This window comes from Giraffa tippelskirchi, chromosome X, assembly GCF_054371585.1.
Source record: "Giraffa tippelskirchi isolate mGirTip1 chromosome X, T2T-mGirTip1v1.2.pri, whole genome shotgun sequence".
In the NCBI taxonomy this organism is placed as follows: Eukaryota; Metazoa; Chordata; class Mammalia; order Artiodactyla; family Giraffidae; genus Giraffa; species Giraffa tippelskirchi.
Window position 1 is genome coordinate 18,145,987 of NC_137289.1, and position 71,492 is coordinate 18,217,478.

Consider the following 71,492-nt stretch of genomic DNA (forward strand, 5'->3'; position numbering starts at 1 on the left):
GCGTACGCATGTCGGGGGAGAGCCCAGAAAGCTGAATTTTTAACAGGTCCTAAAGAAATTCTTCCTAAAAAGAGGTTTGAGAAGCATTGATCCAGTCATAACAGATTTCAGGAAGTCCCCAGCCGCTCCAGTTACTCTAGGGCTGATGGGAGAGAAGACATCGCTAGGATCTAGAAAAGCGGCATGCCCCACCCAACCCCCGGGAATTTACAGGCGTTTAAGACCGGAAGTGGGATCGCTTCCAAAGCGGCCTCAGGACCGAGGGAGGCCAAGGAAAATCCCAGCCTCTCCCGCGTCAGCATCCTTAGGGACAGATCGCTGGGCGAGTGGCGTGGAGCCTGCCGGGAGTTGTAGTCCGCGGCGCGGCCGCGCGCCTGCGCCATGGGCAGCTGCACCGGATGAGCCTGGGAGAGCCGCGGGCGCTGAGGCGGTGAGTCCCGGAGCGGCCAGAGGGCGTGGCCGTCCCTGGGGCGCGGGCGTGGGGAGCCGGGCTCCCATCTAGCTCAGGCTGAGTTAACCCGCCGCCTCCAGTCCCGATCCGGCGGCAGGCGCGGGAAGGAGAGACAGGCGGAGGGCCCATGTCCGGCCCGGGTCCCCGCTGCCGTCCCCTGCGACCCGCCGGGCCTTCCCGGGCTTCTCCTGGGCGGGGAGCGCGCTGGGGCCGCGCCGCACCGCACCGCGGGTACCCGATTTTCAACCCGCTTTTTGGCTTGTCCCCCGATCCTTTTCCCGAGTGCCCTCTCTTTACACCCTTCTTCATCCACGGGCCCTGTGGGCCCGGGTTCACTCAGGAGGGTTTGGGGAGGAGCCATCCGCCCCGGGATGGAGTGAAGTTTTTCTCCGGAGGGGCCCACGCGGGGGAAACCCGGAGGGTCAGTTCCCTGGTCGACGTGGTGTAAGGTTTGGGACCGTCGGGGGAGGGCTGCCCAGCTGCGAGGCTGGGGCACGTTCAAGGCACGTCCCTGGATGCCCCCCAGAGACATTTAGGTGCCTTGGCAGGGTGGAAGTTAAATAGAAGCTTCCTAGGAAATGACCTTTCCTGAGCGCTTCCTCTGTTCCAAGCATGCTGCTGTTCCCTGCAGTGGGCTCTGCCGAGGAAACTTCTAGGAAAGGGATGCTGTGATTATCTCATGTTGACGACAGAAGCCCTGGGTGTCAGCATCACACGACTAGCAGGTTATCACTAGATGAGTCTGATGCCAAAACCCAGACTACCATCAAGATAAAGGTGAGATGGAGGACTGTGTCCGTTTGGGATGATTGGCTGGAATCATGAGTATTTTTTCCTTGTCCCACTCCAAGAAGGAGGACAGGTACATGAGGTGTCCCCGAAAATACGGGCAGAGAAGAGCCACAGTGCCCGGGTGGGTACTAAGGTTGACATCTGTGGAGACATGTATGTGAGGGCCACTGTGACCTCAGAGATCGCACTGAGAATATTTGGATGTTTTTAGACTTTAGCACTGCAGTAGTAGGTCGATTCCAAACTCCTCTCCACTCCCCTCTGGCATTTACCTTGTGACTTGGAACAAGTTATTCCGTCCTCCTCATCCTTACCTCAGTCTCTCACCTGTGTTCAGGACACAGTACTAGAGCCCACTTCCTGATGTTGGGTAAGGGCTAAATGAACCAATATATGTGGGAGGCGTAGAACAGTACCTGGCACAAGGCGTGACAAATGTGAGAAATGTCCTTGGTTATTAACGCAGACCTGATTCCTGCTGGCCTGCCCTGTTGCCATGTATTTTTCTCATGAGAAAGTCACTTAGAATGCTGTTTCAGGATGAGGGTCATGGTGATGTTGGCTGAGCTACAGGTGACCCCTAGCGGGGAGGAATAAGGGATTGGTGGTTTACTGTCTTTGCAAGCATGACTCTAGCTAAGATCCCCATGGTTGAAGATGACTAAGGGCTCCTCAAAGGTAGATGGACTTTTAGGGTTCTTCACCATTGTAAACATTGCTTGCCATTTCTTCTGTGGCCTAGCTGTATTCAAAACCACAAGACAGTGGGAATTAGGTTGGAAGTGGGTTCAGAAGCCACTAAAACTGTAGGGGTTCGTTTAAGGGAAGGGTTTCTTTGCTTTAGGTCCATGGAATTCTAGAGCAGAGCTGTCCAATAGAACTTTCTGAAGAGATGTCTCTCCTTTTTTAAAAAAAATTTATTGGGGTATAGTTGATTTTCAGTGTTGTGTTAGTTTCAGGTGTACAGCAAAATGAATCAGTTATACATATATTCACTTCTTCTTAAGATTCTTTCCCCATATAGGCCATTACAGAGTATTGGGTAGAGTTCCCTGTACAGTAGGTCCTTATCTGTTCTGTATATAGTAGTGTGTATGTGTCAATCCCAATCTTCCAATTTATCCCTCTCCCCTCTTACCCCCACTCCAGTACTCTTGCCTGGAAAATCCCATGGATGGAGGAGCCTGGTAGGCTACAGTCCATGGGGTCGCTAAGAGTCGGACACGACTGAGCGACTTCACTTTCACTTTTCCCTTTCATGCACTGGAGAAGGAAATGGCAACCCACTCCAGTATTCTTGCCTGGAGAATCCCAGGGACGGTGGAGCCTGGTGGGCTGCCGTCTATGGGGTCGCACAGAGTCGGACACGACTGAAGCGATTTAGCAGCAGTAGCAGCCTCTTACCCCCTCGTAACCATAAGTTTACTTTCTACATCTGTAACTTTTTGTTTTGTTGATAAGTCATTTGTATCATTTTTTAAGATTCCGCACATTTGATATCATATATTTGTCTTTCTGTGTCTGACTTACTTCACTCAGTATGACAATCTGCAGATCCATCCATATTGCTGCAAATGGCATTATTTTGTCCTTTTTATGGCTAAGTAATATTCCATTGTATATATGTACCACACAGAGATGTCACTTGAGCACTTGAAATGTGGCTAGTATGAATGAGAAATTGAATTTTTAGTTTAATTAATTTAAACATCCATGTAGGCCTGCCTTTTTCTATTGAAAGTGAAAGTGTGAAAGTCACTCAGTTGTTTCTGTTTGCAACCCCATGGATTATACAGTCCATGGAATTCTCCAGGCAAGAATACTGGAGTGGGTAACCTTTCCCTTTTCCAGGGGATCTTCCCAACCCAGGGATTGAACCCAGGTCTCCCACATTGCAGGCAGATTCTTTATCAGCTGAGCCACAAGGGAAGCCCAAGAATACTGGAGTGGGTAGCCTGTCCCTTCTCCATTGGATCTTCCTGACACAGGAATTGAACCAGGGTCTCCTGCATTGCAGGCGGATTCTTTACCAACTGAGCTATCAGGGAAGCCCACTTTTTCTGTTGAGGTCTGGTTAATTTACAATGTTGTGTTATAGGATATTACAAGATATTGAGTATAATCCCCTGTGCTATACAGTAAGTCCTTGTTGTTTACCTATTTTATATATAGTAATGTGTATATGTTAATCCCAAACTCCTAATTTATCTCTCCCCCCAACTCACATGGGGCTATTGAATACCAGATTGGAGAGTACATTTCTAGAGAATCCATAGATGATCTTGAAGATTTTGTAGCCTTATTGAAATTAAATGCAGAATTTCATGTGATGTGTATTTTTCTAGAAGAGAGTTCATGGTGCCCGAAAAGATTGATTTGCTTCCTTAGGGCTTTGGAGAAAAGTAAGCAAGTTAAGGGAGGTAAATCTGCCCTCTGGTAACCACTACTGTTTCTCTTTTCTCATTTTGTCCTGACCTCAGCGTATACATAGGTGGCTCCACCCGGAGGATAACAGAAGTAAAGAAATTTGAATCTGCCACTTCAAGTTCCATATAAATTGCACATTGCTGGAAGAGGGCGATGGCTGTGGCCCTGGGTTGTGCAATCCAGGCCTCCTTGAATCAGGGCTCGGTGTTTCAAGAGTATGATACTGACTGTGAGGTCTTCCGCCAGCGCTTCCGGCAGTTCCAGTACAAAGAAGCAGCTGGGCCTCATGAAGCTTTCAACAAACTCTGGGAGCTCTGCTGTCAATGGCTGAAGCCAAAGATGCGTTCTAAGGAGCAAATCTTGGAGCTGCTGGTGTTGGAGCAATTCCTAACGATTCTCCCCACAGAGATAGAGACTTGGGTGAGGGAACATTGCCCAGAGAACAGAGAAAGAGTTGTGTCACTGATAGAAGACTTACAGAGAGAACTTGAGATACCAGAGCAGCAGGTGAGAAAAGAGGTTGGGATCTTGGTAATTAGACCCAAAGAAGTAGCAAGGCTGCTGGGACTGGATCAGACCTTCTGACTGGTACCACAGGATTTCCCTGCTGGAGCTTTCCAATTTTTCCTTCTGCTGGAATCAGCATAGGTTCCAGACAGTCTCAACTATTAAACCCAATTCCACTTCTATAACAAATATTTGGTAATGTCCCCTTTACTATCCTAAAATGAAATTTATGAATAATATAAATTACATATACAAAATTAGGAAAAAAAATCAATATAATAAGTGCCCTGTGAGCCAAATATTACACAAAGCCTATTTTTATACAACCCACAAAATAGTCATGGTTATTACCTTTTTGAAGGATGGTTAAAAAAAGAAGAGACAACAGACCAGTACTCCAGTACTACACACAAAGCCTAAAATATTTACTGTCTGTCTCTTTTCCAAGAAAATATTGCCAACCCTGAGTTGAGTAGAGTCTAGGAGTATAAAAGAAAAGGAATGTGATTTCTTATGAACTAATAAGCATTTCATTGTGCATGTATTTGGGCTTGACTGCACCAAAACTTTAAGTGCTATAACATACACAGCACATTCTGAAAACTTAATATGAAACAAGAGTAGGTGTAATATCTCACTAACAATTTTTTATATTGATTACATTCTGAAATTATGATATTTTAGATATATTGGGTTACATACTGTATGTTGTTAAGATTAACTTTATTTCCTTTTTTGTTTCATGTGGCCTCTGGTAAATTTAAAAGGACATGGGTAGCTTGCATTATATTGCTACTGGGCAGGGCTGGTCTGGACTTTTAGTGATGGTTCTGGCATTTCCTCCAGCTCGATAGGCAGGAAATGCTCTTGGAAGAACTGGCGCCAGTGGGAATGGCACACATACCACCAAACATCCACCTGGAGTCACCCCCACTCCAAGTAATGGGACCTGCCCCAGAAGTCCCAGTGGCGGAGGCATGGATCCCACAAGCCGGGCCACAGGAGCTGAGCTTCAGTGCTGCTGGGGAAGGCCAGCCCTTTCTTGACCCTGGTAAGGCAAGGGTTTGATTTCCTTTCTTTGGTTTCTGTTTTGAGAGCTCAAGAGCTCTCTAGGGTTGGGGAATGCCTGATGGAAATGGGCCACTCTGATCAAGAGTAGAAGGAGGAAATATCTCTCTGGGAATAGCTGGTCACAAAGCACCTTAGATCGAGTGGGATTGAAAATCCCTTAAGCTAATGACCCTGCTCAGGAAGCCTATTTTTCTCTTTTCAATTTTTTTTATCATGATAAAATACCCACAACCTAAGATTTGCAACCTCAGCCATTTTTATGTGTACAGGTCAGAGGTATTAAATACATTTGTAATTTCGTGGAGCCATTCCCAACATCCATCTCCATAACTGTTTTCATCTTGTAAAACTGAAACTCTATACCCATTTACACAACTTCTCATTTCTACATTCCACACCCTGCCCCCCACCCCATCACCAGCTCCTGGGTACCACCATTCAACTTTCTGTTTTAATGAATTTGACTACTCTGTATACCTCATGTAAAATAATGCAGTGTTTGTCTTTTTGTGACTGGCTTATTTCACTTAGCACAATGTCCTCAGGGTTCATTCATGCTGTAGCATATGTCAGAATTTCCATCCCTTTAAAGGCTGAATAATAATCCTTTGTATGTATATATCACATTTAGCTTATCCATTTTCCATAAATGTATAGTTGGGTTGCTTCTATATCTTCAGTTCAGTTGAGTTGCTCAGTTGTGTCCGACTCTTCACGACCTCATGGACTGCAGCACACCAGGCTTCCTGTCCTTCACCATCTTTCGGAACTTGCTCAAACTCATGTCCATTGAGTCAGTGATGCCATCCAACCATCTCATTCTCTGTTGCTCCCTTCTCCTCCTGCCTTCAGTCTTTTCTGGTATCAGGGTTTTTCTAATGAGTCGGCTCTTCGCATCAGGTGGCCAAAATATTGGAGCTTCAGCTTCAGCATCAGTCCTTCCAATGAATATTCAGGACTGATTTCCTTTAGGATTGACTGGTTTGATCTCTTTGCAGTCCAAGGGACTCTCAAGAGTCTTCTCCAACACCACAGTTCAAAAGCATCAGTTCTTTGGTGCTCAGCTTTCTTTATGGTCCAGCTCTCACATCCATACATGACCCCTGAAAAAACCATAGCTCTGACTATCTGGGCCTTTGTTAGAAAAGTAATGTCTGCTTTTTAAGATGCTGTCTAGGTTTGTCATAGCTTTTCTTCCAAGGAGCACGTGTCTTTTAATTTTATGGCTGCAGTCACTAGAGGATGGGAACTCAGGTCAGAAGGGTGGGAGACGGATCAAGGGGAATGGTTACTGGCCTCCACTGACAAGGGCTTTGAGCATAGGTTGGAGAATACAAACTGGTGATAGTGTCAGAAGCAGGGCTCTGAGAGTCCAGGAAGTGGAGACTGAGTGCACCAGAGGCATAAGGATCTGCATGTTATGCAGGATAATGGAGGTGGGTAGGGGTGGAGTTCGTGTATAATTAAAAATTGCATGAAGCTAACATTCAGGAAAATGCTCAAGTTTGAGCACACATTTCCTGTCTGCATCCAGGGTATGGTGTAAGGTGTAAAGTTAGGTTATTGAGATTTTTCTTCCTTTTTAATATAGGCATTCATAGCTATAAATTTCCCTCTAACTAAGCACTGGTTTTACCTCCCAAAGTTTTCATTTCATTTTCATTTACCCCAGAATATTTCTAGTTTCCCTTTTGATTTCTTCTTTGACTGATGGGTTACTTAGGAATGTGTTGTTCAATTTCTTTATATTTGTGATGTTCCCAATTTTCTCTCTGTTACTTATTTATAATGTCATTTTTGTGGGGGAATGTACTTTGTAATTGTGATCCTTTAACATTTTTGAACATTTGTTTTATGGTATAGCATCTCGACTGTCCTGTAGAATTTTCTCTGCACCTAAGAAGCATGTACATTCTGCTGTTGTTCACTGTGGCGTGTTGTCTGTAAATGTCTGTGATGTTTAGTTGGTTTATGGTATTTTTAAGTCTTCTATTGTTGATATTCTGCCTAAGTTTTCTATCTAGTAGTGCAAAGAGGTATTGAAGTCTATACAACTATTGTTATCAATTGTCTATTTCTTTTTACATTTTTTCCTTCATATATTTTGTTACTGTGTTATTAAGTGCACATATGGTTATGATTGTTACATCTTCCTGGTGGATTGATCTTTTTATCATTATGAAGTGATTCTCTTGTTCTACTATCTATTTTGTCTGATATTAATATAGTCATTCTGGCTGTCTTATGGTTGTTTGCTGCTTGCATGACATATCTTCTTCTGTTCCTTTACATTCAATCTGTTTGTATCTTTGAATCTGAAGTGTGTTTCCTTGGACAGCATATAGTTGGATTTTTAAAAATCCAGTCTGACGATCTCTGCCTTTTGATTGAGTTGCTTAATTCATACCATTTAGTCTTATCTTTGATATGGTTAGATTTGTATCTGCTATTTTAGTTTTCACTTTTGGATATGTGTCATATCTTTTTTGTCCCTCTATCTGTCATTTACTGCTTTCTTTGACAGCAAGTAAATATTTTAAATGTAACATTTTACTGACTTTAATGAATTTTTACAATTTTTAAAGTTATTTCCTTAGTGATTACTCTAGAGTTAACATGTACATCTTGACTTATAATAGCTTCAGATTTATACTGACTTAATGTCAGTGAGATGTAGAAATATTTCTCATATGTAACTCTATTCCATTTTCCCCCTTTTGGGGGTATTAAAAATAGATGTTTCTTAATTTTCTAGACTTTAAATGTTTCTTGTATTATTTTTAATAATTTTCACCAGTTAAACTGGGAAATAGGTCTATAGAGCTCCTCATGGTATCATACTAGAAGTCTGTCTCCCTTCCTGCATTTAGGTTATACATCAGTATTTCACACGTAGGCCTTTGCTACTCTCTCTGCTTATTTAACGGAGAAGGCAATGGCAACCCCCTCCAGTACTCTTGCCTGGAAAATCCCATGGACAGAGGTGCCTGGTAGGCTGTAGTCCATGGGGTCGCTAAGAGTCGGACATGACCGAGGGGCTTCACATTCACTTTTCACTTTCATGCATTGGAGAAGGAAATGGCAACCCACTCCAGTGTTCTTGTCTGGAGAATCCCAGGGACGGAACAGCCTGGTGGGCTGCCACCTCTGGGGTCGCACAGAGTTGGACACGACTGAAGCGACTTAGCAGCAGCAGCAGCAGCTGCTTATTTCAAGTTTCAGTTTGCTTCCATTTTTAATACATAATAGCAGCTTTTCTTTGACCTGTGACCTCCAGTTTATTTGACTTTGGTCTCATTGCCCTCTCATCCTATTCTTAGCTTTGAAACCCATACAGAAACAATATAGTGAATTTAAACAGAATTTTATATGAAGCACATTTTTGTTTCTTAATCTTAAAAGATCTTTTTTTCCATGAAAATATAAAATATTTTAGTCCACTTCATATGTTTTGATATAATGGTTAAAATTAATCAAATTAACCTGCTAATACTATTTTAATGGTGCTAATATTTAAACATCATGCTGCATTTCTATCTCAAATGAGCTACTTCCAACCCACACTTGATGATGGACCAGTTAACTTGGGCAGAGCAGAGAAAGCAACGAAGGGGTGTGGAGAGAGGCTGTGAGCCAGAGAGGCTCTCAATAAGGAGAGGGTAATAGGACACAGCGGGGGTGGGGGGGCACTGAATGGAGAAATTTCTTTGGTTGCCCTTAGCCGAACAGTGAGAAACACTCTTTAATGGTTACTTGGGATAATTTCAGGAGAATCAGTCCACTTCCAGATTTCAGCTGAAGCAAACATAAACTGCTTTTCTGGTTGTCAGCCCAGTCAGTTTCCATTATAACTTGGAAATCTCAATTGAAATTATTCTAATAAGCAGTTGCATAACTTCTGGCTTTACCTCTCTCTTCACGTAGTACTCAATATCAGCATTTCTCAGTTTTAATGCCAACTTTATGAAGATTTATTTCATATTTTGGCTCTAACCTAGGGTCTTCTCTGGTGGCTCAGTTGGTAAAGAGTCTGCCCTCAGTGCAGGAGACCTAGGTTCAATCCCTGGGTGGGGAAGATCCCCTGGAGAAGGAAATGGCAACCCACTCAAGTATTCTTGCCTAGAGAAGTCCATGGACAGAAGAGCCTGGTGGGCTACAGTCCATGGAGTCACAAAGAGTCAGACATGACTGAGTGACTAACACTTTCACTTCACTTTCTTGGCTCTAACCTAAATAAATCTATTATCAAAATAGATAAAGTAGCAATTTAGTGTATTGATGTCAGCACAGAATTGATTCACTCCCCTTCCATAGGTTAGAGGAAGATTGCCTTAAGTTGAACACAAAAGGTTGTTCTCTCATTTTTTGTTTTTATCTTTTAAAAAAAAGACCCTTGCAAGAGATTCCAGGTGATATAATAGTAATTGAGGAGGAAGTGAATATTGAGCAGCCACATGTCCAAGGTATCAGGCTGAACTCTGTAAAAACCTTTGATGACCCAAACTATTATGCTTCTCATCTTTCTTCTGGCAAGGATACCCAATACCAAAACTTGACGTGAGCTTTCCATTGGAGCATAGAGAAGAGGCATGGGTGAAGGAACTGCAAGATTCCAAAGAAATTAAGCAATTACTCGATTCTAAGTTAGGTAAGTAATTGTTCATTGATACGACACAAGAAAGAAAAAATCAACCTTGATCAGGGTAAAGAGTTTTGGATTCTACTAAGGAACGTCTCTATTTCTATGAATGGTTTAATATAAACTCTTCATTTTCCCTCATGTTCATTTCCATGTGGGACATGGTGAGATCTGTATTCTGTTTCTTCTCTCAGGTTTTGAGATTGGAATAGAAAATGAAGAAGATACTTCAGAAAAACAGAAAAAACTGGAGAATATGTATCCATTTATTGTTACTTTAGAGGGGAATGCTCTTCATGGCCCCATTTTGCAAAAAGACTATGTACAGCTAGAAAATCAATGGGAAACCCCTCCAGAGGATTTACAGAGAGATTTAACAAAACTTGTAGAGCATCAGAACCCCTCAGCAAGAGAGAAACCTGAGAGCTCCAACTTGGAAGAACCTCTCAACCCAAGACCCCATAAGAAGAAGAGTCCGGGAGACAAACCTCACCGATGTTCTCAGTGTGGGAAATGTTTTGCTCGAAAGTCACAACTTACAGGGCACCAGAGAATTCATTCAGGAGAGGAACCTCATAAGTGCCCTGAATGTGGAAAGAGATTCCTCCGTAGTTCAGACCTTTACAGACACCAACGACTTCACACAGGGGAGAGACCCTATGAATGCACTGTGTGTAAAAAGCGATTCACTCGGCGGTCACACCTTATAGGGCACCAGAGAACCCATTCTGAAGAAGAAACATATAAATGTCTTGAGTGTGGAAAAAGCTTTTGTCATGGATCAAGTCTTAAAAGACATCTGAAAACTCATTCGGGTGAGAAACCTCATAGATGTCATAATTGTGGGAAGAGTTTTAGTAGGCTGACAGCTCTTACTTTGCACCAGAGAACACACACTGAAGAGAGACCTTTTAAATGTAATTATTGTGGGAAAAGCTTTAGACAGAGACCAAGCCTTGTTATTCATTTAAGAATTCATACAGGGGAGAAGCCATACAAGTGTAGTCATTGTTCTAAAAGCTTCAGACAGAGAGCAGGCCTTATTATGCACCAAGTCACTCACTTTAGAGGACTTCTTTAAGGATTGTTAAAGGAAACAAATCCTACAGAGATTGATAACTAACCCCAAAACAAAATCTTAAACATGCAGCAGCCTGTTTGTCTTGGAAGAATTCTTTTGTTTGAGCTTGTAAGAAAAGAAAAGCTTTTTTTTTCTACTTTAAAAACCTATCTTCCAAGTTATATGAATTCTAGAGTATCTACCTACTCTTGCAGTTTTCATAGATTTGATTTATTCTGTCTCTGCAATTCATTTTTTATTACATTGACAATTTTTGTGAACCAAGCTAACCATATCGTAAATGTCAGCATAAAAATAACGGCAATCCTTTTCAGGGTAGGGTCAACATAATGGATAATCATACTTATCTGGCATATCTATTACAGTATTACCATAATTATTCTGCTGTCATTATTAAAGGTGATTATATTAGTTTAAAACTTTATATGTGTCCCAAGTGGCAACAAAGGAGACAGTGTATTTTATGAAATAATAAAAATGTGTTAGGAACACATGGATGAAGAGGATTTCGTTTGCCTGCTATGAACTGGGTTCTTTCCGTTGAAAATTTTGTTTTTGAAGAAATTATCATATTAATCTCTACTTTTGAATTTTGCAAAGTTGACTAATCTGCTTAGTTGGCAGTCTGGGGTGATGCTGCTCAGAGCTGAGTATTGGTTTGATGATTTATTTTGTTCCCAGGATAAGTCAACTCTTTGTGGAAGAACCCATTTGCCAGTTGAAGTCATACAAGTAGACTCTAATTTAATTTACACTGACTGAGGAACCAGTATCCATTGCTTTTCACTCTCCTTTGCTATTCAACTGTGTGTCTCTCAGTGCTTTAAAATTTTACCCATTCTTTAATTCAGTGTCTCCCTAAGTGTGTGTCATAGAACACCTATTCCTATAAGATAGTTTGCAAATAAGTTTGGGAATCCCTTCCTGCTGTTTCTGCTTTGTAGATTCACAGTGCACATCAGCCTATGAGGATTCTGAGAGGTCCTCTCATGAAGGTGGAAAATGTACCTCTTTTGGCTCAGTATTTTGCAATCCTGTTTGACCCCAGAACCCGTTTTCATGTATACCCAGTAATAACCCACAGAGCTTGTATTCTGCAAATATTCTTGGAACACACTGCCTTTAACACATATTTCTATAGCTATCTATATAGCCTGATTGTTCCCAAGCCTAGCTATTTCCAGTTGCTTCAAGGGTGTTCTGAAAAAGTCTTTACACTTATTTTTTTTATGTAACATACACACATCATTTAAGGAGGTGAGGATCAGTAATTCAGATATTTATGTGTTGCTCAGTGATTTGTAACCTCTTTGAATTTTACTTATAATCTCACACACACATTGCTACTTATATAAATGCTCTCATATACTAGTGGTAATGACTCAAGTTCCTATAGCAAAGGAAGAACTCTCTTTGTCAGTTAAAGCTGTTAATACATGAAAATATTCATTCAGCCTAGTTCCTTGTTAAAAAATGCAAGCAATAGGACATTCAAGCATTTTCCTTTGTGAAGATACCAGTCATCCTTTCCTTAAACTAGAATTAGGGAAAGTATATTTTTTTCTATTCCATTAAAGTTCTTGCAACTTATATTTAATATAAGCATTGTGGGGGTATGTACTATGTGCCTAACTAGTCCTGTTCTAGGCTTAATGGAAACTATTAAAAATTAATTCATAAAGAGTTTATAATATCTTTAGTTAAACAAGAGTTGGGAAACAAATGGAGAGCAGTGCAAGAGAGTTTGTAGTTATCAATTCTTACCAAGTACTAGAGCCAGGATGTGTCCTTCATTTTTGTCATCCAGGTCCCAGTATGATGCTGCTATAAGTTTGGGGATAAAATTGAGATCCCAGTAGCAATAAACATGGAACAGGGGAGGAGTCTGAATGTAGAGGTAAATAATACTGAATGTAATGGCTTCTCTTTTCTCTCTTGTGGAATTGCATTCAAACCAGGACAGTGCCTTAGAATGGATGTGCCCAACTGCTCTGTATCTATGCAATATTTTAATAAAGTGAAAACGTATGTGCTCTTCCTGCTTTGATCACATTAACTAATTGTTTGAACTTAGAGATGCTTCCCTGAGCAGTGGCAACAAGCACCACAATGGACTCCTGCCCCGACTTCAGTTGGAATCTTTACTCTCTGCAACCATGGGTTTATGTATGTATCAGTTTTAGCATTTAGTGCAATTAGAGAGTTAGCTAGTAGAGTTAGTTGCAGTCAGAAAAGGAGCTGTATCATTTACATCATAAACACACATGACTGGATTTTATAGGGTAGAGAACATCTATTCTTCATCTCTTTGTCATAGTATCCTGTGTATAATAAGCACTAATAAATATTTGTGGCATTGGATCAAGGATTATGTGAAATAGTTCTTAGAAACATGTCATAGTTAGAACATGGTATGGATGTGCCTAATTATACTTCTGAGCATTTCAAATAGGGCAAAATATAGTACCTGCCTCCTAAGTATTATGAAGGGCAAAACATAGTACCCACCTACTAAGTACTATGAAGATGAAATGAAATATATATTTTGTTCAGGCCCTGCACAGTGTACACTTGCAATAAATATCCAGCATATTGTATCTTAAGTATTTGTTGTTTAATGATAAAAGCATTTTAAGGCTATGAATTTTCCTCTAAATATGGCTTTAGTCACATTCCATACATTTTATATATAATGCTTGTATTAGCCAGGATTCTCCAGAGAAATAGGGAGGATGGATAGATGGAAATGTATACATAAAATTTGTATATACATAATATACATTTTATATATAATTAGATTTATTATAGAAATTCACCCATATAGTTATGAAGATTATGTCCCATAATCTGCTGTCTGCAAGCAGATGAAAAAGGAAAGCTGGTAGTGTAATTCAGTCCAGGTATGAAGATGTAAGAACCGGGGGAGCCAGTGGTTTAACTCTCAGTCCAAAGCCAAAAGCCTGAGAATGGAGATGCAGAGGAGGCGAGGCAAGGGGAGCTGCAGGTGTAGGTCCCTGAGTCTGAAAGCCAGAGAAGCAAGAGCTCCAATGTTCAAGGGCAGGAAAAGATGGACATTCCAGCTGAAGAGGGAATTTGCCCTTCCTCTGCCTTTTTGTTCTATTCAGGCCCTCAACAGATTGGATGATGCCTACACATATCAGTGAAGGTGGAACTCTACTCAGTTCACTGAATGAGTGCAAATCTTTTCTGAAAATACTCACAGACATGCCCAGGAATCATGTTGTACCAGCAATCTGGGCATCCTTTAGCCCAGTCAAATTGCACATAAAATTAACCATCACCATGTTATTATTGATGATTTCAAAGTTATTATCACAGTTTTCATTATAATTTCTCTTCGACCCAAGAAATGTACAACAGTGCCATTTTCCTCTTAATTTTTGGTTTTCCTGCACTGTTATTAGAAAATGAGGTTCACTTTATTTCTACTTTTAAAGTTCATTTAGGTTTTTTTAAAGACACATATTCGATAAAATTTGCAAAGTGTCCTAAGACCCTAGAGAATCCGGATTCTCCTGGTTCTTTTCTAGTCCTCTGTAACAGATATGGAACAGATGAGAAGACAACTCATCTCCTAGTCTTTCCCCAGGATTAATAATCAGTTTACTCAATCCCCTAATTCTGGAATTTTAACTACTGGTATTGAGGTGGGGGTGGTAGATTCTTTTCTTACCAGAGTGATGTGTAAGTTAATCTCTATCTAGCCCTTTCCAGGTTGCATTGTCAGACAGGAATTCTCAGAGGTCTAGCATGGCCTAAGTTCACATTTTTTAAGGATTCACAGGTATTAAAATATTACATATCTTTCCTCTGAGTGAGTGAAATCCATTACAATCCCCAACATGATACAAAAACAATATTTTATCTCCAAGGAGTACCTGGAAACCTGATTCATATATTAGAGAACCACTTTACATTCAAAAGATATATGACTCCTGAGTCACTGAAGAATTCCCCTAGACGTTTATTACAAATAAACAATGTTAATAGTCTGCATGGATTGTATGCAACAATTTACTGCTGCACTGAGAGTTTTCCTTCAACATGATGAGGATGAGTCTGTCCATGGTCTTCTCTCTCTTGCATACTCCTACTGCTATCTTCACCTTTCCATGTGGCCTTCATTTTGAAGTGCTTAGTACTGAAGGGAATGTTAGCAAACTCAGGTTTGGCTGCTCACCACTCAAAAAGTCAATATTCAAGAGACAAGTGTTGGTTGGAAAGGAAAAGTTGCTTTCATCAGGAAACCAGATACCCAGAGCGAGGGTGGATTCATATTCCAAAATCAACTCCAGATTCAGCTTGGACATGAAAATTTTTAAAGGGATAAAGGGGAAACAATCTCGGTTAATCATTAGGGTAGGGGGATCGGATTCTGTCATTTTTCTGTTGTGTGCAGATCTGCTGATTCATGCTCTTCCTTTGAATGCTATCTTGCCCACATCGTCCGCCTGCAAATTTGCGAAGGGGGATACTAGGGGTAGAAAGTCAGTCATTCCTCAACTATTTAATTCTCCATTCTTACTCCTTATAATCTGGGAAAGGACTCACCAAGTTAGGGAAGGCATTGTGTACATTCAGTAGAGCATAAACCAGGAGTTAGGTTAAATGTTACCCAGTAATCTCATTTTTCTAATCAAGTTCTGAGGGGAGACAGAAAAGGAGCAAAAGAGCTGCTTACAAGAAGACTGTGCAGGATGGATAATATTCTGTACTTCATACCACACTTTATAGCCCTTAAACTTCTTGCTTCTTCATACTCCCTTTGAAAATAACATTGTAAATTATCTATGCTTCAACTAAAAAAAAAAAAAAAAGAAGCATGAGGATGACCACTAGAGTAAGCTTACATTTTAGCATATATATGGCCACAAGATGATGATGAATGCTGATAGAAGGCAATTATTCACTTCTCTGACTCCTACATAAAGTGACCCAGAATGGATGCTTCTAGAGAATTCAAAAGCATGAAATAGAGAAACTACACCACCCTTCTTCATGCAACTTCAAGTTTACCCGTCAATTCCAGCTGCATAATAACTATAGAAATTAGACTCTTTGTGTCATGTCTGCAGCATGAGTATGACAACTTCAAGGGAGTGTACTGCAGTGTGAGACGGGATTCCCACTGCAATAAGGTCAAGTTTCAGTGTAAGACAACCAGCATGATGATGCCAGCTGGAAAATGTGTAGGTTCAGTGACCTAAACAACAAGCTAACAAGAAGAGTGATGGCTCCTGGAATACAGTCACTGGTCAATGTAGACAGTAAACATGATGTTGACCACTTGAGTAAGGATAATGTTCAGTGTGAGACAAAAAGCATGCTGATGCCTACTGAAATAAGGTTAAGATTCAATGTGAAATAACCAACATGACAATGAAGACTAGGATAAGGTGAAGGTTTAGTGTAATGTAATAAGCATGAAGATGGCTACTGGAATGATTTCTAGGTTCAGTGTGGGACTATGAACAAGAAGGTGACTGCTGGAGAAGGGTAAGGTTCAGTGTGTGACAAGCAGGAAAATGTCAGCAATAAGCTGTGACTTCAAATATGATCATGAATGCTGGAATAATCAATCCATCTGTAGAGATAGAGACAGAAGTATTAATAGTACTTATAGGATGTTTGAGAAGATTAAGTGAGATAGAAGAAAAAAGCTGAGCACAGATCTTGGTCCTAGTAAGCTTTAAGTCATCATTTTCTTAGGATTATCACCTCCACCCCCACCAATAGCACCATCACAGTGGTTAGTGCCAGCAAACTGGTGCCTCTTTCAAAATGACTGTTGCCGCCTGCATTCCTCTATTGGCTGGGTTTAACAAGAACCCTTCTTTTAGAAAAGTAGACACACAGTTACATTGTTTTCAGTGGCTAATGACTCCCATCTGTGGTCAGAACTTAGGCTCCAGAGAAACAACACAGTCCCTGGGAGGACTGAAGATGGCGTTCAAGTTGGGAAGAAGAGGCATGAAGTTTCCAACAGGGGGTGAGGGTAAGGTAGGGTACATTTTCCCTATCTATAATTGTTTTTTCCAATTAAGGCTTCTCCCTCCACCTGCAATGCAGGAGACCCCAGTTCGATTCCTGGGTTTGGAAGCTCCCCTGGAGAAGGGAAAGGCTACCCACTCCAGTATTCTTGGGCTTCCCTGGTGACTCAGGTGGTAAAGAATCTACTTGTAATGTGGGAGACCTGGGTTCGATCCCTGGGTAGGGAAGATCCCTGGAGATGGGAACAGTATTCTGGCCTGGAGAATTCCATGGACTATTCCGTGGGGTCGCAAAGAGTTGGATATGACTCAGCGACTTTCACTTTCACTTTATGTCGCTCACACATACACAAATCCTCACTTTACAAGGATCCCGAGAGAGGCAGACACTGAACAGTTAACACCAAACAGCCAAAGAGGCAGACACTGAACAGTTAACACCAAACAGCCAACAGTTAAAACAATCAGTTGGGTCTGTTGTGTACACAGTACATTTAGACAAGGAACAAAGCTACTCTCTGAGTGGGAGGCTGCACAGAGTCCTTTGTGCAATATGAATAGTCCTGCTTCTCTCACTACTCCTTTCCCACCGTGCTTCCAGCTGACATGTCTTACCTGTCTCCTTTAGTGAAGCTGTTGCCCAGACGTCAATCACTATTATCAGACGGAGAAGAATACAAGCCAAGTTGGGCTGGAAGGAGACCTCTAGCAGGAGCTCACAGCTCTGCTCTTTGGGAATCTAGCGGTTCCTAGGCTAGTCTGTGCCACTTTATATAACAGTACAGCAGAGACAACTAGATCTTCTTCTTTGTCTAGTCAGGGAGTTAGGAAAACCTAACAAGAAATACACTAAAATGCTAACAGTGGGTGTAATTCTAGGTGGATGGATTTTTTTGGTGATTTGAAATGTCATTATACACTTCCAAAATCTCTAGACCTTTCACATAAGCACATATTTCATCTACAGTTAGACAAGTGGTTTCAAAAAGAATAAAAATTGAACACATCCAGCCTTTTTTGTATGTTCTGCTTTTTCATAGAGTTGAAGTCAATGGCTTTGTGCCAAATTGGCAAAAATCTTCACCCGATCTTCAGCTAATTAATCACTGCCTGGAAAAGAAGTAACTTTATATAGAAAGAGAAAGAGTAGAGACCTTTCTGGCACTGCCAGGTAACATGCACCCTCTGGCTTGCACAGAGTTCACACCCTGGAAAGTCCTCACAAGTGCGGAAGCGAAGCCATGTCAGCCTCTACATGAGGTGTCTGAGTTGACCAGAGCAGAATGTCGCTCCCAGCAAGGAAAAGCCTGGAGTCCTGGGCTGCCTCTTGCTTCACAACAGGACTAAAGACATGTGATTTCCAAAGAGAAGCCTATGTCATCTCTGAGGAAATTTGCTGCTCTGGGAAAGAAAACAAACAATGAAAGGAAATGACGAAAAAGTCTAGAAATCTTGGAAGGAAGTGGGGAGAGGGATGAGGGATGGGAAGACAATCAGGTGGGAAGAAATGCTAAAACAAGCCCCATAATGTTCTACTCCAAAATAAGGATATGGTGTACTAATCCCTTGAGCATCTTCTGTGTGCTGAGCACTTTACAAAGATAATCACACTTGATCCTCAGGACATCACTGATGGAAAACTATGTTTCCCATCTTGTGGCTGAGGAAACTCAGGCTTGAAGATGAGATTTAGTGAGAGTGAGCCAAAGGTCCTTCTATTACCAAAACTAGGGGTCTGGCTGCTTGCTGCTCAAAAACCAATAAAGAGGACAGGTGGGTGGAAAGGGAAGTTTGCTTTATTTTGGATGCTGTCAGTGGGAGGTGGGAGATGGGGAGATAGGCAAGTGGGGGAGGTGGGAGTGGGGGAAGGGTGGATGTCTGTCTGTCCAAAGGCTGACTTCCCCCCACTGACAACCACTGGGCAAGAGCTTTTATAGATGGAGGGAGGAAGCCACATGCAGAAACAGCACAGTCAGCTCTGATGGTCATCTTGAAACTGACCGTGCAGTGATCTGACCAGCATCATCTTGATTGTTTAAAGTATAGTTAATCTTTAGTTCCAGGCTTCCTAGGTGACTCTAGTTAGGTAAAGAACCCACCTGACAATGCAGGAGCCATAAAAGACGCTGGTTCGATCCCTGGGTGGGGAAGATCCCCTGGAGAAGGGAATGGGTACTCACTCCAGTATTCTTGACTGGAGAATCCCCATGGAAAGAGGAGCCTGGCGGGCTACAGTCCATAGTGTCACAAAGAGTCGGACATGACTGAAGGGACTTAGCACGCACATGCTATGGCTACAGTATGGTCATCATGTAGTTAACTTCTCCCACCTCCTGGGGGTTTCAGTAGCTACAAGACAGTTCACAGGATATGGCTCAGAATATTATCTATAGCCCTTGAGAAGGAACTAAAGGTCCTTGACTTTGCTTACTGACAAACTGCCATTGTTTTGTCCTGTTTGACTGTTTTTCTTTGCTTCTGTATTCTCTCACCTCTCTGATTAAACTTATTCTTTGGCTAAAGTTGTTCCACAGACAAAAGGCAGGTGGAGTACATGGGGAGAAGGACCATAGGGTACTGCTCTGTTTCATTTCCGACTCAGATAATGGAGACTCATGGATGGACATGGTTTGCGATCTCAGCAATGTCTGCAAAGCCAGAATGGACAACAGTGTATCAAAGGTAAAGATGTGGGGTAATACTGATGTATATATTACTTTGATTGTTGGTCTGTGCCTTCAGGTCTCCATCTACATGCCTACCACACCACTGCAGGGGGCGACCTGCAGAGCACAGTCCCCACTCCCCACTAGGTGCATGGGTCCCATCTTTCCCCTTTTCCATGGATAGCACTAGTTTTAAATAACATTTAGGGAGGTCTCTGATGGTCTGGTGGTTAAGACTTTGCCTTCCAATGCAGGATATGTGGATTCGATCCCCAGTCAGGGAGCTAAGACGTCACATGCCTTGCAGCCAAAAAACCAAATCATAGGACAGAAGCAATATCGTAACAAATTTAAAAAAGACTTTAAAAATGAAAAAAGGCTAAATATGGTCCACATCAAAAAATTCTTTTGTGTTAATTGATTAATTTAAATTGGATTTTAATTTAATTAATTTTAATTTTAATTAAGTAAATTTAATTAATTAATTTTAATTGCTTTACAATATTGTGGTGGTTTTTGCATACATCGACATGAATCAGTCACATGTGCAGATGTGTCCACCCATCCTGAACCCTCTTCCCTCCTCCCTTCCCACCCCATCCCTCCAGGTTGTCCCACAGCACTGGCTTGGAGTGCCCTGCTTCATGCATTGAACTTGCACTTCTCATCTCTTTTACATATGGTAATATACATGTTTCAATGCTATGCTCTCAAATCATCCCACCCTTGCCTTCTCCCATAGTCCAAAAGTCTGTTCTTTACATCTGTGTCCCTCTTACTGCCCTGCATATGGGATCATCGTTACCGTCTTTCTAAATTCCAATTATGCGTCAATATACTGTATTGGTGTTTCTCTTTCTGACTTACTTCACTCTTTATAATAGGCTCCAGTTTCATCCACCTCATTAAAACTGACTCAAAGGCATTCTTTTTTATAGCTGAGTAATATTCCATTGTGTATATGGACCAAAACTTTCTTATCCATTCGTCTGCCAATGGACATCTAAATTGCTTCCATGTCCTGGCTATTGTAAAACAGTGCTGCAATGAACATTGGGGTGCATGTGTCTCTTTCAATTCTGGTTTCTTTGGTGTGTATGCCCAGCAGTGGGACTGCTGGGTTGTATGGCAGTCCTATTTCCAGTTTTTAAAGGAATCTCCACACTGTTCTCCATAGTGGCTGTACCAGTTTGCATTCCCACCAACAGTGTAAGAGGGTTACCTTTTTTCCACACCCTCTCCAGCATTTATTGTTTGTAAATTTTTTGATGGCAGCCATTCTGACCAGTGTGAGATGGTACCTCACTGTGGTTTTGATTTGCATTTCTCTGATAACAAGTGATGTTGAGCATCTTTTCATGTGTTTATTAGCCATCTGTATGTCTTCTTTGGAGAAATGTCTGCTTAGTTCTTTGGCCCACTTTTTGATTGGGATGCTCGTTTTTCTGGTATTGAGCTACATGAGCTGCTTGTATATTTTGGAGATTAATTCTTTGTCAGTTTTTTTGTTTGCTATTATTTTCTCCCATTCTGAAGGCTGCCTTTTCATCTTTCTTATAGTTTCCTTCATTGTGCAAAAGCTTTTAAGTTTAATTAGATCCCATTTGTTTATTTTTGTGTTTATTTCCATTACTCTGGGAGGTGGATCATAGAGGATTGTGCTGTGATTTATGTCAGAAAGTGTTCTGCCTTTGTTTTCCTCTAAGAGTTTTATAGTTTCTGGTCTTACACTTAGATCTTTAATCCATTTTGAGTTTATTTATTTAATTATTTTTTAAAAGTTAGTGCTTTTTTATTGTGGTAAAAAACACACAATATATGAAACTATCCTCTTAACAAAACTTTTTTCTTTGTTTTTTAATTTATTTCTTTATTTTTTTAATTTATTTATTTTTTAATTGAAGGATAATTGCTTTACAGAATTTTGTTTTCTGTCATACTTCAACGTGAATCAGCCATAGGTATACATATATCCCCTCCCTTTTCAACCTCCCTCCCATCTCCCTCCCCATCCCACCCCTCTAGGTTGATACAGAGTCCCTGTTTCAGTTTCCTGAGACATACAGCAAATTCCCATTGGCTATTTTACATATGGTAATGTAAGTTTCCATGTTACTCTCTCCATACATGTCAACTTCTCCTCTCCTCTCCCCATGTCCATAAGTCTATTACACATGTATCCCATTGTTCATTGCAGCACTATTTGCAATAGCTAGAACATGGAAGTAACCTAGATGTCCATTGACAGATGAATAGATAAAGAAGGTGTGGTACATACACACAATGGAATATTACTCAGCCATAAAAAGGAACGCATTGAGTCAGTTCTAATAAGGTGGATGAACCTAGAACCTAGTATACAGAGTGAAGTGATTCAGAAAGAGAAAGATAAATATTGTATTCTAGCACACATATATGGAATCTAGAAAAATGGTTCTGAAGAATTTATTTACAGGGCCGCAGTGGAGAAACAGACATAGAGAATAGACTTATGGACATAGGAGAAGGGGAGGAGAGGGTGAGATATATGGAAAGAGTAACATGGAAACTTACATTACCATATGTAAAATAGATAGCCACCGGGAATTTGCTGTATGGCTCAGCAAACTCAAACAGGGGCTCTGTATCAACCTAGAGGGGTGGAATGGGGAGGGAGATGGGAGGGAGGTTCAAAAAGGATGGGATATATGTATACCTATGGCTGATTCATGTTGAGGTTTGACAGAAAACAACAAAATTAAAAAAAAAAAGAATGCATTTGAGTCAGTTCTAATGAGGTGGATGAACCTAGAGCCTATTATGCAAAGTGAAGTAAGTCAGTAAGAGAAAGATAAATATCATATAGTAACGCATATATGCAGAATATAAAAATATGATACTTGAGAATTTATTTGCAGGGCAGCAATGGAGAAACAGACATTTTGAGTTTATTTTTGTGTATGGTGTTGGAAAGTGTTTTAGTTTCATTCTTTTACACTTGGTTGACCAGTTCTCCCAGCACCACTTATTAAAGAGACTGTCTTTTCTCCATTGTATATTTTTGCCTCCTTTGTCAAAGATAAAGTGTCCATAGGAGTGTGGATTTATCTCTGTGCTTTCTATTTTGTTCCATTGATCTATGCTTCTGTCTTTGTGCCAGTACCATGCTGTCTTGATGAGTGTAGCTTTGTAGTATAGTCTGAAGCGAGAAAGTTTGATTCCTCCAGTTCCATTCTTCTATCTCAAGATTGCTTTGGCTATTCGAGATTTTTTCTGTTACCATACAAATTGTGAAATTATTTGTTCCAGTTCTGTGAAAAATACCATCGGTAGCTTGATAGGGATTGTGTTGAATCTATAGATTGCTTTGGGTAGTATACTCATTTTCACTATATTGATTATTCCAATCCACAAACATGGTATATTTGTCCATCTATTTGTGTCATCTTTGATTTTTTTCATCAGTGTTTTATAATTTTCTGTATATAGGTCTTTTGTTTATTTAGGTAAATTTATTCCTAAGTATTTTATTCTTTTTGTTGCAATGGTGAATGGGATTATTTCCTTAATTTCTCTTTCTGTTTTTTTCTTTGCTTGTGTATAGGAATGCAAGGGATTTCTGTGTATTAATTTTATATCCTGCAACTTTACTATATTCATTGATTAGCTATAGTAATTTTCTGATGATGTCTTTAGAGTTCTCAATGTAGAGAATCATGTCATCTGCAAGCGATGAGAGTTTTACTTCTTTTCCAATCTGGATTCCTTTTATTTCTTTTTCTTCTCTGATTGCTGTGGCTAAGACTTCCAAAACTATGTTGAATAGTAGTGGTGAAAGTGGGCACCCTTGTCTTGTTCCTGATTTTAGAGGAAATGCTTTCAATATTTCACCATTGAGGATAATGTTTGCTGTGGGTTTGTCTTATATGGCTTTTATTGTTAGGTTATTTCCTTCTATGCCTGCTTTCTGGAGAGTTTTTTTTTATCATAAATGGGTGTTAAATTTTATCAAAGGCTTTCTTGGAATCTATTGAGATAATCATATGGTTTTCTCCTTCAATTTGTTAATACAGTGTATCACATTGATTGTTTTGTGAATATTGAAGAACGCTTTCATCCCTGGGATAAAACCTACTTGGTCATGATGTATGATGTTTTTAATATGCTGTTGGATTCTGTTTGCTAGAATTTTGTTGAGAATTTTTGCATCTATGTTCATCAGCGATATTGGCCTGTGGTTTTCTTTTCTGTGGCATCTTTGTCTGGTTTTGGTATTAGGGTGATGGTGGCCTCATAGAATGAGTTTGGAAGTTTACCTTCCTCTGCAATTTTCTGGAAGAGTTTGAATAGGATAGGTGTTAGCTCTTCTCTAAATTTTTGGTAGAATTCACCTGTGAAGCCATCTGTTCCTGGGCTTTTGTTTGTTGGAAGACTTTTTTATTACAGTTTCTATTTCTGTGCTTGTGATGGGTCTGTTAAGATTTTCTGTTTCTTCCTGGTTAAGTTTTGAAAGGTTATACTTTCCTAAGAATTCCATTTTTTCCAAGTTGTCCGTTTTATTGGCATATAATTGTTAATAGTAGTCTCTTACGATCTTTTGTATTTCTGTGTTGTCTGTTGTGATTTCTCCATTTTCATTTCTAATTTTATTGATTTGATTCTTCTCCCTTTTTTTCTTGATGAGTCTGGCTAACGGTTTGTCTATTTTATTTATCTTCTTAAAGAACCAGCTTTTAGTTTTGTTGATTTTTGCTATAGTCTTCTTCATTTCTTTTTTATTTATTTCTGCTCTTATTTATGATTTCTTTCCTTCTACTAACTTTGGGGTTTTTCTTTTCTTCTTTTTTCTAGTTGTTTTACATGTAACGTTAGGTTGTTTATTTGATGTTTCTCTTCCTTCTTGAGATAGGCTTGTATTACTATGAACCTCCCTCTTAGCACTGCTTTTACTGAATCCCATAGGTTTTGGGTTGTCGTGTTTTCATTTTCATTTGTTTCTGTGTATATTTTGATTTCTTTTTTGATTTCTTCTGTGATCTGTTGGTTATTCAGAAGTGTGTTGTTTAGCCTCCATATGTTGGAATTTTTAATAGTTTTTTCCCCCTGTAGTTGACATCTAATCTTACTGCATTTTGGTCAGAAAAGATGCTTGGAATGATTTCAATTTTTAAAAATTTACCAGAGCTAGATTTATGGCCCAGGACGTGATCTATCCTGGGGAATGTTCCATGTGCACTTGAGGAAAAGGTGAAATCCATTGTTTTGGGGTTAAGTGCCCTGTAGATATCAATTAGGTCTAATTGATCCATTGTATCATTTAAAGTTTGTGTTTCCTTGCTAATTTTCTGTTTAGTTGCTCTATCCATAGGTGTGAGTGGGGTATTAAAGTCTCCCACTATTATTGTGTTACAGTGCATTTCCCCTTTCATACTTGTTAGCATTTGCCTTACATATTGGGGTGCTCCTATGTTGGCTGCATATGTGTTTATAATTGTTATATCTACTTCTTGGATTGATCCCTTGATCATTAATTTATGTCCTTCTTTGTCTCTTATCATGGTCTTTATTTCAAAGTCTGTGTTATCTGATATGAATATTGCTACTCCTGCTTTCTTTTGGTCTCCATTTGCATGAAATATCTTTTTCCAGCCCCTCACTTTCAGTCTGTATGTATCCCTAGGTTTGAGATGGGTCTCTTGTAGACAGCATATATAGTGGTCTTGTTTTTGTATCCATCTGGCCAGTCTTTGTCTTCTGGTTAGAGCATTTAACTATTTACATTTAAGGTAATTTTTGATAAATATGATCCAATTACCATTTACTTTGTTGTTTTGGGTTCGATTTTATAAACCTTTTCTGTGTTTCCTGTCTAGAGAAGATCCTTTAGCATTTGTTGAAGAGCTTGTTTGTTGATACTAAACTCTCTCAGCTTTTGCTTGTCTGTAAAGCTTTGGATAAAAAAGCAAGAATACACAGAAGAATTGTACAAAAAAAGATCTTCATGACCCAGATAATCACGATGGTGTGATCACTCACCTAGAGCCAGACATCCTGGAATGTGAAGTCAAGTGGGCCTTAGGAAGCATCACTACGAACAAAGCTAGTGGAGGTGATGGAATTCCAGTTGAGCTATTTCAAATCCTAAAAGATGATGGTGTGAAAGTGCTGCACTCAATATGCCAGCAAATTTGGAAAACTCAGCAGTGGCCACAGGACTGGAAAAGGTCAGTTTTCATTCCAATCCCAAAGAAAGGCAATGCCAAAGAATGCTAAATCTACCACACAATTGCACTCATCTCACACGCTAGCAGGGTAATGCTCAAAATTCTCCAAGCAAGGCTTCAACAATACATGAACTGTGAACTTACAGATTTTCAAGCTTGTTTTAGAAAAGGCAGAGGAACCAGAGATCAAATTGCCAACATCTGCTGGAGCATCGAAAAAGCAAGAGAGTTCCAGAAAAACATCTATTTCTGCTTTATTGACTATGGCAAAGCCTTTGACTGTGTGGGTCACAATAAACTGTGGAAAATTCTTAAACAGATAGGAATACTAGACCACCTGATCTGCCTCTTGAGAAATCTGTATGCAGGTCAGGAAGCAACAGTTAGAACTGGACATGGAACAACAGACTGGTTCCAAATAGGAAAAACATGTCAAGGCTGTACATTGTCACCGTGCTTATTTAACTTCTATGCAGAGTACATCATGAGAAATGCTGAGCTGGATAAAGCACAAGCTGGAATCAAGATTTCTGGGAGAAATATCAATAACCTCAGATATGCAGATGACACCACCCTTATGGCAGAAAGTGAAGAAGAACTAAAGAGCCTCTTGATGAAAGTGAAAGAGGAGAGTGAAAAAGTTGGCTTAAAGCTCAATATTCAGAAAACAAAGATCATGGCATCTGGTCCCATCACTTTATGGCAAATAGATGGAGAAACAGTGGAAACAGTGACAGACTTTATTTTTTGGGCTCCAAAATCACTGCAGATGGTGATTGCAGCCATGAAATAAAAAGATGCTTACTCCTTGAAAGGAAAGTTATGACCAACCTAGACAGCATATTAAAAAGCAGAGACATTACTTTGCCAACAAAGGTCTGTCTATTCTAGGCTATGGTTTTTCCAGTGGTCATGTATGGATGTGAGAGTTGGACTATAAATAAAACTGAGCACCAAAGAACTGGTGCTTTTGAACTGTGGTGTTGGAGAATACTCTTGAGAGTCCCTTGGACTGCAAGGATATCCAACCAGTCTATCCTAAAGGAAGTCAGTCCTGAATGTTCATTGGAAGCACTGATGTTGAAGCTGAAACTCCAGTCCTTTGGCTACCTGATGTGAAGAGCTGACTCATTTGAAAAGACTCTGATGCTGGGAAAGATTGAAGGCAAGAGAAGAAGGGGACAACAGAGGATGAGATGGTTGGATGGCCTCACTCACTGACTCAAAATGGACGAGTTTGAGTAAACTCTGGGAGTTGGTGATGGACAGTGAGGCCTGACGTGCTGCAGTCCATGGGGTCACAAAGAGTCAGATGTGACTGAGCGACTGAACTGAACTGAACTGAAAGCTTTTGATTTCTCCTTCATATCTGGACGAGATCCTTGCTGGGTTGAGTAATCTTGGTTGTAGGTTTTTCTCCTTCATCACTTTATGTCCTGCCAATCCCTTCTGGCCTGAAGAGTTTCTATTCAAAGATCAGTTGTTATCCTTATGGGGATCCCCACATGTGTTATTTTTTTGCTTTTGCCGTGCTGCTTTTAATATTTGCTCTTTGTGTTTGATCTTTGTTAGTTTGATTAATATATGTCTTGTGGTGTTTTGCCTTGGGTTTATCCTGTTTAGGACTCTCTGGGTTTCTTGGACTTGGGTGGCTATTTCCTTCCCCATTTTAGGAAAGTTTTCAACTATTATCTCCTCAAGTATTTTCTCATTCCCTTCCTTTTTTCTTCTTCTTCTGGGACACCTATGATTCAAAAATTGGGGTATTTAACATTGTCCCAGAGGCCTCTGAGGTTGTCTTCATTTCTTTTCATTCTTTTTTCTTTTTTCCTCTCTTTTTCATTTATTTCCACCATTCTATTTCCACCTCACTTATCCTCTCTTCTGCCTCAGTTATTCTACTGTTGGTTTCCTACAGAGTGTTTTTAATCTCAGTTATTGCATTGTTCATTATTGATTGGCTCTTCTTTATTTCTTCTAGGTCCTTGTTAAACATTTATTACATTGTCTCAATCCTTGTCTCTAGTCTATTTATCTGTAACTCCATTTTGTTTTCAAGATTTTGGATCATCTTTACTACCATTGTTCTGAATTCTTTTTCAGGTAGATTCCATATCTCCTCCTTGTGTTTGGTTTGGTGGGTTTTTATCATGTTCCTTCATTTGCTGAATATTTCTCTGCCTTTTCATTTTGTTTAGATTGCTGTGTTTTGGGTGCCCTTTTTGCAGGCTGGAAATTCATGGTTCCTCTTAATTGAGGAGTCTGCTCCCTGTGCGTGGGGTTGGACCAGTGGCTTGTCAAGGTTTCCTGGTTGGGGAAACTTCTGTCTGTGTTCTGGTGGGTGTAGTTGGATCTCTTCTTTCTGGAGTGCAATGAAGTGTCCAGTAGTGAGTTTGGGGGTGCCCATGGGGTTGGTATGCTTTGGGCAGGCTGTCTTTAACGAATCGCCGGTCCAGGTTTGATGCATGATACAGGGTGCTTGGGGCTGGTGCACCGGGATGACCCGGAGGGATGGGATGGGGAGGGAGGTGGGAGGGTGTTTCTGGAAGGGGAACACATGTACACTCATGGTGGATTCATGTCAGTGTATGGCAAAACCAATACAATATTGTAAAGTTTAAAAATAGATAAATAAGCTAATTTAAAATAAAAAAAATATTCCGGCATGTGTTCCTGTTTTGCTGGAGAATTAACCTGGTGTGTCTTGCGCTGGAACTTGTTGGCTCTTGAGTGGAGCTTGGTTTCAGTGTAGGTATGGAGACTTTTGGGTGGGCTCTTGTTTATTAATGTTCCCTGGAGTCAGGAGTTCTCTGATGTTCTAAAGTTCTGGAGTTGGGCCTCCTGCCTCTGGGTTTTGGTCCTCCTCTTACAGTAGCCTCCAGACTTCTCTATCCATACAGCACAGAAAATAAAACCCCTAGGTTAATGGTGAAGCAACTCTCCACAGCCAAGAATACTCAGAGAGATTCACAGAGTTATATAGAGAAAAGAAGAGGGAGGAGGGAGATAGAAGTGATCATGAGGAGAAAAGGGAGAGACAAAAGTGGAGAGAGCAATCAAGCCAATAATCATATCCCTAAGTGAAAATGGATAGTGAAGATTAGATTCTTAAAGGTACAAAATTGATAACAAATATCAAAAAGCAAAGATTAAAAACCTAGAATAGAAGTTAGACTCTCAAAAATACAATATAAAAACTACAAAACAAAGTCAATCACAAAAATTGAAAAATATATATGGAATTGATTTTAAAAAATAGGTTTTTTTAAAGAAAGGTAATAGTAGGCTATAAAAATGATAGTTAAAGGAGTAATAAAGAACCAAAATTTTTTAAAAACTCAAAAAATGATAATTGTGTGGGCAATGTGAGGTCAGTTCAGTGTCAGATAACCCCTTATTCTGGCTTGTATATCTGGCATATATATATCTTATATATATTCTGGCTTATCTCTGGCTTGAAACCTTGTTTTCAAGGTCTATAGGTGCCTCTCAAGTGCACAGGCTCAACATTAACTGCAGGGTTTTAATCTGTTGCACTTGTCACTTCCAGAGTGGTTCCCCCTTCTTTGTTTATTTTGACTTCCTCTGTTTTCAATTCTCTTCCATGTCTAATTTCTGCCCTGATACAAGGGGGCAAAGGTGGCCACTTATTTAGATTCACTTGTTTAGTTGTGTTGTGGGGAGGGAGGGACACTGCAAACAAATACCACCGTCATGTGTGGGGAGATTCACTTGTTCAGTTGTGTTGTGGGGAGGGAGGGACACTGCTAACAAATACCACTGGCATGTGTGGGGAGTGCTTGCAGTGGATGGACCACACTGGGTTTGCCACAGCCCAAGGTAGCATGTACTTCCTGGGTCCACCCTGCTCTGGCTCCAGGGTGCTCTGCAATGGCATTGTCCCAAGTGGGCCCTGCATTTTGTGCACTTCCCAGGTCTAAGCTACTCAGGTTCTCGGGTGCTCTGCAGGGGCACAGACCCAGATGGGCTGTGAGTTTTGTGCCCTTCCCAGGTCCGAGCAGCTCAGGTAACTGGGTGCTTGGTGAGCACACTGTCCCAGGTGGGCCATGCATCTTATGCACCTCCCCTCCTGGCCACTTGGTTTCCTAGGTGCACTGTGAGAGCACAGTCCCAGGTGTGCTGTGTGTCTCCTCTGGGGAGCTGATCTCAGGTTGTGACACTCCTGGCAAATGTGAACTCTCCAGTATCCCAGGAAGACATGATTAGCAACTGGGAGCCTGCTCACAGTTTGATGGAAGATGCAGTCTCTGGGGCCGAGATTGCAGCAGCCCCTTGCCTTCCGGCTCTAGCTGTCACACACCTGCCTCTCTGGCACTGGGGAGGGAAGGCCCTAAATGGCAGCTGGCTTGCTCTCATTTGGTATTCACTCAACCCTTTGTTCTGTGAGCTCACCAGGGGTCATCGTGTGGCATTAGAGCCTTTCACAGGAAAGGTGTTTTTCTTTTCTTCATCTCTCTAGCAATCCCATGGTTAAGGTTGCTATCTCACATTGGCTTCCTCAGATTGTCCTCAGGGCACTCAGGCCCAGTCCTTACCCTAAGGACTGATGATGCAGCCCGTACCTCCCAGCCCAGCCCCCACTTGCTGGTGGTGGAAGCGAGTGTCTGTGCCACTTCTCCATCTCTGCTTGTAGTTGCGGTTAGGTGCATATTCTGTGGGGTATCCCCGCCCCCGTTATGTTGCCCTCTGAGATCCCCAAACTCCCCACAGACACACCTGTGAAAGAGTTTTCTACTATGTGGAAACTTCTCCTTCACGACTCCCTTTCCAGGACGGGTCTCTGTCCCAAAATCTTTTGTCTGTTTTCGTCTTTTATATTTTGTCTTACCTCCTTTTGAAGAGATTGGACTGCTTTTCTGGGTGCCTGGTGTCCTCTGCCAGTGTTTAGAAGTTATTTTGTGGAAGTTGCTCAACATTCAAATGATCTTTTGATGAATTTGTGGGGGAGAAAGTGGTCTTCCTATCCTTTTCGTCAACCATCTTGGGACCACCCCTCTTCTCTTTCTTATCTTGCCCATATCAAAACTGTGCTGGATGACTGTTCCTTTACCTGAAGGTCATGGACACACAACACCCACAAGGCTTGATGATGTCCTTCAAGAATTCCACATGCAGATGGCACTGCCCCACTAGGTTTTCCAGTTATATAAGGATCTACAGTTTCACATTGACATCTACTCCCCCTACTTTCTTCCTGTACCCCAAGACCTCTCTTCTCTTTCTTCTCTTGCTCTTCTGAAAACTGGGTGTGCAGGAGGAACTGTCCCTGTGACTGAAGGCCTTGGCAACACAATACCTGAAGGCTTTTCTGATTTAGTTCAATGAATCCACTAGCAGATGGTGCTGCTCCACTACATTTTCCGAGTTCTATGTGGCTCTACAGACTCACATTGACATTTACTCTCCCACTCCCTTCCTGTGCCCTAAGACCTGTCTTTTCTTTCTTCTCTTGCCCTTATCAAAAGTGACTGTGCAGGATTGACTCTCCCTGTCTCTGAAAGCCTTGTTGATACAACAGCCTTGTTGACAACAAGCCTTGTTGACAACCTTGTTGACACAAAGCCTCCATGGCTTTCAGATGTAGTTCAAGGAATACACCATCAGAAGGCACTGATTCACTAGCTCTTTGAGCTCTACTTGGCTCCACAGTCTCACAATGATATCTACTCCCACTCCCTTCCTGTGCCTCAAGACCTCTCTTCTCTTTCTTCTCTTGTCCATATCAAAATTGTGCAAGGGTGACTATCTCTGTGTCTGAAGACCTTAGCAACACAACACTCCAAGGGATTTCTGATGTAATTCAAGGAGTCCACCAGCAGATGGCTCTTCTCCATTAGCATAGAGATCAGAAGCACATAATCAGTTAATAGATTCCTTTTAATTTTTTATTTATGTATTTATTTGACTGTGATGGGTCATCCTTGCTTCAGCGGGCTTTTATCTAGTTGCAGTGATCCAGGGCTTCTCTTGGTTCAATTTCATGAGCTTCTCATTGCTGTGACTTCTCTTGTTTCCTAGCACAGGCCCTAGGGTGTGATGGCTTCAATAGTTGTGGCGCCCTGGCTTAGTTCCCCCGTGGCATGTGGGGTCTTCCTGGAACAGAAATTGAACCTCTGTCCCCTGCACTGGCAGGTGGAATCTTAACCACTGGACCCCAAGGGAAGACCTGGAAGGTGAAGTCTTAACTACTGGACCGCCATGGAAGTCCCGCCAGATCATAGATTTGGATGCAGACATATGACGGGAGCTTGGTCCGAGAAACGAAGCATGAACAGGGTGCAACTGACCAGAATTGTGAAGAAATGCCCGAGCTGAAAATCAGGCAACCTGGCCGCTAACCTTGAATCTCCCACCCCCTAGTTCTGTGGCTTTTGTACATCATTGTGAGTTTTTAAAATTCATTTAAAATGCAGTTTACTTTTGTTAACCTCTCAGCCCTCAAGCTACCAGGGAGTAGTGATTCTCAAACTTTAATGTGCACTGGAATCACCAGGCATATTATGAAAGTGCAAGTCCTGGTTCAATAGGCCTGTGAAGGAGGCCTCAGAGTCAGAAATTCCCAGGTGATGCTAATACTGCTGGTCCCTGGACCACACTTTGAGTAGCAAGCAAGCATACACTACAGAAGTGTAGCGGTGCTGTGGATGTGGATCTCACTGCTGGTGTGGATGGAAGGTCAGAGGCAGAACTTTAGTCCTCACACCCTCGCAAGCTTCAGCCAGTGCCTTGCCTTTTAAGATCCTGAGACTATGGAGCTCATCTGATCAGCTCCGAATCAAGCTGATCACTAACAAAGACTGATACTGGCAGATGGACTGCTTCCACCTGTGAGGCCCCCATGGTCAGTGTTCATTGATGTAAAATGAGTTGCCAACACATCCCCAGGGCTTTCTGATGTAGTTCATAAGATCCACCAGCAGATGGCGCTGCTACACTAGGTTATCGAGTTATAGGCTCTACAGCCTCACATTGACATCCGCTCCTCCCACTCCTATGCTGTGCCCCAAGACCTCACTTCTCTTTCTGCTCTTGCCCTTATCAAAACTGGCTCTTCTCAGGTGACTGTCCCTGTCGTTGAGGCTTTGGGAACACGTCTCCCCCAGATCTTTCTGATGCAGTTCAAGGAATCCACCTGCAGAAGATGCTGCTCAAATATATTTTCGAGTTATACAAGATTCTATAGCCTCACATTGACATCCACCCCCACCCCCACTCCCTTCCTGTGCCCCAAGAGCTATCTTCTCTTTCTTCTCTTGACCTTATCAAAACTGGCTGTGCCGCAGTGACTGTGTCTGTGGTGAAGCCTTTAGCAACACAACACCCCAAGGGCTTTCTGATGTAGTTCAAGGAATCAACCAGCAGATGGCGATGGTCCACTAGCATAGATAGCAGCAGCACATAATCAGTTCATAGGTTCTTTATAATTTTTTATTTATATATTTACTTTGGCCGTGCTAGGCCTTTGTTGCTGTGGCAGGCCTTGCTCTGGTTGCGGTGAGCCAGGGATACTCTTTTTTGCAGTGTTCAGACTTCTCATTGCCATGACTTCTCTTGTTTCAGAGTACAGGACCTAGGGCGCGAGGGCTTCCATAGTTGTGGAGCCCAGCTTCGTTGCTCCGTGGAAAGTGGAATCTTCCTGGACCAGGGATCGAGGCCACGTGTCATGCACTGGCAGGCTGATTCTCAACCAATGAACCACCTGGGGAGCCCCCGAGGGTGAAATCTTAACTACTAGACCTCCAGGGAAGTCCCACAAGTCATGGATTTAGATGCAAGGACATGTGACAGGGGCTTTGTCCCAGAAACAAGGCATGAAATTGTCCTCTGGGATGAGAGGGGAATCTGCCACAGGGTGCAACTGACCAGAATAGTGCAGAAAAGCCTAAGCTGAAAGTCAGGAAACCTGGCTGCTACCTTGGATCTCCCAACCACTAGTTGTGTAGCTTTGGGTACATCATTATGAATCTTCCTTAGTTTGTTTGTAAAACACAGTTCACTTACGTCAACCTCTTAGCCCTAAAGCTTCCAGGGAGTAGTGCTTCTCAAAGCCTAATGTGCACTGGAATCACTAGGCATATTATGAAAGAGAAAGTCCTGATTCAATAGGTCTTTGGTGGAGGCTTCAGAGTCACAAGTTCCCAGGTAATGCTGATGCTGCTGGTCCCTGGACCACACTTTGAGTAGCAATCAAGCATAGACTACAGAATTGGCTGATCCACTAGGTTATCGAGTTATATGAGGTACAATATTGAGCGAGTAAGAACCTATGAACTGATTATGTGCTTCCGATTTCTATGCTAGTGGAGCAGCGCCTTCTGCTGGTTGATTCCTTGAACTACATCAGAAAGCCCTAGGGGTGTCGTGTTGCCAAGGCCCTCAGTGACAGGGACAGTCACCATGCACACCTAGTTTTGTTAAGGGCAAGAGAAGAAAGAGAAGAGAGGTCTTGGGGAACAGGAAGGTAGCAGGGGGAGTAGATGTCAATGTGAGGTTGCAGAGCCTCTGCTTTAGCCATTTCACTGTGATTCCCAGTTCAGTTCAGTTCAGTCGCTCAGTCGTGTCCGACTCTTTGCGACCCCATGAATTGCAGCACGCCAGGCCTCTCTGTCCATCACCAACTCCCGGAGTCTACCCAAACCCATGTCCATCGAGTCGGTGATGCCATCCAACCATCTCATCCTCTGTCATCCCCCTCTTCTCCCGCCCCCAATCCTACCCAACATTAGGGTCTTTTCCAATGAGTCAACCCTTCGCATGAGGTGGCCAAAGTATTGGAGTTTCAGCTTCAACATCAGACCTTCCAATGAACACCCAGGATTGATCTCTTTTAGGATGGATTGATTGGATCTCCTTGCAGTCCAAGGGACTCTCAAGAGTCTCCAACACCACAGTTCAAAAGCATCAATTCTGCAGCGCTCAGCTTTCTTCACCGTCCAACTCTCACATCCATACATGACCACTGGAAAAACCATAGCCTTGACTAGACGGACTTTTGTTGGCAAAGTAATGTCTCTGCTTTTAAATATGCTATCTAGGCTGGCCATAACCTTCCTTCCAAGGAGTAAGCGTCTTTTAATTTCATGGCTGCAGTCCCCATCAGCAGTGATTCTGTGATTCCCAGGGTGACAGAATCTTTTTATTATAAGAACAGACATCCAAAAGTGGGACACTGAACTGCAGTACTTTGCAGGTGGCATGTATTTTGGTTTTGTCTCATATGTATGTCATGATATCTAGTTAATTTTTGTATGTTATGTGAGTTTTTTGTTTTTAAAGGTGTGCTTTTCCAATGTTTCCAGTATTTTGCTGAAAATGTCATTTTTCTCTGTTGTACTGCATTTACATCTCAGTCAAAAGGCAATCGTCTTTCTGACTTACTTCACTCTGTATAATAGGCTCCAGTTTCATCCACCTCATAAAGTAATTAGCCTCCAATTAAAATAAATTAATTAATTAAAAAAAGGCAATAGTCCATATAGTTTTGAGTATATTGTGAACTCTCTGTTCTGTTCCATTGATCTGTAAATCTATCTTTATACCAAGATCACATTGGATTATTGTTGTCCTATACCAAGTTTTGAAATGAAGTAGTATAAATCCTGCATCTTTGTTCTTTTTCAAAAATTTTGGCTCTCCTTAGCCTTTTGTATTTCTATGGAAAGGTGGAATCACTTTGTCAATTTATTTTAAAAGTCCTACTGTTGCTTCATTGGGAATGCATTGAACCTATAGGTCAGTTTTCTAGAGCTCACATCCAGCAATATTGAGTGTTCAAATCTGTAAGCATGATATATCAGTCGATTTATTTATGTTTGTCTTATTTAATTCCTTCTGTAATTTTCAGTGTACAGGTCTTCCAGAAATTTTGTCAAATTTATCCCGAAATACTAATATTTCTGCAAAGAAAACATAAATGGCTACCAAACAAATGAGCAGATGCTCCACATCATTGAAAGTTGAAAGTGTCAGTTGCTCAGTCATGTCCAACTCTGTGCAATTCCAGGGGCTGTAGCCCACCAGGCTCCTCTGTCCATGAAATTCTCCAGGCAAGAATCCTGGAGTGGGTAACCATTACTTTCTCCAGGGGATCTTCCCAACCCAGGGATCAAACCCTGGTCTCCTGCATTGCAGGCAGCTTCTTTACTGTCTGAGCCACCAGGAAGTCCAACTTCACATCATTAGCCTTAGGGAAATGCAAATGAAAATTACTACTTCATACATACTAGGATAACCATAAATTAGAAAAGAAAAATAGCAACTGTTGGAGAGAGCGTGGAATCATCATACATTACTAAGTGGGACTGTAAATGGTGCAGCCTCTACGTAAAACAGTTTGGTGGGTTCTTCAATTAGTTAAACAGAATTAACATGTGATCCAGCAATTCTACTCTTAGTTGTGGACCCCCAAAATTGAAATCAGGTGTTCAAACAAAACTTGTACTTGAATGTCCATAGTAACCCTATTCACAATGGTGAAAAGGTAGAAACAACACAAATGTCCATGAACATATGAATGGATAAATAAAATGTCATATATCCATAAAATGGAATATTATTCAGCCATTAAAAGGAACATAGAATAATGTGAATGAACTACAGATAATGTGAATGATACGTACAATAATGTGAATGAACTACAAAATATTATGCTAAGTTAAAGAAGCCAGGCATAAAAGGTTACATATCATATGATTCCATTTGTATGAAATACCCATAAAAAGCATATACGTAGAGACAGAAAGTATATTTGTATTTGCCAAGGCGTGGGGTAGGAAGGTAATGAAGGCTGACACTTGATACACATGGTGTTCTCATCTGTTGTGATGGAAATGTTCTAGACTTAGATAATGGTGATGGTTACACATTGGGGATGTACTTCATGCTACTGAATTCTATACTTTAAAATGGTTAAAATGGCAACATTTATTATGTGTATTTCGACATAATAAAAGATCCAGTTCATCATAAATTTAAGGATTTGTTCATACTTTCTCAATCTGTTCCACTGATCTACATGACTGTCTTTGTACAAGATTCATACTGTTTTGATTACTGTGGCTTTATGACTTCTGAAATACGTATGATAAATCCTTCAACTCTGTTTTCCTTTTTCAAAATGTTTTGGCTATTTAAGGTAATATAAATGTATATTCCGCATACATTTTAAGATCAGCTTGCCAATTTCTACAGGAAATTCAGCTGAGATTTTGATAGATATGGGGCTCAATCTAGAGATAAACTTGGGGAAGGTTGCCATATTGAGTCTCCCAATCCATGAACTATCTTTATTAAGTTTAAATTTTCTCAGCTATGTCTTATATGTTTTATTCTTTTGAAGGCTATTGTATATCCAGTTGCTTTCTTAATTTCATTTTTGGAATTTTTGGTGCTAGTATGTACGAGTATAATTGATATTTTGATGTTTATATTGTGTCCCATTGGCCTTACTAAATTTGTTTATGGGTCTAGTAGCTTTTTTTGTGTCTGTGCTTTACTTGATATTTTCTCCATACAGGATGATCTGTGAATAAATAAAGCTTTATTTTTTCCTTTCCAATCAGGATGGATTTATTTTGTCAGGGTAGGGGGCTTATTCCATTTGCTCAAGCTTCCAGTACAATGATGAATAGAAATGGCAATAGTAGACACCATGCATTGTTCCCAATATTAGGAACATTCTTTCACCATTAAATATTATGCACACTGAGGATTTGTATAGACTATTTGCCAGGAGAACGACTTCCTAACAATTCCAATGTTGTTAAAAGATTTTAAAATCATGAATGGATATTGAATTTCACTGAATCCATTTTTTAAATCTTTTGGAATGATTATGTATTACCCCTTTGTTCTATTAATATGAAGTATAACATTCATTGGTTTCCTGCCATGACCCCACCCAATTATAGCCCTCGGGATGCTCCTGTTCCCCAGCTTCTGGCCACCAGAGTGGGGTGAGCTCAACAACAGCCCCTCTCCTCCAAGGGGGCACCACACTAGAAACAAGAGGCCTCTGTTTGTTTGTTTTTTAATTGAACTAAAATCATTTCTTTTATTAACTTACACAGACACAAGATTTGACAACACTGGAAATAAGAACATTTCTCTGACCAGACTGCGCTGACTGGTGCAGAGTTCATCACACACAGGAAAGGGAAAGCTGTCTTATTCAAGTTGGTGATAGCGTAGAACCTCCACTGCCTGAAAAAGAGACTGCAAATAATAAAGTGCATAGAGAGCAGGAGAGGCTGAGTGAGGAGATGAGGAAGAAGTGGGAAAGCAGAAGCAGCAAACTACTCAAGATCAAAACGGTAAGAAAAATAGTGGCAGGAACACGTGCTGAGGACATGTCCCCGCCCCTTCCACGGCCAATACCTTTGGGGGCAGACAGCCCCAGTCAGAGCCCCATGGGGAGAGGGGATTCTCTGCAGGTGATGATGGGTCTCTGAGCCCGGGGCCCCCGAATCTCCAACATACTTTCTCCACTTTGGGAAGCGGCCTCTCAGGGCCCAGGCAGCTCCAGCAGAGCTGGGAGCCCAGGGAGGACAGGATGCCCGTCCTGCACTGCACACCCACTAAACAGCTCAGCGCCTTCTGCAATGCACAGCCACTCATGTGTGCATAAGCAGTCACACACTAGTGCACTCACACACATGCATTCACACATGCACACTGACATGTGTATTCATACCCGCACACACACACCCACACATTCACACACAGACATCCGTGCATCCATGCATCTGCACTCATACCCACACACTCATCCACACTCACACACCCACACACACCCATACACTCAAACACTCAAGCCCTCATGCATGTGCATGCAAACTCGCACACACATCCCCACACTCACACATGCACTGAACATGCGCACTCACACACACATTCACACACAGGCACGCGCATATTAAGTCAAGACCCTCCCTAGTGCCCTCCGCAGGCCCGCTCAAAATGGCCCAGGAAGAGGCTGCAGCTGGGGATCCAGTCATCCAGAGGGTGACACATGAACTTGAAAAGAGCACACATTTGTGCATCAGCCCCAAGGAGGCCCCTGGTCCTCCACTCCTCTCCTCCCCTGCAGCCCCACGTCACAGTCTCTCAGAGGCTGTCCCCGGAGCTCCAGGGATGCAGTCTGAAGGCTGGCAGGCTCCTGGAAGTGGTCCTGGAGGGACACAGTTGGGATGGAGGAGGGCCCGCCAGGACCAGGGGTTTCTAGGCAACTTGGCACAAGGGAGGAAGCCATCAGGACCCTTCCATCTGTGGGAATCTGTGGGGGGCGCGTGGTGGCCCCAGTGCAGCCTCAGGCCCCGGGGTGAGGCAGGCAGAGATCTTCAGCCGGGACCCGCCTAGTTGAGGGGGGCACATGGTGTGAGGCTCAGCCCCTCTGTCCCAGGGGCAACCAGGCTGCTGTGGTTCTGAGTCCCAGGAACTGAGGACCAGGACCCCGAGCATTCAGTGAGGGAGCAGATGTGGATCTGGGATGGGGGGTGAGGGCCAGGGCCTCTCCCGGCTCCCCTCAGTGCCGCTCCTGGTGCACCAGTCAGCAGCACAGCCAGGACCACTGCAGGCCCGTCCAGAGCAGATGCTCCTGTGTGATCCTAGCAGGAGGGGCAGCCTGGGGACAGAGACATAGGGTCATGCAGGGGTCTCAGCTCCACCCCACCCACGTGTATCCCTTCCCTCCTATTACACTCAGTCCCAGGAGCCAGCCAACACCCCCCACCCAAACTGAGAGGGCTGTGCCACTCAACACCAAGGAACCCTTGCTTAAGCCTTGGGTGGGGCTTGGGTTGGGGTGGGGAGGCCTGACTGTGTGTGAGGACCTTGCTCCCCAGGGGGTTCTGGGACTCATCTCTCCTGTGACCATCTCAGACTGTCCCCTAGTTCTTCCCTGTGACTTGACCCCACCTTCCCTGTCATGGTCCTTTTTCTCTCTCTAGATCTCTTGGGAGCCTGTGATCCCCTCTCCCATCCCACTGTGCCAGGTCTCCCAGAGACTGGGGTGGGGGCGCGGGCAGGTAGGCAGTGCAGGCCCAGATGCACGTTCAGCTCCCCAACTTGTGATCAATGTGACAAGGGCAAATGTCTCCCTTCCCGGAGCCCAGCAGGTGGGGAGAACAGAGCTCCCCCAGAGTGTCTCTAGCTCCATCCTTCCTTCCTCATACCAGTACTGGATCACCAGGCCACCCCTCCCCTCGGGCTCTCTGCCTGGAAGGCCCTTCCTCTCCTCAGGGGGTCAGGCCCTTCTCTCGGGTGCTCCCCAGGCAGCTCTAGGGTCAGAGGTGTCCCAGGCAGGGATTTGACTCTCTCCACAGGCTACAGAAGGGGCGGTTCACCTTCGATAACACCAGTTCCTGAAAGAAAAACACGGGGACTTGAGAGTTGCCTCCTCATCCAGAGACGTCCCAGTCTCCCCAACTGTCGCCTACCCTACAAGCCTCTTCTCCATCTGCTCTCCCACCCCAGCCTGACAGCTGCCCTCCACTCAAGGAGACCCCCACTTTCCCAAATCCTTTGGGACACAGGGGCTGCTGGAGGCTGTCCAGGACTGGAGCAGCGCATTCTGTGGCACCAGGAGGGCACTGGTAGGAGCTGGAGGGAGCTTGGCTGAGACGGGGCAGGGCTGGGAGGAACACGTCTTTCCCACTCTTCCCTGTCCCCTGATGCAAAGCTTTGGAGGGGGGAGGGAAGCAACAGAGACAGCAGGAGCAGGCAGAGAGCAGTCCCAGAGGCCCGCCAGGAGGCAGTTTGTGAAGGGCTGAGAAAGAGACAGACCTGGGCTTGGGCCAAGAACACAACCATCCTTCCAGGCTGCCTTTCGAGGGGTGGAGGACAAGGGGGCCAGCATCCACTCTCTTCTAGGGCTTTCTCCGGGCCTCTCCAGGGCCATTTCTCTCCATTCCCCTGGGTTCAGGTGACACTACCGGGGCCGCGGGCCGAGGTGATGGGCTGATCCTCGGAGATGCTCAGGCAGCCGCCCCTCATCCCCGTCTTGGAAATATGACAAAGGAGTCCGGAGGGCCTGCGTGCACCCTGCCTTGCCTGCTCTCGGCTCGGCAGCTTTCCAGGCTGGCTTCCACGGGTCCCTTCCTCCCCCAAGCCGCCCAGGGGCTGGACATCTAGATGTCATGGCAACCGCCTCCCTCCAGCCCACAAGTCCAGCCTCTGGCCTCCTACCTTTTCGGTCGGGGTCAGTCATTCATGTTCCTATTGAAGAATTTCTTCCTTCTGCTCCCCTCTTCGGCCAAAGTGAGGCAACAGGTCGGCTGCATTCAGATAATTTTCTCGAGTTCGATGGAAAGGGCCCGTTTTGAGAGTTTCAGTGCAGTTCATCACTGGCCGAGACGTGGCTGGCCGGAGCCGGGGCTCGGTGGCTGCGTCCTCCGCGGAGGTCTAGCGCCCGGAGGCCTGGGCCGCCTCTTCCCTGGCACGTTCCGGCAGTTCCCGGCCCCGCGATCCTTCATGCCGATGCCCCTGCCGTCGCGGCTGGGCGGAGGTGGTAGTGGGCGTTCACTCGATCCTCACCTGCAGGCGCACGTTGAGCATCACCGAGGCCACGATGTAGAAATAGGGGAAGTTCATGCGCAGACGCCAGGCCAGGTCGAAGAAGGTGATCAACGTGCGCGTGAGCCCCTTGCAGAAGGCCCCGTACGAGCTGCGGATCGCGGCTGAGCGCGCCAGCCGCACTGCCACGCCCGACAGGGCCGCTGCTGCCGCCGCCGCAGACAGAGCCCCCGACGCCGCCATGGGCCCGGGCCAGCGCGGGCCCCGCGGACCGACCGCACCACTAGCTGGCGGACAGGTGGACTCGATGCCTGGAGCTCCTGGCAGACAGCAGTCCCGTCCCACCCCGCCCCTCCCCGCCGTGACCTGCGCTCGGTCTCCCCTCGGGGGGTGGTCTCCCACTGCCGCCTCTGCCACATCCAAGGCCAGGCCTGAGCTGCCCAGGGACAGCTCCGCCCCCTCGCCTGCAAGCACTTTGGCAACAGCCAGCGCAGTTCCACCCCTAACGTGGCCCCGCCCCTTGCCGGGTACCACAGAGCTGCAGCCAGCGACTCTGCCCCACCCCCGGGATCCGCCCCTCCGACAAGCCCCGCCTCCTGGACTCCCGAGAAGAGAGCCGGAGTGCCTGAATGGTTTGGAAGACGCTGCTCTCCAGGGATCCTTTTGCAGAATGCGCTATTTTGCAAGGAAAGCCCACCCGGAGCGCTCTGCCCTTTTACACCATCCCCTTCCCTCTCTGTCTCCGCAGAAAACCGGGGCAATCAACTCGTCGTGTATGTGTGTGTGTGTGTGTGTTAGTCGCTCAGTCGTGTCCGACTCTTTGCGACCCCATGGAGTATGTAGCCCGCCAGGGTCCTCTGTCCAAGGAATTCTCCGGACAAGAATACTGGAGTGGGTAGCCATTTTCTTCTCCAGGGTATCTTCCCGACCCTGGGATGGAACCCAGGTCTCCTGCTTTGCAGGCAGACTCTTTACATTCTGAGCTACCAGGGAAGCCCCAACTTTTCTTTAATTCCTAATTTTTTCCCCTGGTAACTCTGCACTATGGAGTTTCACCAAATCCACACGCACATTTTTTCCCTTTCTGGTATATTTGCTTGATGCTGTGTATTTCTCTATTCTTGAATTGCCCCATTGTCCTTACCTTTTACCTGTTGGGGAGCAGAGACTTTCCCTCTACTCTCTTAGCTATATACACTTCATAGGTCAATGAAAAAAAAATTGATAACATGCAGATTAACAGAAAATGTATATACATTTCTTAATTTTTAATATTATTTAAGCATGGGCATCATAAGAAAAAAATACCCAGAAAGACAGTGAGATTTGAGATCTTATATGCCACTTTGCCTGGGATAGGGGAGGGAGGATATAAGCAGTCTAGGAGACAGTAAGTGATTTATAGAAAAATGAATGACTCCTTAGAAGCACAGATGGGAGATTTGATAGTTTGAGACAGAGTTGTCTGGGTTTGGTGTTGACTTCTAGTTCTTCTTGACTTCCCTGGTGGCTCAGACGGTAAAGCGTCTACCTGCAATGCAGGAGACCCGGGTTCAATCCCTGGGTCAGGAAGATCTCCTGGAGAAGGAAATGGCAACCCACTCTGGTATTCTTGCCTGGAGAATCCCATGGATGGAGGAGCCTGGTAGGCTCTAGTCCGTGGGGTTGCAAAGAGTCGGACACGACTGAGGGACTTCTAGTTCTCCTGTGCTAAGTCAATATTTCCTGGTTGTTGAAACTTCCAAGGAGGAGATTTATGACAATTGAGTTCCTTTTAGAAGATCTGTCTTTAGGCAAATAAGGGGATTTAAGTGAAAGTTGTTTTTTCAGATGACTTCAGCTAAAAATAATCAGTATAACTGAAGTGGCATATTTTGAGGTGGTACGTACTAAACTTCTTCATACCTCATAGTGATTTCTAAACACTTGTCTTAATCCTTTGTTTGCCCTGGATACTGCACGGAAGTCACTCAGGTTTTCATTTGCTCTCATACATGGCATTTCTTGCTGGTGTGTTTAAAAGCCCCTTTGTAGCTTCATCTCATCTTTATTCTAAATCAAGTCCAACCCAAACTTGACCATGTTTTCAAGGCTATTTAAAGAAGTGGAAAAATCCTCATGTCTCCTTTTAGTCATAACTTTTGTAAAACCTGTCTGCATGAGGTAGAGTCACCATGACTCTATCCCAGTTTCACAAGGAGGGCTGATCTGAGTATTAAGGCTTTCTCAAAATGCCTGTTCAGCACACTTGAACATCTCTGTGGCATCCATGTGACTTCTTAAGAAACCCAACAGATTTATATACACTGATTAGACAATTGTCCTACCTACATGGTCAAGGGAAAAAAGGCAAACTTGAAGCATCAAGGACACCGAAAGAAGTGATATGGACCAGGATTAATCTGTGGTTCAGTTTATCACCTATAAACATATACCCAAATTCTATATTTGTGAATACATCCTTCAGAAGTGAATGAGAGAGACTTCCCTGGTGGTCCAGTGGTTAAGAATCTGCCTTTAAACGCAGGGAACGTAGGTTCGATCCTTGGTCAGGGAACTAAGATCCCACATGCCGCAGAACAATGAGCCCATGTGCCATAACTAGAGAGGCTGTGTCCTGCAAAAGATCCCACATGATGCAACAAGGATCCTGCATGCCTCGACTAAGACCCAACACAGCCAAATAAATAAATCAAGTTAAAAATAATGCTACTGTAAGTTTAGAGAGTTGTTTCTGTAAACATTAGTAAAATATTTATTGGCAAAAGACCTTTTGTAGCTTTAAAACATCATTTTACTACAGACTGCATTTCACTTACACTGAGGAGTTAATGTCACCAACATCACAGAAACTCCAAGTTATCGGGTGATTTTACCTGCAAGTTACTGCCATAGCCTGAGACCTAAGGGCAGGTCACAAAATCAGGACGAGGAAGGGTTAAGGACTGAACCACGTTATCTTCTGAGAAATATCCCTCTGTTTACAACCAGCTGTATAACATTAACACTATCAGTAGTAAGGATGAATTCTGTTGAGTAAGGGACAAGTGGGAAAGTAAAATATTCTGATTTGGTCTGACTCACCTTGGATATGAAACATATCCTCCCCATAGGTCATCTGGAATTGCCCAGAACATTACTTTTCTTTCATTCAATTATTCTTTAATCCCAGGAATCGTTCTAGGTACTAGAAACATAGCAGAGAACAATGCCAACAGAATTCTTGACCTCAAGAAATTGACATTCTTTTTTATGCTGGCAAGTGTAGTCATGGAGATGTTGATTTTTCTGTAGCAGTTTCTCAGTGACCAACCATTAGCTTCCTGGGAGCTGAGAGGCAGGTGTGGTGATGATGGCAAGCGACAAATTCCAGATCCTGAGATGAAAGTTCCAATGAACAAATCCAGCGGATTCCCCTCCCCACCTTCCTGATTGGCAGAGCAGGCAGCTTCCAAGATGGGCAGGTTTGGAGATGTGACTCTGAGAGTTGCTCCTGAAGGACCAGTCAAGAGTCACATCTCCAGGCCTCCTAGCAATTTTCCCTGGAAGCCTATGCAATCACAACAAAATACGATGTAAATAAGCAGCGCACAACCCAAGGAGCTTCACGTGACAATCCTGAGACTAACCCTATTTTCTGGAAACTCAGCATTTTATGGAATCCTGAACATTAAAAAGTGTAAGAATGTAATTTAAAAAGAAGCCGATATTCGAGTTGAGGGAGACTGGCAGTATATTTGTAAATAAATCAATAAATAAGATTTTGCAGCTAGTGACCAGGAACATAAAGAGAATAGCGCAGTATTTGAGTATGTGATAGGATGTTTCGTGGTAGAAGGAGGAGAGAACACTTTTATAGAATCCTGTCAGGGAAAAGAACTCTAAGATTACATTTGAGCTGAAATCCAAGGGATTGTGGGAAAGAAATAGCCATGGAAAAGCTAGAGGAGGAGCAGTACAGGCTGAGGAAACAGCGATTGCAAAGGCATTGAGGTTGATTCTCCCTAGGGACTGTTGAGGTCTTTGCTTAAGCTCTTTTTGGTGGTAACATATTTTTTTCTGCAAAGAATAATGCAAGTCATTAAGACAGGGGGATACACATGATGAAATAGTATGCTGTAGTTGGAAGTAAGAGAGTAGATATACACACAGCAACATAGGCAAATCTTGACCAGTGCAAACGAAAAAGAGTAAGAAACAGGATGAGACCTATAATAAAGCACCATTCTGGTAAAAATAAAAATACCTACAATGGACGTTGGAAGTCAGGTTCTTCACTGTCGGAAAAAGAAGTTGCAAGTAAGCAAGAAGGAAGGCAAGAATAAACCCTGAGGTCCTGGACCACACTTTGAGTAGAAGGCTAAGTAACATGCCATTTTATGAATCGTTCATAGTTTATGTATCTATGCAGCTCCTCTTCCTAGAGTTATTGGGTGCTGCTACATGCCCGGCACTGTTCTAGGGGCTTATTGATGGACATATGGGTTATTTCTAGTGTTTGCTAGTACAAACGGTACTGATGTGAACATGCTTCTACTTGTCTGCTGATACATATGTTTGTTTCTCTATGGTACACACTGAGGAGTGAAATCCAGAGTCAAAATGTGTGTGCATCTTCAACACTTTAACAGCTAATTCCAATTTGTTTTCCAAAGTGTCTACAGCATTGATATGCCTTTCATGAGTGGATGAGAGTTGTACCAGCACATTCTTTCCTATTCTTGATGTAACCAAATTAAAATCTGTGCCAATCTGAGACATGTGAATTGGCTTGTCATTGTCAGTTTAATCTAAATTTCTCCAGTTACTGATGAAGCTGAGTATGTTGTCAGTGTCTATTGGCAATTTGGTTTCCTCCTCTAACAACTGTTTCTTTCATATGTTCTATCCAGTTTTCTATGGGATTGTTTGGTAGAAATAAAATTGATTTTTACATTGACTTTACATCTAGCACCCTTGCTAAATTTTCCTACTAATTCCAGAAATTAATATCTGATTCTTTGTGCTTTCTAAGTAGAAAATGCTATCATCTGTAAAGAATGATTGTTTTGTGTCTTCCTTTCCAACCCTAATACTGATTTTTGTTGCATTATAAACCTTGTTAAAACCTTTAGTCTCAGGAGCTTCCCTTGTCTTTATCTTGATCTTAAAGAATATGCTCTTAAAGTTTTACCTGAATAGTTCTTACTCCAAATATCTACCTCCCTAACTCCCTAACTTCCTTCAAGCCCTTGCTCAATTATTATTTCCTAATGAAGCTTACCATGACTACCCTATTCTAAAATATGACTCACCACTCCTCAGCACTCCAGAACTTCATTGTCTTGATATATTTTTTCCATGGCACTTGTTACTTTCCAACATACCACATGTTTTACTTTTTCTTTTTTTTGCTTTTATCATCTACCCTTCCCCCACCATGAGAAGGTTAGTTCTAAGGACCAAGGTTTATGTCTCTGTTCACTGATTTATTCCAAGTGCTCAGAAGAGTTATCTGGCTCATAGCATTCAACAAATATTAATTAAATGAATATATAAATGGAAAGTATTTGGCAGAGCAACTGGATAGCATAGTGATGTAAGCACTTAATAAATAATAGTAGTGATTAAGAAATAAGTCCATGATAAATTACCACTGGGATCCATAAAGGGAGTTAGAATATAAAAGGCAGGTATCAGCCATTCCTAAAATGTTGCATGCCCATAGGACCACACACACTTTACTCAAGCAAGTCATTACTTCTGGGTTTTGTTTGCATTTGGTTCCATTCTCATGCCCATAACCACTTGCAGGCAAGGTTCTAATCACAGTCTCTCAGAGAGGCATTGCTACAAGATGTGGAGGCCAGAAAGGACACATTCTTTCTCTAATATTGGTGGTGGCAGACTAGTTGAAGGCTTAAGGGGTGGAGGTTCCTGCAGCTTTCCTGAATTACACCCTTACCTGTCAGTCTCCAGCACTGGGGTATCAGGAAAGCTCTATGGGTTCGGCACAGTTTCTTGCACTGTGTTAATTTCTTTGTGGTATCCATAGTCCTTGACCTTTGCTCCTCCAGACCTTAAACAGATTAGTCAACACCTAATTCCAGCATTAGGTTTTTTTCCTTCTTGAAATGCCTGTAATGCTTTCTTTTAAATTGTCTGGTCTTGATTGATTCAGGGAGCAAAGCAAACAAGGTCCTGCCTTCATTGAACTTCTAATAAGAGGGATATGGCCAAGGGAATAGGCAGTTACCACGTAGCATAATGGGTCCACTGGTCAGTTTATCAGTCAGTCTGTAAAAATTGATGAGGGCTTATGCCAGAGCCAAGCACTATGCTAAGAAATATGGAGAAATGAGACTCAGTGTCTGGAGAAAAGGGAGACAGCAAACAAACAATGAAGAATGAATAAACAATTCAAGGCAGTGTATGTTCACAGGAGATTTTCAGAATGCTGGTGTCTCTGAGCACCTGTGGTATGTCTGGGCACCCTGACAGCTGACCCAGTATAAGGGATCCAAGATGAAGTTGCCAAGCCAAGGGCCCACTGGGCCTTATTGTGAGAGCAACTAAAGAGTATTAAGTGAGAATCAATTTCGAAATTGCAGAGTAAGGACAAAGATATCATATCAATAATCTAACCTTCTACCATAAGACACTAGAAAAAGAAGAGTGATCTAAACCCAAAGCGAGCAGAAGGAAACAAATCAAAGATCAGAGCAGAAATAAATGAAGTTGACAATAGAGAAGAAAGGTAGAATATAAATGAAATCAAAAGTTTGTTCTTTGAAATGATCAGGAAATCAGTAAACCTTTAGATAGACTCACCAAAGAAAAAGAAGACTCAAATTGCTAAAATCAGGAAAGAAAGAGATGACATCCCTATACATTAAAAAGGACTATAAGAGAATGATATGAACAACTGTATGCTAAAAAATTAGATGATCTACAAAGACAAAAATGATCAAAACTAACCAAAGAAGAAATAGACATTTAATTGTATACTTTAAATAGGTCAGTACTATAGTATATGAGGGCTTCCCTTGTGGCTCAGCTGGTAAAGAATCTGCCCGCATGCAGGAGACCTGGGTTCGATCCCTGGGTTGGAAAGATCCCCTGGAGAAGGAAAAGGCTACCCACTCCAGTACTCTGGCCTGGAGAATTCTATGGACCTAATAGTCCATGGGGTCGCAAAGAGTTGGACACGACTGAGCGACTTTCAATAGTATGTGAATTATATCTCAATAAGGGGTTTCCCTAGTGGCTCAGACAGTAAAGAATCTGCCTGAAGTGTGGAAGACCCGGGTTCAATCCCTGGGTGGGGAAGATCCCCTGGAGAAGGGAATGGCAACCCACTCCAGTATTCTTACCTGGGAAATCCCATAGACAAAGAGCCTGGTGGGCTATGGGCCAGTATATCTCAATAATGCTGTTATAAAAATTAAGCATAACCCCCAAAACCCTTATAAGAAAGAAACAGAAAATCTGAATAAATCTATAACAAGTAAAGAGATTGAATTAGTAAGTAAAGCACTTCACACACACACACACACACACACACACACACACACACACCCAGGTCTAGATTGATTAACTGTTGAAGTCTACCAATCATTTTACGAAGAATGAATAGCAATCCTTCTCAAACTCTTCCAAAAAACCAGAATAGGAGAGAATACTTCCAAACTCATTCTATGAGAGTAGTATCATCCTGATACAAAAACTAGATGGAAACAACACAAGAAAAAATAAATAACTACAATGTCCTTTATGAATTCAAAGGCAAAAATCCTCAAATCAACCCAGTAACATATAAAAGAACTGTCTGCAATGACTGTGTTAGTTTTCTAGGACTGCCATAACAAAGTATCACAGACTGGGTGGCTTAAACAAAATAAATTCATTTTCTCACAATTCTAGAGGCTAAGAAGTCCAAGAACAAGGTATCAGCAAGGTTGATTTTTTCTTAAGGCCTCTTTCCTTGGCTTATAGATGGTTATTTTATTTCCTCGCCTTCCCTCTATCTGAATCTGTGTCAAATTTTCCTCTTATGAGGGCTGATAAGAGGAATTTGATATTGAACTGATATTGAATCAGTGTCATCCTAATGACCTCCTTTTAACCAGTTACTCCTTTACAAACCCTATCTCCAAATTCGGTCACATTCTGAGGTCTGGGGACTTTAGCGTATATATTTTAGGGGACAGAATTCAGTCCATAGCAATGACCAAGTGGAATTTATCCCAGGAACACAAGGTTGGTTAAACTTGAAAATCAATATTGTATACCATGCCAATAGGATAAAGGCCAAAATCACATGATCATCTCATTTAAAAAAGCATTTGACATAATCCCACATCCTTTCATGATAAAGTCACTCAAAAAAACCGAGAATAGAGTGGAAATACCTCAACTTGATAAATGGGAAGGGAACTGCTGGAAAGCCACTAGATGCCATGGATATTAAGCTGCCCACTGTCCAGGGAAGGTTGCACATGGAGATAGTGTGCACTGTTCCAGACTCCAGAGTCTGGGGCTATTTGTGAGGCTTGTCAGGTGCAGCCTGTAACAGTTTTAAAGATATTGAGAAAAGTAACAGATGTTACAGGTTCTTGGCATTCCCAAATCAATAGAAACTAACTAGAGGCCAGACAAGAAATTTACGCAAGACTTTATTGGGGCCCCCCCCAGTGCAGTAGGGGGGAGCAAGAACAAACAAGTTCACTTGCTTACTCACTCCTCCACGTGGGGCAAGCTTGTTCCTTATATCCGGTGAGAGTAGAGGTGTGTCTAGGAGTCTGGCTGGAGGGGTGCCTTCGGTGCTTTGCCCACTCCTTGATGTTGTGTCCAGAGAGCATGCTCAGTACTCTGCTTTTGCTCTGCTGCTGCTGCTAAGTCGCTTCAGTCGTGTCCGACTCTGTGCGACCCCATAGACGGCAGCCCACCAGGCTCCTCCGTCCCTGGGATTCTCCAGGCAGGAACACTGGAGTGGGTTGCCATTTCCTCCTCCAATGCGTGAAAGTGAAGTCGCTCAGTCGTGTCCAACTCTTCGTGACTCCATGGACTGCAGCCTACCAGGCTCCTCCATCCATGGGATTCTCCAGGCAAGAGTACTGGAGTGGGGTGCCCTTGCCTTCTCCTACAATCCATAAGGTTGCAAAGAGTCAGACACGACTGAGTGACTGAGCAATGCTACACGATGTTTTACAAACAGATTTTTTTTTTGGTGAGTGGTTTACTGAAGACAACCCAAATCCTCATTTAATATTCTTAATGCGATCATGTCTGCATGGTCTGTTCCCCCCTACCCCCACCCCTGCCCAGCCAAATACTAGTAGGATGCAACCCAAACTCCCTGCATGGTGCTTCATCATTTGATCCTCCTCACTTAGCCACCCTCATCTCCAGCTCAAGCTTTAAAAGTCTCTCTCAGGACCATGAGTGCTTCGCTATAAAGCAGCAGTTGGCTCCAACTTCCAAGCAGCTTTGTAGCTTTGCTCAGTCGTGTCCGACTCTTTGAGACCCTATCAACTGTAGCCCGCCAGGCTCCTCTGTCCATGGATTTCCCAGGCAAGAACACTGGAGTTGGTTGCCACACCCTCCTCTGTGTTTTGAGGCCCAAGCTGATGCAAAAGTTTTGACTTTTCCGTAATATTGTATTGGTTTAACATTGAACAGAAAACTGCTGATGGTGATTGCAGCCATGAAATTAAAAGACGCTACTCCTTGGAAGGAAGGTTATGACCAACCTAGATAGCATATTTAAAAGCAGAGACATTACTTTGCCAACAAAGGTCCATCTAGTCAAGGCTATGGTTTTTCCAGTGGTCAAGTATGGATGTGAGAGTTGGACGATGAAGAAAGCTGAGCGCCGAAGAATTGATGCTTTTGAACTGTGGTGTTGGAGAAGACTCTTGAGAGTCCCTTGGACTGCAAGGAGATCCAACCAGTCCATCCTAAAGGAGATCAGTCCTGGGTGTTCATTGGAAGGACTGATGTTGAAGCTGAAACTCCAATACTTTGGCCACCTCATGCGAAGAGTTGACTGATTGGAAAAGACCCTAATGCTGGGAAGGATTAGGGGCGGGAGGAGAAGGGGACGACAGAGGATGAGATGGTTGGATGGCATCATCGACTCGATGGACATGGGTTTGGGTAAACTCCGGGAGTTGGTGATGGACAGGGAGGCCTGGTGTGCTGCGATTCATGGGGTCGCAAAGAGTCGGAAACGACTGAGCGACTGAACTGAACTGAGAGCGGATCACGGAACCCTCTGTGGAGCGTGTGTAGGGGTGAGGAGGTGGTGCTGTTGGGGTGTGGGTGAGTGGAGGGGTTCTAGAGGCAAAAGAAAAGAACTCAGGCCCTGAGGGATGGGGCTCCACACCTGGGAGCCCGCCTCCATCCATAGGGCAAGTTGCAGTGCAGTCTTCCAAAACAGGCACTAGACCCTCCCAGCAGAAGTCCATTGGGCGAATTCGCCTACCCTAAGAGATGCAAAAAAGGATTAGACTGGAAGCGACTTCAGGCATAGCCTCCAGGTTTCCACCTTTGTCTGTGATGAGAGGAGCCACGAAGCCCCGCCCACCAGCCCGCTACATCTCCGGGCCCTCCTCCCAGGGGTCTACGCCAAGATTGGCTGGAGGGTGAGACCCGTAAAGGTCTTCGCAGAGCAGCCTCAGCCAAGTCCTGTGTGAGGGCCTTACTAGAAGTTGGGCGGTGCAGAGAGGCAGGCACGGCGTCTGGGCAGCTGCTGTGATCAGAGTGCGGCTTGGAGGCAGAGGATTAGACAGAAGCAAGCCTCGTGCCCGGTGTCACGCGGAGCCCAGGCCGCCCTCACTACAAGACTATGCTCCGGTTTATTTCCAGGGCTCTTTCCGTTTGGAGGAAGGAGGACTCGTCGGAAGCAGAGAGGGAGCAGCATCAGAGGCTCCTGGAAGGTACTCACCTCATCCCTTCCTTCCCCTTGAGTACTTAGTGGTGCGTCCCACTCCTAGTTCTAGGCCGCAGGAGCCCAGAAGGGCGCTGTGTGTCCCAGGCGGCGCTTCCATGTGGGGAGGGGCGTCCGAGTCCCTGAACACAACCCGGAGTCCCTAGTCTACAGTTAATATGTTGATTGAGAAGCTCCCTGGGGAGCTGTGCCCCATCCTTGCATTTCCCCAGATGCCTTTGGAATTTGTGCCTGTGTTATGCGAGTGTGTTGCGACTGCCTTTCCATACAGGGCATCACCCTGAATTGAGGGTGAACCTGCTATGGTTTCACAAAAGCGCGTGTTTGGAGGCAAGTGGACGAATCATGTATCTGTCCCCGGCCGGAGGGCAGGGGCCGCTTTTAACTTGCTCACCTTTGTGCCCTAAAAACTTGCCCCAGAGTCTGGCACTGAGGGGATGACTCGGGGAGCATTGAAAAGGCGTCATTTTGTTGGTGGGAATCCGTTAAAATGAAAAGGTTTGCTGGGGAGAGTGGCGTCCCTGCTCTGGTTGCATTAATTCTCTTGCATACTGAGTGCGCAAGCACTGGGCTCAGGGGCTCAGGGGCTGAGGGGCATCCACGTGCTTTAATCTTCAAAAATCTCCCCGAGAGAAGTCGCAGGGTTGTCGATCCGTTAGACAGTGGAGTCAGAGGGACACAGGCAGGGAGGAGCGGACACCAGCCGGTGTCACCTGGACTCCAGGCCCTGCAAACGCTTCCCCTCTGCGCTCCCGCCGCAGGCGCTTCATGCCATGGAAGTGAATCCACTGCGCTCGCGTAGGGTGGCAGTTTGCCAGAGACGGCTCTTGAGCAGCATTATTCCCTCAGCAGGGCCCCGGCTTCCAGGTGCCCGAATCTCCCCGCGACTTCTGCAGGAGTTTGAGCCCCAGAGAGATGGCTGAGTCTTAGCGAAGTTTGCGGTGGGAGGCTGCTGCGTAGCTTTTAGCTGACACTGCATCATCCATTAATTCCCCTCCCTTTTACCCAAGGAACAACACAGGAGTCTTTGACAAGTTATCATGTGCCTGAGTGGAAGCTGTCTCTCTTGTATTCCTCTTTTTCAGTGCTATGATTTAAAGTAATAAATGTGACTCCTCCCCTTTCTTTTTTTCTTTTTTTTTTCTTCAAATTTTCAGGATTTTCTTGGGTTGTGATTCTATAATCTATTATAATCAAGGTATTCCCTAGCCTTCCCCAGTCAGTTCACCCAAGTCTTTGGTCAAGCACCTAAGGCATTGTGGTTCATAGCGTGGGTTCTGCCGGCTGACCTCTAGGTTCAGATCCCAAATTATGGCTTACTAGCTGTATTTGTTCACAAAAAAATAAATAAATAAACCCAAGTGATTCAGATGCACATTTGGGCTAGATTTAAATCCCCAGATCTCTTTATGTGCTTTGTCTGGTGAGTTGCTCAAGAATTTCCAGATCTGCTGTTCATGCTATTGTTGGTTACAGTAGAATTATATAACAATAATTGATGCTTTAGGCTGTCTAGCTGTAGAGACCACGATAGCAACTAACATATAAGCTCTAACCGGTGCGGGGCACTCACAGTTCTAAGCGGTTGATATGTATGTGTCAGTTAATATTTATAAGAACCTTTTCCCACCAGCTTTATTGAGATATAATTGGCATATAAAATTGTAAGTTTAAGGTGTAACATGTGATGATTTGATATATGTATATATTGTGAAATGTTTACACAATAAGGCTAGTTAATGCCTCTATCGCCTGATAAAATTACCTTCTTTTTTATGGTGATGAGACAGGCTGGAACCTGGGACCCAAGTTGCTGCCGTGTTTGCACCTGTACACACCTCTCCTTGAGCAGCAAAATGCAAAGCAACTGTGTGGAACTACAAAGAACTGCATTCATGTGCAGTTGGGGCAAATTCCAGACTCAAAAGCTACAAAGAGACCAAAAAAAAAACACCCAACTGCCACTTTTGAAGAGCCTGGAGCACAAGCAGGGGGTTGGGAGCCAAAGCAGGATACTGTGCTTGACCCCTGCACGCGTCACCAGAGGGGTGGGCAAACTACCTAAGCCACCCCTTAAGCCTGACCCCTGGGCACATCCCCTCACCCCACAGAAGGAGCCTGCTTGCCACCCAGCTGTGGGAGGGAGGAAGCAAAGACACCAGTTTGTTTCCTTATCTACAGCCGCCGCCCCACCCCCCACCCCGCCGCTGCATCAAAGGCCCCAATAAAGCCTTGCATGAATTTCTTGTCTGACGTCTAGTCGATTTCTGTTGATTGGGGAGGTCAAGACCCTAGGCCAGTAAGGTGAGACCATTTAAGATTCACGCTGTGAATTCACATTGTCATTGTCCTGGTTTTACAGATGAAAACAAATTCAGAGAGGGTGAGAAATGCCCCAGGTTACACAGATTTAGGTAGGTGGGAAGAGCTGTATGATGCGAAATCAGGAGGTCAGGCTCCAGACTCAGCTTTCTTCACCTCAGAGCCCCACCGCCTTGGGCATGGAGCCAGTGTGCCAAACAGAAATAAATGGTGGAACCAGCATTTCAATTGAAGCAATCTGCCTCCCAAATCCTGCACACTCTACCACTATGTTCTACTCTCATTGTCATCTGTATCTTAAATACAACCCAATTTATTTCTAGATTTAATTCATTTCCTGCTATATCTTCTTTTGGTATCATCTACGCGTGCATGCTCAGTCGTGTCTGACTTTTTGTGACCGCATGGATGGCAGCCTGCCAGGCTCCTCTGTCCATGGGATTTTTCAACCTACTGGAGTAGGTTGCCTTTTCCTTCTCCAGATAATCCCAGGGATTGAACAGACACCTCCTGAGTCTCTTGCATTGGCAGGTGGTTTCTTTACTCCTGAGCCACCTGGGAAGCCTATCTTCCTCAGGTATGCTTCTTTATAATGTGTGTTTTGCTTTTGAGATTAATGAAACCATTCCTCATCTCTTAGGTGACACCAAGTCAAAATCTGTGCAAGGAGTCGTGACAAAGTTATGTAGTGACTATGGCTTGATCGATGAGTTGATCTACTTCAGCAGTGATGTTGTGACTGGCAATGTGCTTCTGAAAGTTGGGCAAAAGGTTACTGCAGTTGTGGAGGAAAAGAAAACATCTCATGGATTGAAAGCAATCAAAGTAAGATAAGTTTGGGGACTGTCTTTTTTTCTGGGGGGATTCCAACCTTGTTTCTATTTATTCAACCTGTCTGAGCAGTGGTTAGGACTTGACGCTTCCACAGCAAGGGGCCCAGGTTCAATCCCTCGATGGGGAACTAAGCTCCCAAAAGCCACTCAGCGTGGACAAATAAATAAACTCTAAAAAATAAGCTTTTTGCATTTAGGATAATTTAAACCATGGTCAACATATTTATATATTTATATATATGTTCCAACCAATTTTGTCTTCTACTGTAACTGAGTCCAAGCTCATTCTACTCATCCCATGACAGGCCAGTAAGTCTAGAAAAAAGGTGTTGGGGCAAGGAAAATCGACTTGATTTGGAAGGCCAGCAAACAGAGAAGATGGCAGACTAACGCCCTAAGGAATGGTTGTAATTCAGAGTAGAAATCAAGTTTCTTTCATGCTAGGGAAGAGGGGGAGCAGTGTGCCTAATCAGCTCATGGAAATCCTTCTGACTGGTTGGTGATGAGGAACTGAGTGGTATTTCAGAAGTCAACATTGTTAACCTTAAGGTTATGGTTCCAACTGGTCTGAGGTCAGCATGCAAGTAACTTCTGTCAGCTGATGGGGGTTTCAGTATCTGCAGAACAGCTCAAAAGATATGGCTCAGAATATTACCTATATCCTTGTGGAGGAACTGAAGGGCCTTGTTTTATGGCTAAACAATTATTTTGTCTTACTTGACTGTTTTCCTTTCTGCGTTTTCTTAATTCTCTGATTAAATTTGCTCTTTGGAAGTTGGAGAAAGCTTAGGAAGCTAAAGCTTTTCTACAAACAAGAGGCAGGGTGCAGGGGGTGGGGATAGAGGGTCTGTTCCTAGGAAAGGCCCACAGGGTCACACTTGGTTTCACTATAAAGTATGGATTTTTGTTATATAACTTGGCTGATGGACAACTTTTTGAAATTTCCTTTGTGCCTTTCTTTCTTAAATAGTTAAGATATATGTTGTTATGATTAGTAGTAATATCTCTATTATTTAGATAGCAGCTCTCAACTGAATGCTTAATATAAACTTTCTCTAAATTTGGAAAGTTTTATATACACATAAAATAATGCAGAAATAATTCTAACTCTAGGATGATAAAGCAAAAATCCCCTTTCATGCCCTCCTGGGCAACTTTTATTCTTCAGTCATGGTACTTTTATGAATTGTTGACATACCTGTGATCATTTGAGGGTGCATTAGTAATATATATATTATTAAATTTTCCTTCAAATAGTGCATAGATATTTATGCATAGTTGAAACATCTGGAGCAGGGTAAGTACCGGAATATAATACGGTCAATGCTTATCTTTAGAAAGATATTGGGTTTACAGATTACGTATAATTGAGTTTTGCTTTTTTCTTTTCTCTGCCTTGTATTTTTTGTACAATGAACATGTATTATTAGTATTATTAGTGTAATTAGCAAAGAAAAATATAAAAGACCTTTTCATTTTCAATAATAAAACTTTTGAATGCCTCTCTGTTGTAGATAAATTAAGTCCTAATTTGACTTGTCTTTTAGAGCTATGCCCCCCCCGCCTTTATTTTCCCAACTTTGTGTCATGTTTTATGACTCTCTCCCACCAAGTGCCATGATCTGAAATCTTATGATTTTCCTCCTTGTTCACTACTTTGCCATGTGTTTTCTCTCCTCCTTTGCTATCTCCCTTGTCCTCAGCCCTATTCTCATTTGCTGGTAAAATCTTTCTCTTCATTCACAGCCTAGATCAAATCCCACTTTCTCCAAGAAATTGTCCTGTATTCTCTGAATCATAAATTCTTTCCTTACTGGGAATTCCCAAAAGCCAGTTTTTGCACATATTTTTACTATTTGTCATAACTTGCTTTGAATTCATTATTTTTGCATTTTACTCCCCTTTGGTTACAAATTTGTACAAGCAGGAATACTATTTTTTATTTTTGCATCTAATATGGTCAATGCATTTAATTTGTTGGTGCACAAATAATGTTTTCAGACACATTTTTAGAAATATATGACAGTATAACACAAAGTGTGAACCCTCATTTAAACTACGGACTTTAATTAAATATAATTAATATTGGTTCATCAATCGAACAAATGTACTGATTGAAGAAATGCAAGATACTAGTAACGGGAAACTGCAAGTGCAGAAAAGGAATATATGGGAAGCTCACGACTGAGTGACTGAACTGAACTGAACTGATGCTCAATTTTCCTAAACTGCTCTAAAACATAAAATTAAAAATATATGAAGCTCAGGCATTATTTTGTCATCTCATGTCTATGATATCTTTGTTACATAAAATACATTCACCACTGTTTGTTATAGTTATTTAAACTATTTCTTAAATAACAATGATTTAAGCATATATTTCTGATTTTTAAACTTTTGTTATGTGTGAAGTGTTTCTTCTTCTCGTAGGTTGATGCTTTCTGTGATAATAGCCACGGTGATGAACTGCCAGACTCCTGTACTAGACTCTCACTTGGCTGTATGAACTCTCTGATGGAAGGTGTTGAGTTCATTCATCACACAGCTTACTTCTCTCTAGATGTTATTTGTAAAGGTACAATTTATATATATTTTTTTTACTAGATTGCTGAAATGTTCCTTTAATAAGCAATGCAAAAGAGATTTTTGGGAATGCCAAATGTATACACAAGATACTTTTCACAAAGACATTTCAAACATTGTAAATTATCTCTTCTGAAATGCTCCAACTTTGTCTTTTTTATTAATTAAACTTTTTATTTTGTATTGAGGTATAGTTGATTAACAACGTTGTGATAGTTTCAAGTGGACAGCAAAGGGACTCAGCCAAAAAAGTTAAAAATTTAAAATTAGGTTTTACCTATTTTTTAATTTTGTAGATTTCATTTGAAGATGGTTATAGGCATCATTTCCAGGGTCAAATTTGTGACATGCTTAACACTAATTGGTAAGAGGATTTATACAAGCATTACTTCTCCATTGTCCTTCACTCTAACTGGAGGCTCTTTAATACTTGAGGTGGACTTTTGGAGTTGAAAATTATGTACAGCAAGGGACAGGTGCATTATATTTTGAAAAGTTCATCCCGTCATTTGTTGCATTGTCATTTATTAGATGTATCACCAGTATTTGTGTAATTTTTCCATTCCTATAGGCATTGAATTTCTAATCTAACTGAAAACTATTATTAATACAAGTATACAGGGATAATGTTTTTGTTTTTATTCTTCAAAAGCTTTAAAATAAGGTTTGGAAGTAGCCTTGTACCTTTCTGTTGGTTCACAAACTGACCCTGTACATGGAGAACAAGGAGAGACCTAGAAAGAGGCAGGCCACTCCAGATGGGTAGGGAGCAGGTTTAGTAAGCAAGGGAGTTTAATGTATGAGCCTTATTTTGAGTGCACAAGTAGATCTATAACCCCCACCCCACGCCAGAATTTCAACACTTTATACAGAGCCCTTAACAGAGTTCAGTCACGAATACCACACAAATGGTCTCAGTGATACCTTACTCTGTCAAGGCTGTGTCCTTGGAATGTGGGAACGGTAGGTGGAACGTACATTCCAAGGATCATGGAAGAGATGAGGAGCCTCCAAGTGCCCAGGTCCAGTTTGTGGGTCAACTGTGGTTATGTCTTCTCAGTAACCTCTTCCAACACATTCCAAGTGTGTGTGTATGTGTGTTTCCATTAATTATCAGGTATAACATTTTGTTATTTTATGCCTAAAGCAATGATTTGTTGGTTTGTTGATGCTATTTCAATTTATTAATTCAGCTCAAGATAGAGTGCTAGATATTGGCAAGACCAAGCTAACTAAGACTTTAATAAACCCTGCCTGCAAAGAGCTGATAGTTCAATTGGGAGAGATCGACATTAAAAGAATGTGATTAAAATAATGTTTTTTTTTTAAAAAAAAACAAAACACATTACTGAGTAGAGGAGAGAGAATGATTGACTGCTATGGAGAGAACTGGGAAAGGCTGCCTGGGTGAGGTGCTTTCCCAGCTGGTCTCTATACCCCTGCAACCCCTTGCCAGGCCAGATTTTGAAAGATAAATATAAGTAAAAATATTGTACCTAAGTCCAAAGAGAAGTCCCCAAACATGATTGTCTGGTGGCAGCTAGGATCTTAAGACCCATTTAGTCAGAAATACCTAATGCTAAGAGAAGGGGCCTCTTGGATTGCTAAGCTCCAGAGGCAATCTCTTGGTCCCTATAAACCATGTCAATAGGAAGTCACCACCAATGGTAGCCCTTGCTAGGAGAATTCTCAAGATGGAAAACACTTGAACGTGTTGGTAATGCCGAAGGGATTAATTGAAAGTGAAGAAGAGAGCAGGAAGGACTGATAAAACACAGTCCCTGGTTGTAAAGAGAGGGTGGGACTCAAAGCACAGGTGGAGGGATTTACTGCTGCAAAATAAATCGAGTGAATTGAAGTAATAGACTGTCTATGGTGAAAGAGAGAGTAGATGAAAAAGAAGACTTGAGCACCTTACCAGTCATATTTAGAAATGTCAGAATAGCTGTTTTTAATCTAATTATAAAACCCAATGAAAATGGTGAAAACTTGTTACAATGTAAAACATAATAGGAATGTATATGGCAAAACAAATACAATATTGTAAAGAAAAAAAATAGAAAATAAACTAATTAAAAAAATAAAAAATAAATAAAATGAGAAAAAAATAAATAAAAAATAAAATGGATAACCAACAAGGTCCTACTGTATAGCACATGGAGCTCTGCTCAGATTGGATGGGAGCAGGGTTTAGGGGAGAATGGATACATGTATATGTATGGCTGAGTGACTTCCTGTCCACCTGAAACTGTAACAACATTGTTAATTGGCTATATTCCAATATAAAGTAAAAAGTTTAAAAAATACATTTTGAAGCAATGTGGAGAGCAAACAAAAGTGGAAAGAGACAGGAAGCAGGGGGAAACACAGAAGGCAAAAAAAATAATAATAAAAATATCTAGAGAAGATAACACACAGGAGATATTTAGAAAACTATGTGAGCATACAAGGACAACCCTGGAGGTGATAGGTGAGTGACTTTAGAAAATCCCTCAAGTCATACTGCCTGCACGATTTAAATTTTTTACTGAACTAATGGAGCAAAGTTGTATATCTTACCTCGTTTCCAACCTAGGCAGAGCCAATTAAAAATCTAACCTAAGAAAACATCAGATTATTTTTTACCCTGTGTGAAATTTGTGTAAGTATAGACTATCAATTTCCCTTTCTCTAATTGGAAAACAAAAAAAAAAACATAACAAGAATCTAAAAGAAGGAAAAATTGTGTTGATTTTTTTTCGTTTGTTCCACATCATGCCGACTCCATGTATGTTCTTTCCTTGTTTATGTTCATTCAATAGATACTTGAGCAGCTCACTCTGTTCCAGGTACAGTTTTCATAATACTTACGTTCTAATGAGTTAGAAAGAGGTAGAACTCAGACAATAGGCGAGTAAACCTCCCCCAGCCCCCCTCCCAAAGAGATACAGGTTGTTTTCTGCCCTCTAGGACTTGAGGAAGGCATTGTGATAGTAAAACTGGGAGTAGAGTGAAGTGAGTGAGCTTTACTACAGACAGCAGATTACCGAAGGCCTCTCTAAGGAGGTGACACATGAGCCGAGACCTGAGGGAGAAGAAGGAGCCACGTGGGGAAAATATTTCACAGGGAAGAAATGTGAGAAAAGTCCTGAGATGGAAAAATTCTGGCATTTCCTCGGAAAAGAAGGAGGGGCAGGATGGCTGGAGCATCGTGAGTAGGCATCATATCTGTCAGCAACGTGTGTGTCAGCAGCTCACGTTCATAGTTTGTTTTTAGGTTTTTTTTTGGCGTGTCTTTGGGTTTTTGCAAATCCGAGTGCCTAAACATTACCCTCATGCCTCTCCCCAGTCAACCCCCGCCCCCATCTCCAAGGCAAAATACAGTTTTGAGTTTTTTCCCCACCATGTATTTAATTTGCTGGTCTAGAATTTTACAGATATAATGAAATCAGACATATATACTTCTTTGTTTAAGACTTTTTTACTCAGAAGGATATTTTTAGATTCATCTATGTTGCTGCGTGTGTCTGTAGCTCATTCTTTATATCACACTTTCTCCATTTTCCTATTGAAGGTCACGTAGGCTGCTGTCAGCTTTTGGCTATTATGAATAAAGCCGCTAAAAAACATTCCTATACAAGTCTTTTTTGTGAACCTATGATTTTCTTTGTCAGGGCTAGATTCTTAGGACTAGGCTGGAAACTGCTGAATCATAGTTTCAGGATAATGATAAATCTAGGGAGCTATGGGTTGAAAAATTAGGGACGGTTTTACTGAAAAAGTGAAGTTTCAGTAAAGACCTTAAAGAGAAGAGTAAGGAGGTGAGCTACACAGGGATTTATAGATCATATTAAGGATTTGGCCTTTTGGGGGGGGATGAACTTTGAACAGTGATGTGATATGAAGTGAGTTATGTTTTAAGGTGTTCGCTCTGGCTGTCATGCTGAGAACAGGTTACATGGGACAGGGATGGAATTGGGAACACAAGTTAGGAATCTATTGCAATAGTCCTGGTGAGAGATGATGGAAACTTGGCTAAGATTGGTAGAAAGGAAGGCTGTAAGGATTGCTTTGATTTTAGGAATACTTTGAAGTTAGAAATGAAAGTATTGGCTGATGGACTGGACATTTGGTGTGAAGGAAAGTGGAGTCAGGAGTTACTCCTAAGTGTTTTGCTGGAACAATGGTAAGGGTAGAGTTTCCATTTTTGAGATATGGAAAGACCAAGGAGCAAAACTGGGTGCATGAGAAGACTAGCAAGAGCTCAGCTTTAGACATAATAATTTGAGTAAACATTTGGATATATGAATCTGAAGTTGGTTACAGCTCCAGCTACTGGAATTATCAGCCTATGGATATTATAGAAAGCCACACAAAGGAAATGTGGAGAGAAAGAAGACAAGAGGTCCCTTGTGTGGTCTTCGGTCCTTCTAAAATTTAGTTGTGATGGAACCAAGGAGAACAAAGAAAGGGCTATGATGGAACTAGAAAATGCTGGATCATAGGGTACAGAAATGTTTAACTTTGACAGATATTGCCAGCTTTCTGAACTGATTGTATCAAGTTTCACTTTCAGTAGCAGCTTTTGAGAATTCTATTGGCTTCAAATGCTCCATGGTACATTTGGGCACTGTGACTCGCTTTTTTTTTTTTTTTACAATATATTTTTATTTTTTTTATTTTTATTTTTTTATAAATTTATTTATTTTAGTTGGGGGCTAATTACTTTACAATATTGTAAAAGTTTTTGCCATACATTGACATGAATCAGCCATGGGTTTACATGTGTTCCCCTTCCTGGACCCCCCACCCACCTCCCTCCCCATCCCATCCTTCTGGATCATCCCATTGCCCCGGCCCTGAGCATTTGTCACATGCATCGAACATGGAATGGTGTTCTGTTTCACATATGATAATATACATGTTTCAATGCTATTCTCCCAGAACGTCCCACCCTCACCTTCTCCCTCAGACTCCATAAAATTGTTCCATGCATCTGTGTCTCTTATTCTGTCTCGCATATAGGGTTATCGTTACCATCTTTCAAATTCCATATATATGCATTAGTATACTGTATTGTTGTTTTTCTTTCTGGCTTACTTCACTCTGTATAATGGGCTCCAGTTTCATCCATCTCAGTAGAACCGATTCAAATGTATTTTTTTTAATGGCTGAGTAATATTCCATTGTGTATATGTACCACAGCTTCCTTATCCATTCGTCTGCTGATGGACATCTAGGTTGCTTCCATGTCCTGGCTATTGTAAACAGTGCTGCGATGAACATTGGGGTACACGCGTCTCTTTCAATTCTGGTTTCCTCGGTGTGTATGCCCAGCAGTGGGATTGCTGGGTCATATGGCAGTTCTATTCCCAGTTTTTTAAGGAATCTCCACACTGTTCTCCATAGTGGCTGTACTAGTTTGCATTCCCACCAACAGTGTAAGAGGGTTCCCTTTTCTCCACACCCTCTCCAGCATTTATTGCTTGTAGACTTTTGGATAGCAGCCATTCTGACTGGTGTGAAATGATACCTCATTGTGGTTTTGATTTGCATTTCTCTAATAATGAGTGATGTTGAGCATCTTTTCATGTGTTTGTTAGCCATCTGTATGTCTTCTTTGGAGAAATGTCTGTTTAGTTCTTTGGCCCATTTTTTGATTGGGTCGTTTATTTTTCGGGAATTCAGCTGCAGAAGTTGCTTGTATATTTTTGAGATTAATTGTTTGTCTGTTGCTTCATTTGCTATTATTTTCTCCCATTCTGAAGGCTGTCTTTTCACCTTGCTTATAGTTTCCTTTGTTGTGCAAAAGCTTTTAATTTTAATTAGGTCCCATTTGTTTATTTTTGCTTTTATTTCCAATATTTTGGGAGGTGGGTCATGGAGGATCCTGCTGTGATTTATGTCGGAGAGTGTTTTGCCTATGTTTTCCTCTAGGAGTTTTATTGTTTCTGGTCTTACGTTTAGATCTTTAATCCATTTTGAGTTTATTTTTGTGTACGGTGTTAGGAAGTGTTCTAGTTTCATTCTTTTACAAGTGGTTGACCAGTTTTCCCAGCACCACTTGTTAAAGAGATTGTCTTTTCTCCATTGTATATTCTTGCCTTCTTTGTCGAAGATAAGGTGTCCATATGTGCGTGGGTTTATCTCTGGGCTTTCTATTTTGTTCCATTGATCTATATTTCTATCTTTGTGCCAGTACCATACTGTCTTGATGACTGTGGCTTTGTAGTAGAGCCTGAAGTCAGGCAGGTTGATTCCTCCAGTTCCATTCTTCTTCCTCAAGATTGCTTTGGCTATTCGAGGTTTCTTATATTTCCATACAAATTGTGAGATGATTTGTTCTAGTTCTGTGAAAAATACCCTTGGTAGCTTGATAGGGATTGCATTGAATCTATAGATTGCTTTGGGTAGTATACTCATTTTCACTATATTAATTCTTCCAATCCATGAACACGGTCTATTTCTCCATCTGTTTGTGTCCTCTTTGATTTCTTTCATCAGTGTTTTATAGTTTTCTATATATAAGTCTTTTGTTTCTTTAGGTAGATATATTCCTAAGTATTTTATTCTTTTTGATGCAATGGTGAATGGTATTGTTTCCTTAATTTCTCTTTCTGTTCTCTCAATATTGGAGTATAGGAATGCAAGGGATTTCTGTGTGTTAATTTTATATCCTGCAACTTTACTATATTCATTGATCAACTCTAGTAATTTTCTAGTAGAGTCTTTAGGGTTTTCTATGTAGAGGATCATGTCATCTGCAAACAGTGAGAGTTTTACTTCTTCTTTTCCTATCTGTATTCCTTTTATTTCTTTTTCAGCTCTGATTGCTGTGGCCAAAACTTCCAAAACTATGTTGAATAGTAGTGGTGAAAGTGGGCATCCTTGCCTTGTTCCTGACTTTAGGGGAAATGCTTTCAATTTTTCACCATTGAGGATAATGTTTGCTGTGGGTTTGTCATATATAGCTTTTATTATGTTGAGATATGTTCCTTCTATTCCTGCTTTCTGGAGGGTTTTAATCATAAATGGATGCTGAATTTTGTCAAAGGCTTTTTCTGCATCTATTGAGATAACCATATGGTTTTTTTCTTTCAATTTGTTAATGTGGTGTCTTACATTGATTGATTTGCGGATGTTAAAAAAACCTTGCATTCCTGGGATAAAGCCCACTTGGTCATGATGTATGATCTTTTTAATATGATGTTGGATTCTGTTTGCTAGAATTTTATTAAGGATTTTTGCATCCATGTTCATCAGTGATATTGGCCTGTAGTTTTCCTTTTTTGTGACATCTTTGTCTGGTTTTGGAATTAGGGTGACGGTGGCCTCATAGAATGAGTTTGGAAGTTTACCATCTTCTGCAATTTTCTGGAAGAGTTTGAGTAGGATAGGTGTTAGCTCTTCTCTAAATTTTTGGTAGAATTCCACTGTGAAGCCGTCTGGTCCTGGGCTTTTGTTTGCTGGAAGATTTCTGATTACAGTTTCGATTTCCGTGCTTGTGATGGGTCTGTTAAGATCTTCTATTTCTTCCTGGTTCAGTTTTGGAAAGTTATACTTTTCTAAGAATTTGTCCATTTCTTCCAAGTTGTCCATTTTATTGGCATATAGCTGTTGGTAGTAGTCTCTTATGATCCTTTGTATTTCTGTGGAGTCTGTTGTGATCTCTCCATTTTCATTTCTAATTTTGTTGATCTGATTCTTCTCCCTTTGTTTCTTGATGAGTCTGGCTAATGGCTTGTCAATTTTGTTTTTCTTCTCGAAAAACCAGCTTTTAGTTTTGTTGATTTTTGCTATGGTCTCTTTTGTTTCTTTTGCATTTATTTCTGCCCTAATTTTTAAGATTTCTTTCCTTCTACTGACCCTGGGGTTTTTCATTTCTTCCTTCTCTAGTTGCTTTAGGTGTAGAGTTAGTTGATTTATTTGATTTTTTTCTTGTTTCTTGAGGTACGCCTGTATTGCTATGAACCTTCCCCTTAGTATTGCTTTTACAGTGTCCCATAGGTTTTGGGTTGTTGTGTTTTCATTTTCATTCGTTTCTATGCATAATTTTATTTCTTTTTTGATTTCTTCTGTGATTTGTTGGTTATTCAGAAGCGTGTTGTTTAGCCTCCATATGTTGGAACTTTTAATAGTTTTTTTTCCTGTAATTGAGGTCTAATCTTACTGCATTGTGGTCAGAGAAGATGGCTGGGATGATTTCAATTTTTTTGAATTTACCAAGGCTAGATTTATGGCCCAGGATGTGATCTATCCTGGAGAAAGTTCCATGTGCACTTGAGAAAAAGGTAAAATTGATTGTTTTGGGGTGGAAACTCCTGTAAATATCAATTAAATCTAATTTGTCTATTGTATCATTTAAAGTTTGTGTTTCCTTGTTAATTTTCTGTTTAGTTGATCTATCCATATGCGTGAGTGGAGTATTAAAGTCTCCCACTATTATTGTGTTATTGTTAATTTCCCCTTTCATACTTGTTAGTATTTGCCTTATATATTGTGGTGCTCCTATGTTGGGTGCATATATATTTATGATTGTTACGTCTTCTTCTTGAATTGATCCTTTGATCTTTATGTAGTGTCCTTCTTTGTCCCTTTTCACATCCTTTATTTTAAAGTCTATTTTATCTGAAATGAGTATTGCGACTCCTGCTTTCTTTTGGTCTCCGTTTGCATGGAATATGTTTTTCCATCCTTTCACTTTCAGCCTGTGTGTGTCTCTAGTTTTGAGGTGGGTCTCTTGTAGACAGCATATATAGGGGTCTTGTTTTTGTATCCATTCAGCAACCCTTTGTCTTTTGGTTGGGGCATTCAACCCATTTACATTTAAGGTAATTATTGATAAGTATGATCCCGTTGCCATTTACTTTGTTGTTTTGAGTTCGTGTTGAAACATCCTTTCTGTGTTTCCTGTTTAGAGAAGATCCTTTAGCATTTGCTGGAGAGCTGGTTTGGTGGTGCTGAATTCCCTCAGCTCTTGCTTGTCTGTAAAGCTTTTGAATTCTCCTTCATATCTGAATGAGATCCTTGCTGGGTACAGTAATCTGGGTTGTAGATTATTCTCTTTCATTACTTTAAGTATGTCCTGCCATTCCCTTCTAGCCTGAAGGGTTTCTATTGAAAGATCAGCTGTTATCCTTATGGGGATCCCCTTGTGTGTTATTTGTTGTTTTTCCCTTGCTGCTTTTAATATTTGTTCTTTGTGTTTGATCTGTGTTAATTTGATTAATATGTGTCTTGGGGTGTTTCGCCTTGGGTTTATCCTGTTTGGAACTCTCTGGGTTTCTTGGACTTCTGTGACTATTTCTTTCCTCAATTTAGGGAAATTCTCAACTATTATCTCCTCGAGTATTTTTTCATGGCCTTTCCTTTTATCTTCTTCTTCTGGGACTCCTGTGATTCGAATGTTGGGGCGTTTCATATTGTCCCAGAGGTCCCGGAGGTTTTCCTCATTTCTTTTGATTCTTTTTTCTTTTTTCCTCTCTGCTTCGTTTATTTCCATCATTCTATCTTCTACCTCACTTATCCTATCTTCTGCCTCCGTTATTCTACTGTTGGTTCCCTCCAGAGTGTCTTTTATCTCCTTTATTTCATTATTCATTCTATATTGATTCCTTTTTATTTCTTCTAAGTCCTTGATAAACATTTCTTGCATCTTCTCAATCTTTGTCTCCAGGCTATTTATCTGTAACTCCATTTTGCTTTCAAGATTTTGGATCATTTTTATTATCCTTATTCTAAATTCTTTTTCAGATAGATTCCCTATCTCCTCCTCTTTTGTTTGGCTTTGTGGGCATTTCTCATTTTCCTTTACTTGCTGAGTATTTCTCTGCCTTTTCATCTTGTTTAGATTGCTGTGTTAGGCGTGGCCCTTCTGTATTCTGGTAGTATGAAGTTCCTCTTTGTTGTGGAGGTTCCTCACTGCGGTTGGGGTTGGACAGTTGGCTTGTCAAGGCTTCCTGGTTGGGGGAGCTTGTGTCGGTGTTCTGGTGGGTGGAGCTGGATTTCTGCTCTCTAGAGTGCAATGGAGTGACCAGTATTAATTTTTGAGATGTCTATGGATTTGGTGTGCCTCTGGGCAGCCTGTATATTGATGCTCGGGTCTATGTTCCTGCGTTGCTGGAGAATTTGCATGGTATGTCTTGCTCTGGAACTTATTGTCTCTTGGGTGGAGCTTGGTTTCAGTGAATTTATGGAGGCTATTGGATGGTCTCTTATTAATTAATGTTTCCCCTGGCTTTCAGTCTTATTCTTGCAGTAGCCTGAAGACTTCTCCTTCCATACAGCCTCAATAATAAAACTTTTAGGTTAATGCTGAAAAGATTCTCCACAGTGAGGGATACCCAGAAAGGTTCACTGAGTTACATGGAGAGATGAGGTGGGGGGGGTGGGTTGAGGTGACCAGGAGGGGAAGAGGGGAATTCAAATGTGGAGAGAGCAATCTAGCCAGTAAGCACTTCCCTCTGTGCTTTCCACAGTTTGGAACCCTCAGAGTGATTCACAGAGATACATAGAGTGGGGGGAGGAAGGTAACAGAGGTGAGCATGAGTAGAAAGGGAGGAATTAAGAGGGGAGAGAGAGATCTGGGCAGTATCCTGTTCCTGAAGTGTTCTCTGGTACCCAGAACACCCTCAGAGATTCACAGAATTGGGTTGAGAAGAGAAGGAGGAGGGTAGGAGATAGAGGTTCCCTGAGGGAGAAGAAAGAGCATCAATAGGGGGAGAGAGTGATCAGGCCAGTGATCACACTCCTGAGTAAAAATGGGTCCTAAAGATTGGGTTCTTAAATGTACAAAGTTGATATCAAATATGTAAAACAAAGATTAAAAATCTAGAGTAGAGGTTAGACTCTTATAAAACTTACAATCTAAAAAAAAAAAAAAAAGAAAAAAAGGAAACAGTGTAAAAAGAAAAAAAACAGTAAAACAGTAAAAAAAAGAAACAGTAAAAAAATGTAGAACAGGAAAAAAACATTAAAAAAAAGAAAACACAAAAGGTATAAGATATATGTATGTAGTTTGCTTCAAAAATAGGGTTTTTTTTTTTTGCAAGTTAATAGTGGGTTATGAAAATGAAAGTCAAAGGTGTAATAGAGGACTTGAAGAAAAAGGAAAGAAGAGAAAAAAAAATTTTTTTTTAATTAAAAAAAAAATTAAAAAAAAATAATAATAGTAAAAAATATATATATCCCGGACTTTCTCTGGAGCTGTTGTGAGCAGTGTGGGATCTGCTCAGTTTTAGATAGATCCTTATTCCTGCTTATACTTTTCAAGATCTATAGGTCCTTTTCAATGCAGTCGGTATTAACTACAGGGATCTTAATCTGTTGGCCTGTCCCTTCCAAAGCGCTTCCCTCTGTTTATTTGGCTTCTGTTTGGAGATCTCTTCAGTATCTAATTTCCGCCCTGCAACAAAGCGGTGGAGGTGATCTCTTTAGGTTCGCTTGTTCAATCGTGCTGTGGGGAGGAAGGAACACTGCAAATCTGGCGTGTGTGTGGTGAGCTCGCAGTGTCTCGGCCGCACTGGGTTCGCCCCCGCTCACGACGTGTGTGCTTTCCCCGTCTACCCTGCTCAGGCTTCAGGTTACTCGGCCGGGGAGCGGGCCCTGAGCTGCGTGCACTTCCCAGGTCTAAGCCGCTCAGGGTCAGGCTCCCGGTTACTCCACAAAGGCGCAGACTCGGTTTCGCCCGCGGCTTGTGCCGTTCCCGGTCGGAGCTGCCCAGGCGGCCAGGAGTTTGGCGAGCGCGCTCTCCCCTGTTGGGGCGGTGCGGCTTATCACCTCCCTGGTCCCCGCCTCGGTTTACGGGCGCGCCCGGCTCCGGTGTGCTTTGTGTCGGTTCTGGGGAGCTGGTCTCTGGCTGCGACCCTCCCGGCGGCTGTCGACCCTCCGGGATCTCAGGCAGTCTTTGCTTAGAAACTGGGAGCCTGTTTGCAGTTTGGTAGGGGGTGCCCTCTCTGGAGCCGAGTTTGCCCCTTTCCGGCTCTGGCGGGCCCCGCCTGCCCGCTGTGTCCGGCGGGGGATGGGGCGGTCCGCAGCCGGCTAGCTCTCCTCTGTTATCGCTCAGTCCTTTGTTCTGTGAGCGGGCCGGCAGTGCCTTAGAGTTGGGCTTTTCGCGGGATAGTTCTCTCTCCCTCTCTCTCTCTCTCGCTGTCCCACAGTTTAGGTTACTATCTCACGTTAGCTCCCTCAGATTGCCCTCGGGGCACTCGGGCCCGGTCCTTACCCTAGGCAATGCCGCCCGCTCCTCTCCGTTCAGCCCCCACTCGCTGGTGGCGGATGATGCGAGCGTCTGGGGTTCTTTGCTGGGAGTTGCTTTAGGCACGTAATCTGTGGATTTTATTTATTTTTTCCTCCCAGTTACGTTGCCCTCCGAGATAAGAAATCCTCTCCCACACCCGCCGGTGAGAGGGTTTCCTGGTGCTTGGAAATTCCTCCTCTTTTACGACTCCCTCCCCGGGACGGGTCTCCGTCCCTAACTCTTTTGTCTCTCTTTTTATCTTTTATAATTTCTCCTACCTCTTTTGAAGATAATGCGCTGTTTTTGTGGAAGCCTGACGTCCTCAGCCAGCCTTCAGAAGTAGTTTTGTGAAGTTTGGTCAGCGTTCAGATGTTCTTTCGATAAATTTGTGGAGGAGAGAGTGGTCTCCCTGTCCTATTCCTCCGCCATCTTAGCCCCGCCTTCGCTTTTAACTTGTGTAAAATCTGTAAAGATTTGTTGACAGTTGAAAAAGGTAAATTATATAGAGTTTATCATTGGTCCAAAACACTAGAGAAAATTGTTTCTTCCTGTAGCAATATGTTCTTCTGCTATCAGTTCAGTTCAGTCACTCAGTTGTGTCTGACTCTTTGTGACCCCATGGACCACAGCATGCCAGGCTTCCCTGTCCATCACCAACTCCCAGAGCTTGCTCAAACTCATGTCCATCAAGTTGGTGATGCCATCCAATCATCTTCTGCTATGGCTCCCACTAATAGCAATCAACATGTATTTGGTGTTGCTTCTGTGCCAAATGCTCCTTTGTTATCTCTAATTTTCTTGAAGAGATCTCTAGTCTTTCCCAATCTGTTGTTTTCCTCTATTTCTTTGCACTGATCGCTGAGGAAAGCTTTCTTATCTCTCCTTGCTATTCTTTGGAACTCTGCATTCAGATGAGAGTATCTTTCCTTTTCTCCTTTGCTTTTCGCTTCTCTTCTCTTCCCAGCTATCTGTAAGGCCTCCTCAGACAGCCATTTTGCTTTTTTGCATTTCTTTTCCATGGGGATTTTCTTGATCCCTGTCTCCTGTACAATGTCACGAACCTCTGTCCATAGTTCATCAGGCACTCTGTCTATCAGGTCTAGTCCCTTAAATCTATTTGTCACTTCCACTGTATACTCATAAGGGATCTGATCTAGGTCATACCTGAATGGTCTAGTGGTTTTCCCTACTTTCTTCAGTTTAAGTCTGAATTTGGCAATAAGCAGTT

The 71,492-nt window shown here is 42.3% G+C and overlaps 2 protein-coding genes across 7 annotated transcripts; one reads left to right on the forward strand and one right to left on the reverse strand.

The window, feature by feature from the left end:
• The first annotated feature begins 391 nt into the window (after positions 1-391).
• On the forward strand, positions 392-13,003 carry ZNF449 (zinc finger protein 449). 3 transcript variants are annotated; one of them, XM_081567430.1, is made up of 6 exons: positions 392-682; positions 1,083-1,228; positions 3,724-4,177; positions 5,024-5,228; positions 9,783-9,896; positions 10,082-13,003. In XM_081567430.1, the coding sequence occupies exons 3-6, from the start codon at positions 3,824-3,826 to the stop codon at positions 10,966-10,968; spliced, it is 1,560 nt and encodes a 519-aa protein (XP_081423556.1). In that variant the 5' UTR covers positions 392-682; positions 1,083-1,228; positions 3,724-3,823; the 3' UTR covers positions 10,969-13,003. The 3 variants fall into 3 exon arrangements, with proteins under 3 accessions (XP_081423556.1, XP_081423555.1, XP_081423554.1); XM_081567429.1 differs by having other exon boundaries at positions 392-430; XM_081567428.1 differs by lacking the exon at positions 1,083-1,228 and having other exon boundaries at positions 392-430.
• A 24,882-nt stretch (positions 13,004-37,885) lies between these two features.
• On the reverse strand, positions 37,886-41,841 carry LOC145537012 (small integral membrane protein 10-like protein 2A). 4 transcript variants are annotated; one of them, XM_081567431.1, is made up of 3 exons: positions 41,053-41,841; positions 40,212-40,229; positions 37,886-39,490 (listed from the first exon to the last, which is right to left on the reverse strand). In XM_081567431.1, the coding sequence occupies exon 1, from the start codon at positions 41,620-41,622 to the stop codon at positions 41,386-41,388; it is 237 nt and encodes a 78-aa protein (XP_081423557.1). In that variant the 5' UTR covers positions 41,623-41,841; the 3' UTR covers positions 37,886-39,490; positions 40,212-40,229; positions 41,053-41,385. The 4 variants fall into 4 exon arrangements, with proteins under 4 accessions (XP_081423557.1, XP_081423558.1, XP_081423559.1 ...); XM_081567432.1 differs by lacking the exon at positions 40,212-40,229; XM_081567433.1 differs by lacking the exon at positions 40,212-40,229 and having other exon boundaries at positions 40,651-41,841.
• Between the last annotated feature and the right edge of the window lie 29,651 nt (positions 41,842-71,492).

Excerpts from the sequence above, each read along its gene's own strand:
- ZNF449 (XM_081567430.1), top strand. The coding sequence starts at position 3,824 with ATGGCTGTGGCCCTGGGTTGTGCAATCCAGGCCTCCTTGAATCAGGGC. Across the intron at positions 4,178-5,023 it reads TTGAGATACCAGAGCAGCAG|CTCGATAGGCAGGAAATGCT; the intron begins GTGAGAAAAGAG and ends CATTTCCTCCAG. Across the intron at positions 9,897-10,081 it reads ATTACTCGATTCTAAGTTAG|GTTTTGAGATTGGAATAGAA; the intron begins GTAAGTAATTGT and ends TTCTTCTCTCAG.
- LOC145537012 (XM_081567432.1), bottom strand. The coding sequence starts at position 41,622 with ATGGCGGCGTCGGGGGCTCTGTCTGCGGCGGCGGCAGCAGCGGCCCTG.